Source organism: Lathyrus oleraceus, chromosome 4 (genome assembly GCF_024323335.1).
Source record: "Lathyrus oleraceus cultivar Zhongwan6 chromosome 4, CAAS_Psat_ZW6_1.0, whole genome shotgun sequence".
Lineage (NCBI taxonomy): Eukaryota > Viridiplantae > Streptophyta > Magnoliopsida > Fabales > Fabaceae > Lathyrus > Lathyrus oleraceus.
In genome coordinates this window covers 258,368,426-258,440,514 of record NC_066582.1, presented here as the reverse complement: position 1 = coordinate 258,440,514, position 72,089 = coordinate 258,368,426, and the positions used below count along the sequence as shown (strand labels likewise).

At 41.7% G+C, this 72,089-nt stretch overlaps 2 protein-coding genes and 1 pseudogene across 2 annotated transcripts; 2 read left to right on the top strand and 1 right to left on the bottom strand.

The window, feature by feature from the left end:
• Positions 1-41,444: 41,444 nt before the first annotated feature.
• Positions 41,445-42,032, top strand: LOC127136962 (uncharacterized). Its single transcript, XM_051063466.1, has one exon. The coding sequence runs from the start codon at positions 41,445-41,447 to the stop codon at positions 42,030-42,032; it is 588 nt and encodes a 195-aa protein (XP_050919423.1).
• Positions 42,033-53,988: 11,956 nt separating this feature from the next.
• LOC127077221 (uncharacterized) lies at positions 53,989-54,088 on the bottom strand (annotated as a pseudogene).
• A 13,989-nt stretch (positions 54,089-68,077) lies between these two features.
• Positions 68,078-68,776, top strand: LOC127136961 (uncharacterized). Its single transcript, XM_051063465.1, has one exon. The coding sequence runs from the start codon at positions 68,078-68,080 to the stop codon at positions 68,774-68,776; it is 699 nt and encodes a 232-aa protein (XP_050919422.1).
• Positions 68,777-72,089: the final 3,313 nt, after the last annotated feature.

Here is a 72,089-nt window from a genome sequence, read left to right as displayed (position 1 = left end):
CAGGTTTCCCGGTATCCAGACCGAAGTGGCGTTCAGGCCAGTTTTCCCGGTATCCAGACCGAAGTGGCGTTCAGGCCAGGTTTCCGATTTCCAGATCGAAGAAGTTCTCAACAGTCAGGACGAAGAACTTGTGGCATTCAGGCCAGTTTTCCCGGTATCCAGACCGAAGTGGCATTCAGGCCAGTTTTCCCGGTATCCAGACCGAAGTGGCGTTCAGGCCAGGTTTCCTGGTATCTAGACCGAAGTGGCGTCCAGGCCAGTTTTCCCGGTATCCAGACCGAAGTGGCATTCAAGCCAGTCTTTTCCGATTTCCAGATCAAGGTGGTGTTCAGACCAGATTTCCGGTGATCAGACCAACATTGATACTCTCATACTCCGATGCTTAGTGTTCAGACTAATGTGCGGCGTTCAGGTCATGGGTATTCCTGTGTTACCATTTATTTTGGTATCCAGGTCAACTTTCTGTTTCGGTACTCAGGCCGATTTTCACCGTACCAGACGGATTCTTCTTTTGAGATTGCTTCTTTGACGATGCTGACAGGCATTGTTTCATGGGGATTCAGGATCAAAATCCGGGTCTTCTTAGTATTTAACCATCTCCCACTATGATCATATGAAGAACATCCTGCTTCATATTCTCTAGTTGAAGACGCTTAAATAGGGGCAACTGTCATACCCCGATTTTGGTCCTGAATTTTTTATGTTTGTTTAGCGTGCTTGGCCTAACCTTACTTTGGTTTTTACATGAGGATTGGTCTTGGTCCAAAGTCATGGTGTTTGTTCATGTGCATTATCAGTCATGTTCTTTTCAAAGTCAAACATTCAAGTCATAAGGCAAAACAAATTGTGAAACCAATTTCAACCATTTGTTAATCCATTTCAATTTATTTCATGTCGTTGTTTAAACCAGTACATATGAGTCCATACAAAAAAATATACAAAATTTGGCGTTTTTGACCAACTGTTGACTTTGGTCAACAGTTGACTTTTTGGTCAACTTTGACCAAAGTCAACCCAAATCCATTAAACCTCAATTCCATCATAACCATTGATTCATTATCCATTTACACAAGAAAATACAAAAAAAATGCTTTTTTGACCAATTGTTGACTTTGGTCAACAGTTGACTTTTTGGTCAACCTTGACCAAAGTCAACGCAACCTCTTTGCATCCTAAAATCCTATGTCTTCCATCATGACCCTAATCCTCATCCCATGCTTCATGTCCATGTTGGCCTTGATTTTACCTTGTGGATTTGGTTTCTTCACTTTAATGCCAACTTGGTCATGCCTTGAACATCTGGGGTTTCTTGCTGTGCCAATTCACTTCCATCCTACTGCATTTGCCCTGCTGCACCACCCCAATGCTCAATCTGCATTAGCAGCAACAACAACATGAAAAAAAAACAGTTGATACATTGCCATAAACCTCAAACAGAAACAAGGAAATGCAACAGCAGCAATAAATCCATCATCCAATGCTTAACTCAAATGCAAGCTACAATGGAGAGATTGAAGTCTACCTTGCCTTGTTCTCCCTTTGATATGCTTACTGTAATGTTTAGCTTACACCAAATCTTTCAGCAGGCTGGAAGCCGGATAGGTTGTCTATTGAACATTCTGCACTTAGTTTAACCAAGATCACAAGTAAGCTAACATCAAATGGTTGCAGCCAAACTTTGATGCTACACACCACATGTTGAATTCACTGGCTGCACGACATGCCCAATATGACCACAGGCCTGTTAACAAAAAAAAACAATAAGTTCCAAAGACTCCTCCAAGGGGCACCAACAAGTCGTACGTGTGAAAATAGGCTTGTTGAAGACAAAGAAAAAGCAACAACAACAAACTTATCAAGATACACTTTTAATTCAAGGTGATCCACTTCATCAGAAGCAGCACGCTAGTTTGCCTTCACCGTCATATTCGAAACCGGATTTCTTGGATTCAGGCATGAAGTTTGCTGCTTCGGTTTCACCGGGTCAAAACATGCTTGGTTCACTTTGTTCTGAAGGGAGTGGCAATCTCTTGAATTTATCGAGTGGTCATTCTGTGCTGACTGAACAGTTACCTCAACAAACATGGGCCTCAAAGTATTCGCCTTCGCAGGTCGATGGCATTGGTAACTCAATGTCGCACGTGCAGTATTCTGGAAGAGATACAGCACTCGCACCACCACATTGCAACTCAGATGCCCAAAATTCTGTTCTGTTTGGGGTCAATATCGATTCGTCTGGTCTTCTGCTCCCTACTACTGTTCCTCGTTATACTTCTGCGTCAGCTGATGCCGATACATCGACAATGCCATTAGGAGAGTCTGGTCTCCAGGGTTCTCCATATCATTGCATGCAGGATTCATCAGAGTTGTTGCAAAGTGTGGGGGAAATTGATGCTCAAAACCAGACACCTTAATCACATGATGGCACATACATGGTTAATTTAACAAAGCAATGCACATGAATTATGGTTTTGCACTCACCTTGACACATCTTGCCATCATGGTACTGCAGCAGCCAAGTCAAAACCAGGATATAACAGAAGCAATACGCAAAGTCTCCATAGTGCAGCACCTGAACCATTGGATCAAGGTTCAAGGGACCTGAGCTATTGCTGCATCACCAGAAATCAAAACTGTTAGACAACATTTATTACTGCAACAAAGAGACAGTCTAAAACAAACCATTGGAGAGATGAATGTTGAGATGGAGCACTTGAAATCTGAGATCAACAAACGGGAACACGCTATTGCGGAGCATGAACAGGAGATGAGAAGTCTGATTTGTTAGGGTATGTGGTATTCTCTGGAAAATTGGTTTTGGATAAGAGGAAGATTTCTGTAAATAACTATAAAAGTGATGCTCAACAAACTTCTTTTGACACTACCAACCAAGCCTCTGTGGATGCCAAACTAACAAGCAAAGCTTTACTTTGGGGATCTCATGTGCTGCACCTTGACGATGTCATCTCGGTTTCTTATCATGCTGGTCTTAAATATTTCACAGTGCACTCGTATCCAATGAAAAAGGCTTCATGTGGTCTTTCTTGTTCTATTAAATCTCGAAGGAGTTGCAAGGACTTCCGTTTTGTGGCTACTACAATAGAAGAGGCAATTCAGTGGGTTGGTGGTTTTGCTGATCAACACTGTTTCATTAACTGTCTTCCTCACCCTTTAGTGTCTTCCAAGAAGCAAGCGTCCTCGGAATTGTTTCAAACCGATACCCCTCCTGAATTGCTCTTCAGATGCAAAACTCCACCCAAGATGCTTGTAATTTTGAATCCACGCTCAGGCAGAGGTCGTTCAAGTAAAGTTTTCCATGATACCGTGGAGCCAATTTTTAGGCTTGCTGGGTTTAGATTGGAGGTGGTCAAAACAACATCTGCTGGTCATGCCAGAAATCTTGCATCCACTGTAGACATCAGCATTTGTCCTGATGGAATTATATGTGTTGGTGGTGATGGGATAATCAATGAGGGCGATAATCCATACCGAGAAGAAAATGCAATGATAATCCAAACATTGAGAGGCTTGTTTCTCGCCCCCAATTTTCCTACCGAGTCTATCTTACTCTTGATCTCTATCCTCTTATATCTACATATATCATAACATAACATAGAATGACAGCCCCACAGTCCAAGCAGCTCCATTTGTTTCAGCCTTGTGCCATAACAACTTGCAAAATTACATGTGAGTGGCAATCTAAAGCAGCTCAAGTCCATTCCTCTTGATGACAAAAGCCATTCAGCCAGCCTGCAAGGTCTCATAACAAAGGCCAATCCATTTCCAAATAACAACACCGGATCCCTATTATTTAGGTTCCAACCAATCACTAACAACCATGTCCTGCAGCATGCAACAACACACCAAAATCAGTCCAATTCCAAAAGAAAAAACATATATTCAAGCGAGTTACAGTGGTGAATTTGTTTCTTACCAATAGTGAAGTTTTCAAGCTACTCTTGCAAGGTTGAGTGTTGTTAACAGAAGCCTCAAAGTTGCAAGAAAATTCACTGCAGTAAAATCACAACAACTCAGTAGGATGGTAAAAATTCACAAGCAACAAAATGAAACATTTTCACAGAAGAAGTACAAGGTACATGTTACCTTTTTCAGAGCAAACACCAAAATGGGATAGACAACAGAGCAGCACAAAAAAGAAAGCACTTCCAATTCCATACTCTTTTGAGCTCATCCAAACCCTAGCAATGGGATTATAAAAAGGGAGGAATCAGTAAGAAAGAGAACCCTAGAGCACAACAGAAACTGAGAGGCAAAAATCAAAAGAGAAAAAACCCTAATTTCTAAAGGTTGGAGGAGCGGCCACTGTTCACAGAAAAGCTAGAGGCGGAAATCTGAGGAAGGAAAAAGACCTAGAACCGTTTACCTGGAGGCCGGCGTCTATACGTTCTTCACCGCCACCACCACCACGACACTTTGTAAGTATTTCTCTTTCTTTCTTGTTTATCTTTCTCATGTGCTTGCTGTTGAAAATATTGTGAGAGTTGAGAGTGATTGAGAGGGGTTTGTTGAGAGCGAGAGAGGGATTCGTGTGAGAGATGGAAAGATGCGAGTGAGGTGCTGAAGGTTTGAGCTCGAGTGAGGGAGACGAGCTTCTGTTTCCATTTTCTTTTTTCTTTTTTTATTTTTTTCTTTTATTATTTAATTTAGTTTGTTTTTAACACAAAAATCAGAAAAATGTATATGCTTTTATTTTCTTTTGTTATTATTATTTACTTTTTATTTATTTAGCTTATTTTGTTTTTTAACAGAGATAATAAAAAACCCATAAAAATGTTTATTTTGTTTTTTTTATTTTAAATCTTTTTTAGCCCGGTTCATATATTTAACATAGTATATCAGTAGCAAATATTGTTGAGTGGTCTAGTGGAAAGAGATTAGTTTCATAGTATTAAATGGAGAGGGTTTGATACTCATGTGTGAATTTTTTTGCTTTTTATTTGATTTTATTTTCCTTTAGCATTTTTTATTCTTTTAGTATGTTGATTAATATCTTTTTTATGTTTATTACACTCATATGTTCATTTTGTTGATGATGTATAGTTGTTGTATTTTAGTTTAGTTCAAAATCTTTTTTCAAACTATAAAAATCACACTTTTCTCGATTTAATACCAAGCCCATTTTTACACCCTTGTAAGTCGATTGCTTTTTAAGCATCACCATCAACCTCACATAGCTTACTCTTGGGCTTTCTTACAATGAGCCGGTTCCCTTGCACTTACACTCATACATTGTTTAATGCTTCATTATTTCATTCTTTGATTATTTGATTCGATTATATACTTGTTCATATCTTACTTGTCTGTTTAACTGTGGCCTATTTGTATGGTGTATGAGGCATATACTTATATTGCTTGATTGCCATGTCAACCCCCATTCATAAAAAATGTATCCCCCTCCCATGAAATGTATAATATTCTTTCATTCGTTATTCACCTGTTAATACAAGAATTAAAATGAACATTCGATAACCATTTCAAAACAAGATCAAAACCTTGATCCAACGTCGAGTAATCATTTTTCAAAACCTAACAGAACCAGCACGTATTCATCCACCCTTTTGTAAGTCGATTGCTTTATGCATCGCCATCAACCTTGTAAGTCGATTGCTTCATGCATCGCCATCAACCTTGTAAGTCGATTGCTTCATGCATCGCCATCTACCTTTATCCCTAACACTTCTCCTTGCTCCATTCGTCGATTCTTGTTCCGATTAGGTAGCACCCATTAGATAGAACCCTTTGCATGATAACATAGGTAGGATTCCCATATTCTTTTGTATGATAACATAGGTAGGATTCCCATATCCTTTTGCATGATAACATAGGTAGGATTCCCGTATCCTTTTGTATGATAACATAGGTAGAATTTCCATATTCTTTGCATGCTAACATTAGGTAGATGTCCCCATTTGTAAATCCCATATTGCATGACAACACTAGGGCAGAGCTTCCCCCTTCTAGACCTTTTCGAGCGTCTCCGATCTTGTGGCATGTAGTCCGTTCTATTGCAAAGAGGTAACTGCCTAAGACTCGATTCAGCGAGCTGCGACACCTACTGCTAGGACGTGAACACATCGCCCACTCTCCTTTGACACAACTGGTGTCCTCCTTTCTAAGTCCATGTTCAGATGGCAACCCCTATGTAGGGGAACTACATCGCCCTGATCCTTGTTCCAGACGAGGTATGTAGGCAGGAGACCGTGCGAGGTCTCTCCGGGCACCTTTTTTCTTTTTTGCGTGTGTTTGTTTGACAGCTATCAGGCTCGAGTTCCCGACTCCCTGTTAGTCTGTGTGTGCCGTTTCTTCTGACGTCTCAGCGTCTCTTCTGGCTTGCTTGTTGACTTGTAGGCTCGAGTTCCCGACTCCCTACTAGTTTGCATGTTCTTCCTTTCCCCTTCGTAGGGGAACTACGTCGCCCTGATCCTCATGCCAGATGAGGTACGTAGGCAGGAGACCGTGCGAGGTCTCTCCGGGCACCCTTTTCTTTTTTGCGTGTGTTTTGCTCCCCTATGTAGGGGAACTACATCGCCCTGATCCTCGTTCCAGACGAGGTATGTAGGCAGGAGACCGTGCGAGGTCTCTCCGGGCACCTTTTTTCTTTTTTGCGTGTGTTTGTTTGACAGCTATCAGGCTCGAGTTCCCGACTCCCTATTAGTCTGTGTGTGCCGTTTCTTCTGACGTCTCAGCGTCTCTTCTGGCTTGCTTGTTGACTTGTAGGCTCGAGTTCCCGACTCCCTACTAGTTTGCATGTTCTTCCTTTCCCCTCCGTAGGGGAACTACATCGCCCTGATTCTCATACCAGATGAGGTACGTAGGCAGGAGACCGTGCTAGGTCTCTCCGGGCACCCTTTTTCTTTTTTAACCTTCTTGTTTCTTTTGACGTCTCATCGTCTCTTTTTGCTTGTGTGATGGCTATTAGGTCCGAGTTCCAGACTCCCTATTAGTTTGTGTGTTCATCCTTTCCCCTATGTAGGGGAACTACGTCGCCCTGATTCTCATACCAGATGAGGTACGTAGGCAGGAGACCGTGCTAGGTCTCTCCGGGCACCCTTTTTCTTTTTTAACCTTCTTGTTTCTTTTGACGTCTCATCGTCTCTTTTTGCTTGTGTGATGGCTATTAGGTCCGAGTTCCAGACTCCCTATTAGTTTGTGTGTTCATCCTTTCCCCTATGTAGGGGAACTACGTCGCCCTGATCCTCATGCCAGATGAGGTACGTAGGCAGGAGACCGTGCGAGGTCTCTCCGGGCACCCTTTTCTTTTTTGCGTGTGTTTTGCTCCCCTATGTAGGGGAACTACATCGCCTTGATCCTTGTTCCAGACGAGGTATGTAGGCAGGTGGTCGTGCGAGACCACTCCGGGCACTTTTTTTCCTTTTTTGTGTGTGTTTGTTTGACAATTGCTAGGCTCGAGTTCCCGACTCCTTGGCAATTTGTTGTTTGTTGTGTGCTTGGAAGCTGATGTAAGTCCATCGAGTGGCATTCGGGTTCCAGTGTGGGTTTGTTTGGTTCGGATGCTGACATAAGTCCAGTGATTGGCAGTCGGGCTCCACGTTTGCCTCTTTGCGAGTTTGTTTGGTTCGGATGCTGACATAAGTCCAGTGATTGGCAGTCGGGCTCCACGTTTGCCTCTTTGTGTGTGTTTTGGTTCGGATGCTGATGTAAGCCCAGTGATTGGCATTCAGGCTCCACGTTTTCCTGTGTCTGTTTGCGTGCGTGAGTCGAACTACGGCAACTCTGATTCTCATGTTCAGATGAGATACGTAGGCACAAGATGCGATGTCTTGCCGAGTTTGACTAACAACTAACAACTAATCCTTGTTTGCTTTCGCCCTCGTTGCGATCCTTTCTCTCGCCCTCGTTGCGATCGAGACTTTCCCTTTCTCTTGCCCTAGTTGCAATCGAGACCCTTATTCCCGTAGTTAGTTTGAACTACGTTTTGCTCTGATTCTCATTCCCGATGAGATACGTAGGCATAAGACGCGATGTCTTAGCGAGCACACTTATCCTTCGCCCATAGGTAGCCGAGCTACGAAGACTCTGATTCTCATATTCAGATGAGATACGTATGCAGTGGATGCGACATCTGTGCGAGTCATTTCTTTGACCCCTTTCTTTTAGTAAATAGTACATTAGATAAACATACACCCTTTAGACAAGAAACAACAAGAGTGGATCCCGTAGAGTACTACGGATGCGTAGGGGTGCTAATACCTTCCCTTCGCATAATCGACTCCCGAACCCAAGATTTGGTTGCGAGACCTTGTCTTTTCCTTTCCTTTCTCCAGGTTTACTTCGAGCGTTTCCTTTCCCTCCTTTGGGATAAATAACGCACGGTGGCGACTCTTCTGTCATTTTCTTTCGCCGGTTGTTTTTTTCGCACCTCTGTTTTTTCGGGTTGCGACACTCACCTTCGAAGTAGGTGAAGAGAAAATTGAGTTCATTCTTTCCAAATTCTTGAAAGCACCTGCAATAGAAGATACATGTTACTTCATGGATATCATCGATGAATGCATAAAAGAAGCAGAGTTAGGAGAAGACAAATCATCAGACTATCTTTTAGAAGACAAATCTAACCAATGTTTAGCAATAACACCGGACCCTACGCAATGTCTTAACAAACCAACCCCTGACCTGAAAACACTTCCCAAAAATCTGAGATATGAATTCCTAGACTTAGAACTCGAACGACCTGTGATAGTTAATGCAGACCTAGGAAGACTCGAAACAGAAAAACTCCTACATATCTTAAGGAAGTATCCAACCGCACTAGGGTACCACATCACCGATCTTAAAGGAATAAGTCCTTCTATTTGTATGCACCGCATCATGTTAGAAGAAGACTGTAAAACCTCTAGGGAACACCAGAGAAGACTAAATCCGATCCTGAGTGAGGTAGTAAAGAAGGAAATAACCAAGTTATTGGAAGCAGGTATTATATATCCTATATCTGATAGCAAATGGGTTAGTCCTGTACACGTTGTACCAAAGAAAGGAGGCATAACCATTATTGAAAACGAAAAAGGAGAAACTATAACTAAACGAATCGAATCGGGATGGAGAATGTGCATTGACTATAGGAAACTAAACAAAGCAACCCGAAAAGATCATTTCCCTTTACCATTCATTGACCAAATGTTAGAACGATTAGCAAAACACTCACATTTCTGTTATCTAGACGGTTATTCAGGCTTCTTTCAAATACCAATTCACCCTGATGACCAAGAAAGGACAACGTTCACATGCCCTTTTGGTACCTTCGCTTATAGACGAATGCCGTTTGGTCTGTGTAATGCCCCTGCAACCTTTCAAAGATGCATGATGGCAATTTTCGCCGACTTTCTCGAAAACATCATGGAAGTATTTATGGATGACTTTTCTGTATACGGACAAAGTTTCGAAGAATGCCTTGAAAACCTGGAAAGAGTTCTTGAGCGATGTGTAAAAGTAAACTTAGTGCTTAATTGGGAAAAGTGCCACTTTATGGTACAAGAAGGAATTGTTTTAGGACACATCATCTCGAACAAAGGAATTGAAGTAGACAAAGCCAAAATAGAGGTAATCGAAAATCTTCAACCCCCAGGAACCGTGAGAGAAGTACGAAGCTTTTTAGGACACGCCGGTTTTTACCGACGATTCATCAAAGACTTCTCTAAGATAACTAAACCTTTAACCGGACTGTTGATGAAAGATGCTGAATTCATATTCGACGATAACTGTTTAAAAGCATTTCAAAAGCTTAAGCAAGCATTGATCTCAGCACCCATAATGCAGACACCAGACTGGAATGAACCATTTGAAATAATGTGCGATGCCAGTGATTATGCTGTAGGTGCTGTTTTAGGACAAAGAAAGGATAAAAAGCTTCACGTTATATATTACGCAAGCAGAACCCTGGATGAAGCGCAAATGAATTACGCCACTACCGAGAAAGAACTCCTAGCAGTGGTATTTGCGCTAGATAAATTTCGTTCTTACTTGGTAGGAGGCAAAATAATAGTCTACACTGATCACGCTGCTATCAGGTACCTTTTAACAAAAAAAGATACTAAACCTAGACTCCTAAGATGGATCTTGTTGCTACAAGAATTCGACTTAGAAATCAAGGACAAGAAAGGAACTGAAAACGTAGTAGCAGACCACCTCTCTAGACTTGAGAACCTTGAACCGGAAAGAACATCAATTAATGATGATTTCTCGTACGACAAACTTATAGCTACTTTGGAAGAGAACAACTCCGACATGCAAGTAGAAACCACCTTAGCTATATCTGCCACACCGTGGTACGCTGATCTAGTCAATTATTTAGCTGCCGGAATAGTCCCACCTACTTTATCTTACCAACAGAAGAAACGATTCTTCTACGACATAAAACACTATTACTGGGATGATCCCTTACTTTTCAAAAGAGGCCCCGATGGTATTTTCCGTCGATGTATACCCGAAGAAGAGGTAGAAAATATAATCCAACACTGCCACTCCGCTCCTTATGGTGGACACACAAGTACATCCAAGACCTGCTCTAAAATCCTACAAGCTGGCTTTTATTGGCCAACTATATGGAAGGACGTACATGCGGCTATTAAGGAGTGTGACAGATGTCAACGCACGGGAAACATATCTAGACGTGACGAAATGCCGCAAAAAGGTATTTTGGAAGTAGAGATTTTTGACGTATGGGGGATAGACTTCATGGGACCTTTCCCATCCTCTTTCGGTAACAAATACATACTCGTGGCAGTTGACTACGTATCAAAGTGGATCGAAGCTATAGCTTCTCCAACAAATGACACCCGAGTAGTAACTAGACTCTTTAAAAATATAATATTTCCGAGATTTGGCATCCCAAGAATAGTAGTCAGTGATGGTGGATCACACTTTATATCCAAGGTACTCGAAAAACTACTACTTAAGTATGGAGTGAGACATAAGATAGCGACACCTTACCACCCTCAAACCAGTGGACAAGTGGAAGTGTCTAACAGAGAAATCAAGCAAATACTAGAAAAAACGGTCGCCACTTCAAGGAAAGATTGGTCATTGAAATTACCAGAAGCTTTGTGGGCATACCGAACTGCTTATAAAACCCCCATAGGGACGACCCCATTTAAGCTCATTTATGGAAAATCCTGTCACCTCCCGGTAGAATTAGAACATAAAGCCTATTGGGCTATTAGAAATCTAAATTTGAACTATAAGGCCGCCGGTGAAAAGAGAATCCTTGACATAAACGAATTAGAGGAACTCAGAAGAGACGCCTATGAAAACGCCAGAATCTATAAAGAAAGAACAAAACAATGGCATGACAAGCGTATATCAAGGAAAATCTTCAAGCAAGGCGACACAGTGCTTTTATTTAACTCTAGACTAAAGTTATTCCCGGGAAAACTACGATCCAGATGGTCAGGGCCTTTTCATATCACTAAAATCTTTCCCAGTGGAGCGGTAGAAATAAAAGGAAAATCTACAGAACCGTTCACCGTAAACGGGCAACGTCTGAAACACTATCACTATGCGGAAACCAACGAGGATTCGCAAATCCTACACTTAGACGAAACGCCCCCAGGACCTATAGATTATATTTAACAGTTTCTTTGTCGAGCTTGCGACATTTAAACAAAGCGCTTAGTGGGAGACAACCCACAATTATTTTCTTATTCTATTATTATCATTTTCCTATTTTTTCTTTCCTAAATTATTCTTTTAATTTCTGTTTAGTATTAATTCCTGATTTATTTTAATTCAAAAGAATATATATTATATATATATATATATATATATATAATAATAATTTTTTCTTCTTTCGGCATTTGGCCAAATCCTGACTAAAACTCATGTTTTCTTTTCTCTAGCTAACACTAACCAGATGGGACATTTTGATCGTATGAGTATCAAATTCAGAGGAATGGCTCAGAAACAAAAGTTTGAAGAACTAGCCACTAGAGAGATGCTACCTAGTTTATATGCTGATGATTGGGCTATGACTGCCCTTGGACTTAGACAGAGTGTCCTGTTTTTGCTGAATCAGATAGGATGGGAGACATCCCCTATCCTGAGACATTTCACCACCTACCGGAGACTCACACTAGAATTCCTTAGCTCATTAATCTATCTACCCAGCCATGGAAAAGGAATTAGCAGAGGTTTTATCCAGTTCAGAATGTTCAATATGGAGTACCAATTTAATATTAGAGACTTTACCAATCTTTTGGGTTTTCCTACATCCTTTGATACATTCACTGTAAGCCAGGAAGAACTTTTTGAATATAGAGAGCTTGAACACTTTTGGGGTAAGCTGACTGGAAATGATGAGCCCGAAGAACATGAGTTTCTCTCTGGAAACATACACAACCCGACTTTTCGCTATTTCCATAAGATCCTGACCCACGCTTTATTTGGGAAGAAGCCAAATAGTACTTCAGTTTCACGTGATGAACTCTTCATCATATTTTGTGCTTCCCAGAACCGTCCAGTAAACGGTGCCACTTTTATGTTAGCTAATTTGGACCACCTTATCCAGGATGAGCGAGCACCAATCAGAATAGGCGGTTTGATAACTATGATAGGTAATGCTATTGGATTACGTCAGTCTATGCTTGACCTAAGCCCTTTTTGTGGCATTACTACTATGAGTATACCTTCCTCTTCAACACTATGTTTATAGCAAACATAGGGTCTGACGAGTTTGAGCTTATTATTGATAACCAGGTTCTTTGCTTATTCACCATGCCCGATCCTAGGACTAGCGTTCATAACCGCAGTAACTGGCTTTACAACCTGAACGAAACCCCTAATCCTGCTAGATCCACTGAATCCATCCAGGACTATGAGATTTGTGATGACTATGAGAATTATGTTGACCATACCCCTCATGCTGAATCTGACCCTCAGACACCATCCGGCTATTATGATATTGACCCTCCTCCTCAGCCTGTCCTGACCGAAGAATCAACCATACTTGACCTCCGGCATCATATGCCCGGAACTGATTATCACACCGCCATTGAAGCTTTGATGTCAGAACAAGACGCCCTTAGAGGAGAATTTACTAACATGAGACACGAAGTTCTAGGATACATGAGCAGTATGACAAATCAGTTTCACGAGTTGATACATCGTGTTAACTCTTTTGCTCCTCCGGCCAGAGATCGTACAGAGGGATAGAATTTAGTTATTTTTCTAAGTTATTTAGTTTTAAGTTAGATTTTTCATTAATGTTATTTGAATTCATGTTCACATTTATTTCTCTTTCATTTCATTGTTTTCCTTTCCTGTATTACATTATGATCATTTTATTGAAGCTGTTTATTTAATTTTATTATGCAATAGCTATTATGCTCTACTGTTGCTACCTATGACTTATTATTATGCAAAGCAGATTAAGCATGCACGATAAATTAAATTACAGAATAAACCAATCATAAGCAAAACAAAACAAAATAAATAACAAAAATAAAATTCATTACCTAAGTAATTCTGTGAAACGGTATAGAAGCCTTGCCAAAAAGGAATGTGTGACGGGCGTCACACAATCCATAACGGACGGCACGCCTATTGCATGTTACGAACGTCACACTCCTGTGACGAGCGTAACACTCCTCAGACTAGTGAACGTTAAGGAGCCGTTGGAGACGAACGTTACACCTTTAACTTTTTACCTTCCCCATTCATTTTCCATTTAACCACACTTAATTACTTTTCAACCACTTTTTTTTTCCACCTTCCAAATTCTTCTCCTATAAATACCCACCAAACCTCCCTTCATTCACCACAAACCATTCTCTCCTATCAAATACATTTCTTTTTCTTTCCAAATCACCCCTTTCAAAATTCATCACAATGGCGGGAAATCAGAATTTCGGAAATATCATCTTCCGATCCGAAGATGACAATTATCAGAGAGAGCAATTCGAGCGTTTCCAACAGTGCGGCGTCGTTTCCACCAGGTACCCCGATTTACCTTGTTTACAACAATTAGGATTACTCCAAGGTATCGAATGGATGCTCCGTCAAGCCAACTTAACCTTCCTTTGCACTCATAATCAACCCACCTACCCATCCCTAACCTTAGAATTCTTAAGTTCATACGACTACACCACTCCCGCCGGTGAAGACGAATTTCTAACCGGTACCGCAACCTTCCGTATGTTTAACACCGAGTACACCCTAACCCAAAACCAATTGAGTACCATGCTACAATTTTCCACAGAAGGTCTGCTGCACGCCAGAATCCCTCCAACCTCAAACTGGAACACAGTTGTAGTTTTCGGCCTTTTCAAGAAAATTACCGGTATAGACACCTACAACTGGGAAGAGCTCCTTCTCTCCCATATACATAACCCCACTATCCGGTACTTTATCCGCATCCTGCAAAACACAGTTTTTGGAAGGCCAAACAACAGCAAGGTCAACTCAAAGGAGCTATTTTTCCTCCAGTGCGTCTTCGAACCAGATACTCAGGTAAACGCCGCCTCCTTTCTATTTCATCATATCCGCACCTTATGTGCTAGAGGCCGGCAACCTTTTATAATTGGTGGATTAATCATCACCATAGCACTTGGCCTAAACCTAGGGGATAAACTCCAAACTTAAGAATCCCTACCTCCCCTATCTATGGATATCAGCTATTGTCGCTCCAGCCGCCTGATTAAGAACAGAGTAGGCGGAGGATATTATCTTATGGTGAACAACCAGGCAGTCCCAAGCGTTGTTCTACCAAATACTGCCCTCACTGATGTCACAAACCCCGACCGCCACCTCTACGATCTAAACGCTCCTGAAACCACCGAGCCTTTACAAACAAACCCACAAACAGATGAGTTTGAAGCAATGGAACAAGGTGATCATCCGCCTACACAACAGTCAGTCCCGCTCAACCCTTCCAGTAATGCAACTGGCCCATCCTCCCAACGTCGTCGACGAAGAAGGCCTGCAACCAACGACGACATTATGGATGCTATCGATGGTATGCAGGCACAGAATGTCGAGATGCTGCAGATGATGCGTCAAATGCAACAGCAACAGGATGCTAGGAATGCCATAACCGACCAGCGGTTTACTGAGTTGTTCAGCAGGTTCGACAACTTAGACTTACGTCCGAGATCACCAGGTCCAAGAACCAGAGGCGGAAGACAACCTTAGTTGTAGTTTCTTTTTCCTTTCCATAGTGTATTTCATTTCCTTAAAACATTGGGGACAATGTTTAATTTAAGTATGGGGGGGAAAACTTGTTCTTCCTATTTCCATTTTTCAAGTATGTACCTTTCCTTTTAATGTTATTTCCCTCTATTATTTATTTTAAAAAATAAATAAATAAATAAATAAATAAATAAATAAATAAATAAATAAATATAAATTTTTAAGTTAAGTCCCGAGTGTGAAAATTTCTATTATCTATTCCCTCAAAAAAAAATTCATGAGCCATAACATAAATTCAACACACCCAATAAGTATAAAGGTCGCTTATTTTATAAAACTTGAGTGAAATCAAGACAAAAATTATTACCATAACAACGCTCTAAGAACCTCAACATGTTAGATCAGGATAAGTACCTATTATACCAATCCCTTGAACTTTTAGTTTTACAGTAACCCCGAGTAGTTTATACGAGAAGTCAGCACCATCTTAATAGCAAACTACGTGGAGAGCCGATGAATATAAGTGAATGATCCCCAAAGTAACACAAAATATATGAATATATCAGGAAATGCACTGATTAAACTAGGTGATCCTTACCAGATCATTTAATCTAAAGGTTGCAGATCGTGCAAAAACACAATATGAAAGATCCATTATGAGTTGGTTCAGTAGGTATCTGGTACTGAACTCGGTAGGGCGGACTACGGTTCGATCCCCCACAATTTGCAATGGACTGAATAACGAAGTTATCCGACTTATGTACCAGAACTTCTAGCTAAAAGCGGATCATAATCACTAACCGGTTACTCCACTATGTGCGCGAAAAGATAAAGGGCTTAATGTGATTTCGCTAGAATGAAAGCGGGTGAAATAAAAGTAAAGGAACTAGGATAGCTATAATGGCATTACTTGAAACTGATTTGCATAAGCTAGGGTTATCTAAGTTGTAACGGTAGTTGTTGATGTCAAGATTAAACTCAAGTTGCTTCTAAACAAAATCCACCTGCAACCTATTACGAATTGATGTGTGTTTTGAAACTTCACCTGGCTAAAATTTTTTAAAAAACGATTTCTATACTGAATTTTGCTTGAGGACAAGCAAAGATCTAAGTATGGGGGAGTTTGATAACACGAAATTATATCATATTTTAGGACTTAATTCCATTAAATTCTATGACTATTTATTTCGGTTTACTGCATTTTATGAGATATTACGTGGTATTTTCTTCCTATTTGTCTCAGGTAGTCTATTTTGAAGAACAAGTGAAAATGGAAGAAAAGGAGGTGCAAAAAGGAGAGAAAAAGAACCAAATGCCAAAGCCCAGCCCAAAGCGCAAAACATAAAGGCACTACCTGTGACGGACGTCACAAGGTGCGTGACGAGCGTCACGCAAAGCAGCCTTGTGACGGGCGTCACACATGGTGTGACGAGTGTCACACCATTCCACTATCTTTTTGGCGCAAGTAACGCCCTCAGAAGACTTGAAGAGACGTTGAGGAGTTTGTGTCCTATATCCACGCCATGCATTCAGCCACGTTGAAGACCCTTGGGAAACAAAAAGCAGTTACCAACACCAATATAAATAGCTACTTCAAAAACCTAAAAGGGTTCCTCGGTTTTTCCACGCTCACACTGCCGAAGCTTTTCCAATTTTCTTTTCTTTTTAGCTTCTGCAATTTTCCTTTCCAGCAACTTAACATTGTTTATTTATTTATTTCTTTTGCAAGTTCTACGTTTTTTCCCTTGCAATTTACCTTTCCCTTTTTAGCATTTAGATATTTTTCGCATAATAGTTTCTACACCGGAAACTATTGTGTAACTTTTTATCGGATCTAACCTTACGTTAGATTCTAGTTTTATTTCCTTGGTTTAATTTATTGTTTAATTGAAGAATCCAAGAACAAATCCTACCGGCTTGTGGTGGAGTGTTCAAGACTATTGTATTACGCATTCAGGTTCTTTAATCATTATTTAATGTTTTGTTTTATTATTTATTTATATTATCTGCCTGGAATGAGTCTGTTTATGCATGATATGTATTCTGGTTCGTTTAGCATGTCTAGCTAATTCGCCTAGATATCGGTATGTAAAGTAAGCAGAATAAGGGATCAAGACTGAGTCGGTCTATTTAAACTTAAAATTAAAATCAATCTTTTTACGGTCTCAACTTACAGGTTTAATAACAAGATTTTTTACAAAAGTAAAGGACATAAAGAAGTTAAAATCAATAGAGCGAGAGTTTGAGGTTTTAACTGGACAGTGTAAGTTAGGCATTAATTCTAGATCAGGGCGAGAGCAAGTTTTACAGTTAATTAAATTCTGACCTTTTCCAAAAAGTATTTTTAAAGATTGAATGTGAGGACGAGAGTTAAGCATTTGGATTTAATTATATAACCTAAGTCAACAGAGCGAGAGTTTGAGATAAGGGTGTTTAAAACGGTCAGTATTTTCTTAAGAAGAGTTTCTGCAACTTTATTGCTTTCAAAAAGTGGTTTTTGACTTAATTATAAGTGACAGCTACATTAATATAAAATCATGGTTTATTCAACAGAGCGAGAGTTTGAGATAAAACCTTTAACCAATAAAGTTAACCGAAACGATTTATTTTAAAACCAAGAAACCGACAAAGACTTGATTCCCTAGTTTTGACGAACTACATACCGATATCCGTTTTATTAATATTTAAGCTAGATCTTAGTTTAGCCTTTAGTTTTTCCCCAAACAATCAAACATTTTTCACCTTAGCTTTACGTAGTAACCTTAGATAACGGTATATCGATTCATAAGTCCCTGTGGGATCGATATCTTTTAAAACTACGCGATAAAACTGTGCACTTGCAGTTTGTATCCCATTCTCGACTCACACAGTCGAGCGATCACATGAATGAAGTGTATCTAACCCTCTCCCACCTCCAAATCCATCAGTTGACCTGTGGTTGACTTATGTTGACTGACAGATGAATTTGCCATGCATAGATGAACTTGAGCCTCAAACTCCTGATGAAATGGCTCAAACATGAAACCCTAGCTTCCATAAGCTCAATGAAACCAATAAAATGATCCTCATCTCAATGAAGACCTTATCTCCTTGACAAGCCCTGATTGGCACAATGCAGATGATTAGGGTTGACCAGAGGTAAAAACCCTAATCCCAAGGCATCTGATCAAGCACAATGAACCTCTTGGATGATGACAAGACCATGATGATGATGATGTACCATTTTAACCAAGATAAAGCTCAACCCCCTTGAGGAATCAAGAAACCCTAATTTCAAGCACAAACCCTCAGATGGTTAGTGATCAATCCATTCAATGAAACCCTCAGGCTTGAATCTTAACCTCTTTATCTTCTGATCAAGACCCAGGAGGATGACTTGCTCAATGTCTCCACATGATATGCAAAGATGCAATGCCTAATGACCTAAGAAATGCAATGCAATATGCTAAGCTAGTCCCAAGAGAGGAGGGCAAATTTTGAGGTGTTACAGCTGCCCCTATTCAATCCACTGTGAACCTGGCGATATGAATAGCCTCGGCTTTCAGATGATCAGGATGAAGAGTGATTGAATACCAAGAACAGACGAACAATTTGCACTCTGATGGGAAATAATTAACAATGCCTGTCAGGATCGGCAAAGAAACAATCTTGAAAGAAGAATCCGTCTGGTACGAAGAAAGTCGGCCTGAATACCGAAACAGAAATATGTCGGAATCACAGAGATAATCATGGCCCGAACACCGCTCGTCAGTCTGCATATTGAACATCGGAATATGGGAGTATTGATGTCGGTCTGAATACCGGGAGACTAGCCTGAACGCCACTTTGGTCTGAACATCACCTTGGTCTAGATACCACTTCGGTCTGGATACCGCCTCGGTCTGGATACCGGGAAACTGGCATGACTTCCGCAAGCTGCATCGATTTAATCGTCGGAAGCTTCTTCGATCTGAAAATCGGAACTAGCCTGAGTGCCACATCGGTCTGAATACCCGCCTCGGTCTGGACACCGAAAGATTGGCCTGGATGCCACAAGTACTTCAACCTGACTGTTGGAAACTTCTTCGATCTGGAAATCGGAAACTGGCCGGAATGCCTCAAGTTCTTCGTCCTGATTGTTGAGAACTTCTTCGATCTGGAAATCGAAAACTGGTCTGAATACCCACCTCGGTCTGGATACCGGAAAGCTGGCCTGACTGCCTCAAGTTCTTCGTCCTGATTGTTGAGAACTTCTTCGATCTGGAAATCAGAAACTGGTCTGAATACCCACCTCGGTCTGGATACCGGAAAACTGGTCTGCCTACCATCTCGGTCTGGATACCGGAAAACTGGCCGGAATGCCACCTCGGTCTGGACACCGGAAACCTCTTCATGCCTATCAGCATCGGCAAAAAGGAACCGTGATAAGTGAGTCGGCACGCGTGCCAATGACTCATACTGGGGATAATAAGCCATGAACCGGCTATTCTCTATTCACCCTTAGCCAACAAACACCTTGCGTTTAGCTGGGGATAATTTCTTTCTTCACCTTTCTTTTTGAACCCCGAAACTTCTCGGATTAACGTTCCCATCTCTGCTCGACAGAAACTCTTCCTCCAGTATCGCACTACTGGGGAATACGTTTGATTAAGAATCATGATGCTAAACTCCTCGGAGTAACATCTTCACCTTCGGGCGAAACCACCTCTCAAACAATAACCACGGTCTGAGACTAGCTTATGCTTGCAATATGATGCATGATTGATTTTTTCAGCGTAATGCTCCATAATCATGGAAATGCTACGCGGTTTATTATGCAATATGCTATGCTCATCTACATGATGAATGTATAAAAGATATCCCCCTCAAGGGACTCTTCTGGGGAGCTCGAGACACTCTGCTGAGGAACTCGCCAACACTTCAACCTCCACCCTGCTGGGGAATAGCGCTGCTGTTGGGAAAAGGCAACCCTTGCCGGGGAAAACCTCCTTTGCACCCGATCCGCTTGGGGACCTCGCTGGGGATAAGAACCACCAACGCACTCTGTGGGGAAACAAAGGTCTTTAACTTGTTGGGGATATAAATCCCGACTCTGCTAGGGAATCCACCGCCCACAGATACCTCCGCTGGGAAACAGAAACCTTCAGGCCTGGCGACTGGGGAAGCATTGATCTAAAACCTGCTGGGGGATAACCATCCGGACCCTTCTAGGGAAGCCACAGACCTTGAATCTGCTGGGGAATTAGTCCTCACGGCTCTGCTTGGGAAGGTGGGGAAAGTCCGGTACCGAACACCCGTCGACTCGTCGAACCACGGTATTTATATCCAACTCCAATGTCAGCTTTCCAATTTTGAGAACTCCCAGACTCGTCTGGACTTTTCTGATTCATCACCTTGTATTCCCGACCGCTTCGTACTCGACAAAGAGCGAACTCCTGGGATTTATACAGACTTTTCAATCTTAGACTTTTAAAGAGTCTTCTTGATTAATTTCAAGGATCGTTGTACGTCTTTCGCCGTCCCTTTTTTCACCGCTCTTCTATTCATCCGTCCCTGATTGGACTCCGTGGGGATCGTTTAGTCAAAAACTTCCACATCACAACCTGCAAGTGAGGGAAAAATATCTAACAGTTCCTGCAAAAGAGATCGTTAGATAAAACCGTGCCCCAGGCGTGTCAAGATTTCAACACTTGGGTCACTCAACCTTCCGAATAAGATTTCAAATTTTCAATCTCATAAACATGCATTGGAAGGGACCTGTATGTCTTAAAATGAAAAGATTCTTTATCAAAATAACTGGATGTTTTCGCAATCAAAGCGGTAATGAAAAACAAAAACAAAATTATTTGACTGAATATGCATTTTATTGATTGAAAAGGTGTGGCTCAAAACCGAGCAATACAAAGGAAGCAATTCCTGAAAAGAGGTAATTGCGCACAAAAGGAAAAACCTATCTTAATGGCAATGTGAAACCCGTGATCTCAGCGAGTTCCAACTCGGTTACACCCCATATGTCCTCAGACTCTCCTTGCTTTCTGCCTTCTGAACAAGACGCTTCTGATCGGTCCCTACCGGGTATTATCCATGTGCCTTAACCAAAGCAACAAACGATCATGCCGGACACAGTTGTTCGTTTCAATCCCTCTTTTGCCTGGACCGCCCTTTCAGGTTTTCAGTCCACCGGGATACCCTTTTTTGCCCAAGTCGCCTTTTCAGGTTTTCAACTTGCCGGGTATACAGTTTTTTTCATTTTATCCCTAATTTTTGCCCGAACCTTTTCCATTTTTTTTCGGTTCGCCGGGATGCCCATTTTTGCCTGGACTATTTTATTCTTTTTGTCCAGCGGGTCTCTTTATACGAAGTATTTTTTAACTGCGTCCGCATTCACAGGGGATGGAAAATCTTCACCATCCATGGTCGTTAGCAACAAGGCTCCGCCAGAGAAAACCTTCTTGACCACGAATGGACCTTCATAATTGGGTGTCCACTTGCCCCTTCGATCGTTTTGAGGAGGAAGGATCCTTTTCAACACCATATCACCAACGTGATACACACGAGGTCGCACCTTTCGGTCAAAAGCACGCTTCATTCGCTGCTGGTACAACTGCCCATGACAGATGGCTGCTAGCCTCTTTTCTTCAATCAGGCTTAACTCTTCATACCGAGTCCTTACCCATTCAGCCTCTTGCAATTTCACGTCAATCAGGACTCTCAAAGAGGGAATTTGAACCTCAACCGGTAGCACAGCTTCCATTCCATATACCAGTGAGAAAGGCGTTGCCCCAGTAGATGTACGCACCGAGGTTCGATACCCATGCAATGCAAACGGCAACATCTCATGCCAGTCCTTATAGGTCACCACCATTTTCTGCACAATCTTCTTAATATTTTTATTGGCTGCCTCGACCGCCCCATTCATCTTCGGACGATAGGGAGAAGAATTGTGATGTTCGATCTTGAATTCCCAGCACAGTTCTGCCATCATCTTATTGTTCAAATTTGAACCATTATCAGTAATGATTCTCTCGGGAACCCCATATCTGCAAATGATGTCCCTTTTCAGAAATCTGGCAACGACCTGTTTCGTCACGTTCGTATAAGAGGCTGCTTCCACCCACTTGGTGAAGTAATCAATAGCCACCAATATGAATCGGTGCCCATTCGAAGCTGTAGGCTCTATCTTTTCGATCATATCAATGCCCCACATAGCAAACGACCACGGGGACGACATCAAACTCAACGGATTTGGAGGCACGTGCACCTTGTCAGCATAAATCTGGCATTTATGACACTTCCGCACGAAATTGAAACATTGGGCCTCCATCGTCATCCAGTAATAACCTGCCCTCAGCAGCTTCTTCACCATTGCATTCCCACTGGCATGGGTACCGAACGATCCTTCGTGAACCTCTTTCATCAATTGGCTTGCTTCTTTGTCATCAACGCATCTGAGCAAGACCCAATCAAAATTCCTCTTGTATAAAACCCCATCCTTATTCAAGTAGAACACCATGGCCAACCTCCGCAGAGTCTTTCGGTCCTTCTTGGATGCTCCCTCAGGATACTCTTGAGTTTCCAGATAGCGCTTGATATCGTAATACCACGGCTTCTCATCCTCAGGTGCTGTATCAACAGCAAACACATAAGTCGGTCTATCCAGACGTCCAACCTCAACACTGGGGAACTGATTCCACCATTGCACCTTAATCAAGGCAGCCAGAGTAGCCAAAGCATCTGCCAAAGGATTCTCCTCTCTAGGCACATGATGCATCTTCACCTTGGTGAAAAACGTCAACAATCTCCTCGTATAATCCCGGTATGGAACTAAATGAGATTGATGCGTATACCATTTTCCGTTAACCTGATTCACCACCAGAGCTGAATCTCCATATATGACAAGGTTCTTGATCCTCAAATCAATCGCCTATTCTATCCCCAGGATACAAGCTTCGTATTCAGCCACGTTGTTGGTGCACTCAAATGTTAGCCGGGCAACAAAAGGAATATGGGATCCTTTCGGCGTAACCAAAACAGCACCAACACCGCTTCCATTCACGTTAACGGCCCCATCAAACATCAGAATCCATTCGGATTCAGGGTCAGGCCCCTCCTCCGGGATTGGTTCCTCGCAATCTTTCGATTTGAGAAACATGATGTCCTCATCAGGGAATTCAAACTTCATCGGTTGATAATCCTCAATGGGTTGCTGAGCGAGGTAATCAGACAATACACTCCCCTTGATTGCCTTCTGAGAGGTATACTGGATATCATATTCTGTCCAAATCATTTGCCACCTCGCAACCCGTCCGGTCAATGCTGGCTTCTCAAAAATGTACTTGATTGGATCCATCTTGGAAATCAATAAAGTGGTATGAACCAGCATATACTGCCTCAGTCGGCGAGCAGCCCAGACCAAAGCACAACAAGTTTTCTCGAGCAGTGAATATCTTGTTTCACAGTCGGTAAACTTTTTGCTAAGGTAGTATATAGCATGCTCTTTTCGACCAGACTCGTCATGCTGCCCCAATACACACCCCATAGACCCCTCGAGGACTGTCAGGTACAGAATTAACGGTCTTCCCTCCACAGGAGGCATCAGAATCGGAGGCTCCTACAAATATTCTTTTATCTTTTCAAATGCCGCTTGGCAATCATTATTCCACCTGACCGTTTGATCTTTTCTCAACACCTTGAATATTGGTTCACACGTGGCTGTTAGATGAGATATGAACCGTGAAATGTAGTTCAATCTACCTAAGAAACCACGAACCTCCTTCTCTGTTCTCGGTTCAGGCATTTCTCTTATTGCTTTTACTTTAGCAGGATCAACCTCGATTCCTTTCTCACTTACAATAAACCCCAGCAATTTACCGGACCGCACTCCAAAAGTGCACTTGTTCGGATTCAACCTCAGTCTAAATTGTCTCAGCCGGTCGAACAACTTGGCCAGATCTACCAAATGCCCCTCTTCTGTCTGGGACTTTGCTATCATGTCATCAACATAGCATTTAATTTCATGATGAATCATATCATGAAACAAAGTGACCATGGCCCTCTGATAAGTAGCACCGGCGTTCTTGAGACCAAATGGCATCACCTTATAACAAAAAGTGCCCCACGGTGTAATGAACGTTGTTTTCTCCATATCATCTAGCGACATTTTGATTTGGTTATAGCCAGAAAAGCCATCCATGAAGGAAAACACCGAGAATTGAGCTGTATTATCTACCAACACATCAATGTGAGGTAATGGAAAATCATCTTTCGGGCTAGCTCTATTCAGATCCCGGTAGTCCACACACATTCTTACCTTCCCATCTTTCTTCGGGATTGGCACGATGTTCGCGACCCAAGGCGGATAATTAGTGACAGCAAGGAAACCAGCATCCCACTGCTTCTGCACTTCCTCTTTAATTTTCATCGCCATGTCAGGTCTAGTTCTGCGCAACTTCTGCTTCACTGGAGGACAATCTGCTCTCAACGACAGCTTATGCACAACGATATCGGTATCCAACCCTGGCATATCTTGATAAGACCAGGCAAAGACGTCGACATACTTTTTCAACAATGCTACCATTCTGCTCTTGACACTTTCTTCCAAAGCAGCCCCGATTTTCACCTCTTTCTTGACCTCGTCGGTACCCAAATTCACAATTTCAACTTGCTCTTCATGCGGCTGAATCACCTTCTCCTCTTGTTTCAACAACCTGGCTAATTCCCCTGGCAGTTCACAATCTTCTTCGCCTTCTTCTTCGGCATGATAGATCGGATTGTCGAAGTCATACAAGGGTGTAACAGGATTGTTATCAATGAGCTCCGGAGAATGATCGCATCTGCATGAATGTGGATTCATGCATTGCTTTAGAACCGGAGCGAGACAAATTGAAAAGGAAAAGGAAACATTGCCATTTTTATTTTGTTTTTATTTTTAAACTGCAAAAATAAATGAAAAACAGGGAACACCGCTTTTAACTGAAAAACATCCTTTTATTTATGATGCAAGAAATTTTGCAAAATGAAACATGAGGCGGCCCTTACAATGAACCATTACGTGTCGGGCAACACGCATGGCTTTCATGCATATAAAATCAAAAACAGAAAAATATTACTCTTCCAGCAGAGTGACCGTGATGATTTTTTCAGCCTTCCAGTTCTGGATTCCCATCCCTGGTGCGCACGGCTTTATCCATCGGTCTATTTCACAGTCGTTATCAGCTTCATCACTCACCATACAGATGTGATCCGGATCCAACATTCCGGCACTGGTGAATGTGACTGGCGTACGACGTCCTCTGCCTTGTCCTGATGAGCCTCTGCTAGGCTGGTAACCCACTCCAAAGCGGTCTTTCTTGGCGGAGATATCCATCATCCTACCCCAACCAGGAGCCTCTCCACTCTTCACCACCTCAGTGGCCTGCTTGTACGAAGATATGGACGGTTTCTCCTCTTCTTTAGCAAAAAGAGCATTCTCCACCTTAACGGTTTCGAACGCTTGACTTGGCGTCTCCCATATCTCACCATCCATCTCCACGTATTTGAAAGATGAAAGGTGGCTGACAAAGATATCCTCTTCTCCACACACGGTGACGACCTGGCCTTCCCATATATATTTCAACTTTTGGTGTAAAGTCGAAGTCACTGCCCCAACAGGATGAATCCATGGGCGACCCAACAGGCAACTGTATGCCGGCTGAATATCCATGACGTAGAAAACAGACTTAAACACCTCTGGGCCTATCTTCACCGGGAGCTCAACCTCTCCGAACACAGCCCGTTTCGACCCATCGAAGGCCCTCACTATCAAATCAGTGGGCGTCAGGATCAAACCTTCACAATTCAGCTTGGCCAAGGCTTTCTTTGGCAACACATTCAAAGAGGAGCCAGTATCAACCAGCACGTGCGAAAGCACAGCTCCTTTACATTCCATCGCAATGTGTAAAGCACGGTTGTGATTTCTTCCATCTACAGTCAGATCCATGTCGGTGAAACCCAACCCATGGTTGGCATGAACATTAGAAACCACCGTCTCCAATTGATTGATAGTAATCTCTTGGGGAACATAGGTTTTCTTCAGAATTTTCATCAAAGCCTCTCTATGCCCCTCAGAGCTCAGCAACAACGATAGAATTGATATTTTGGAAGGAGTCTGCTGTAGATGGTCAACAAGCTTGTACTCAGACTTCTTGATGATTCTTAGGAATTCCTCTGCTTCATCATCAAGCTCTCTCTCCGACCCAACAGGCGCCGGTGTCACTACGGGAGTACCATCATTCACCACTGCTTGTTTTCCTTTTGCCCTGGCTAAAGCCTCGGCCTTTTCTTTTTTCTCTTTTTCTCCTTCTCCTCCCCTCAATGCATCAGGAGCAAATAGTCTTCCACTGCGAGTGAAACCACTGGGACCGACATTATCCACCTTTGAAACGGTGGTTTCACCTGCAGCTTGATCCTCTACCTTCTCTCCATCACAGTACACTTCCCCACCATAATGCCACGGCACGGCATCATCTTTGTCATAGGGAATTGGTCCAGGTACCGTGATGGTAACTGGAGCTGTAACACCCCGATTAAAATAAGAGAATTATTTAATTGAGTTAATAGTATTTTATTAATTTAATTAAATAAAGTTGAATTATTGGATTATTATTATTATTATTATTATTATAGATATTATTTATTTTAATAATAATTAAATAAATAATATAATTGGAATATGAAGAGTGGAAGGGTAAAAGTGGAATTGGGTAAAAGAGGCCAAAGGAGATAACTGAAGGTTTTCATTTTCACGTATTTTGCCTCAGAGTCAGAAAAGGGAGAAGCGCTGAAGAGAAAGAGAAGGAAGAGGAAAAGACCAAAGATTGCTCAGAGCTTCCTTCAATCCAAAGAGGTAAGGGGGTCTGAACCTTATTAAACGATAATATGCGAGCAATTACATGATATAGGATTGGGTTGTTGATAAATTTGGGGAATTTAGGGAGATTGAGAAAGTTTGGGGTTTTGAGGGAAATTGTCCGATCTGTGAGTATGGTGGCGTTATATACATTGTAATCGAAGTATGTTGTGTATGTATGATTGTTAAATGTTGATATTGGGTTGTAGGCTTAGAAGCCGCGCGTCCACTGTTTCTGCGCTTAAAATCTTGTTTATGCACATAACAGCCAAATGACGTTCGCCATTATGCCTTTGGCGCTCGCCATTTGGGCCTTTTTTCAGAATAAGAACGTTTAACGCTAAATGGCGTTCACCATTAGCCTAACGGCGTTCGCCATATCAGTTTGACAGACAGTTTTCAGAATAAGAGCGTTTAACGCTAAATGGCGTTCACCATTAGCCTAACGGCGTTCGCCATATCAGTTTGACAGACAGTTTTCAGAATAAGAGCGTTTAACGCTAAATGGCGTTCACCATTAGCCTAACGGCGTTCGCCATATCAGTTTGACAGACAGTTTTCAGAATAAGAGCGTTTAACGCTAATGGCGTTCACCATTAGCCTAACGGCGTTCGCCATATCAGTTTGACAGACAGTTTTTCCAGAATAGGAGCGTTTAACGCTAATGGCGTTCACCATTAGCCTAACGGCGTTCGCCATATCAGTTTGACGGACAGCTTTCGCGTTTTAAACTCCCAGATGTGATATCGTTGTAATGTTGTTGTTGTTTTGTTGAGTTGTATGTCATGCTATTAATGATGATGATAACATGACTATATGATGTTGTTGTTGCTATGTTGATTATGATGCATGTTTGATGTGCATGCATTCATGAAAGGCCGATGCCTAGTGATGAACGGACTGAGTTCCAATGATGTTGTTGACTCCGGGCTTGTTGAGAGGCTTGGTTCCTTATGGGGAACTCAGATTCTATGGTGGTGAATCTGGGAGTAGTGATCCTGTAGTGGTCACAAAATGGGTATACCGAGTCGTGTTGAGTCATGCATGGGTGTGTGCATTGCAATTGATGTGTTGTTTTGTTGATATTCATGAGTTTGTTGATTATAATGATGATTGTGATGATCCGTGTTGACATATGTGCAAATTATTCATATTATATTCGGTCGTTATATTATTGTTTAATAATGTAATTCTCACCCCTTCTGCATGTGTTTATGTTCATCTATGATGAGCAATGTGCAGATAATGAGGAGTAGCTTTTGTTGAGGTGAAGAATAAGTGTAGAGTTATTCTACAGAGTCGAGTCAATGCTCTGGTCATGTGACACCGGGGTTATGGGATTCAATAGAGATTACATTATTATTTAAGTTGTGTATGAAGACTAAATTATTGATATGTTTTGTTGAAACATTTTTATAAATCGTTAATTGTGTTGTTGTCCGCTGCGAAGTTTTATTAAAATAAATGAAATATTTTTATGTTGTAAAGTGATGAGTGTTAAGTTGAATGAAATGTAAACTCTTCTACATGTTGTACTCTGATAAATTCTTTAAATATGTCGTTTGGGTAGAAGGGTGTTACATTAGTGGTATCAGAGCATTGTCAGTCCAGTCGAGTCATAATGTGATGTTTTCCCTGTTGGTCGATTAGTGTAAATGACACTGTCGATATTTAACGGTGGTGGTTGTGTTGTGCGACCAGGATTGGTGTGATTATGTCGTCCCTAGGCGGAAGTATGGTGATAGATACTCCTGCTAATGGTTCTGTGAAGACTTCTGTTGTCTGTCGAGGTTGTCATTTGACGATCTTTGAGAGAGAGTTCGTGATTGATTTGGTGTGCTTACCCTTGCACCAAATTGATATTATTCTGGGAATGAATTGGCTAGGATTCTATGGCGTGTTCATCGACTGCTATAGGAAGACGGTGCGGTTCTCTGAAGTTGGTGAGAATGATGAGGCAAGATTTCTATCTGCTAGGCAGATAGGGGATTTTGTGAAAGATGAAGCTCAGATATTCGCTTTATTTGCGTCTCTGCAAGCGGATAAGAAAGTGGTGAGTGTAGATTTGCCTGTTGTCTGTGAATTTCAGGATGTGTTTCCGGAGGATGTAAGTGATTTACCTCCAGAACGTGAAGTCGAATTTGCCATTGACTTAGTACCAGGTACGAGTCCAGTGTCGATGTCTCCTTATAGAATGTCGGCAACTGAATTAGTTGAACTGAAGAAGCAACTTGAAGAATTGCTTGAGAAGAAGTTTGTGCGTCCAAGTGTTTCTCCTTGGGGTGCACCAGTATTGTTAGTGAAGAAGAAAGAAGGTACGATGAGGTTGTGTGTCGATTATCGGCAGTTGAATAAGGTGACTATCAAGAATCGGTATCCATTGCCGAGGATTGATGATTTGATGGACCAGTTGGTTGGAGCTCATGTTTTCAGTAAGATTGATTTGCGGTCGGGTTATCATCAGATCCGAGTGAAGTCAGATGATATTGCGAAGACTGCTTTCCGTACGAGGTATGGTCATTATGAATACACTGTGATGCCGTTCGGTGTGTCTAATGCTCCAGGTGTGTTTATGGAATATATGAATCGTATATTTCATCCGTACCTTGATAATTTTGTTGTGGTGTTCATAGATGATATATTGATATATTCTAAGACGGAAGAAGAGCATGCAGGACATCTGAGAATTGTTTTGCAGGTGTTAAGAGAAAAGAAATTATATGCAAAGTTATCTAAATGTGAGTTCTGGTTGAAGGAAGTGAGTTTCCTTGGCCATGTGATTTCGAGTGGTGGGATTTCTGTTGATCCTGCTAAAGTTGATGCTGTATTACAGTGGGAGACTCCGAAGTCTGCTACTGAGATACGCAGTTTTCTGGGGTTAGCTGGTTATTATCGCAGATTTATTGAGGGCTTCTCTAAGTTGGCATTGTCGTTGACGCAGTTGACTAAGAAGGGTCAAGTGTATGTGTGGGATGCAGCTTGTGAAGCGAGTTTTGTTGAGTTGAAGAGGCGGTTGACCAGTGCTCCAGTGTTGATCTTGCCTAATCCTGGTGAGTCCTTCGTTGTTTATTGTGATGCTTCTTTGATGGGTCTTGGTGGTGTTTTGATGCAGAATGGTAAAGTTGTAGCTTATGCTTCTAAACAGTTGAGAGTTCATGAGAGGAATTATCCTACGCATGATCTAGAGCTTGCAGCTGTTGTATTTGTGTTGAAAATGTGGAGGCATTATCTGTATGGTTCCAGATTCGAAGTGTTCAGTGATCACAAGAGTCTGAAGTATCTGTTTGATCAGAAAGAGTTAAATATGAGGCAGAGAAGGTGGTTAGAATTACTGAAGGATTTTGACTTCGAATTGAGTTATCATCCCGGTAAGGCTAATGTAGTTGCAGATGCGCTGAGTAGAAAGTCTCTACATATGTCTATGATGATGGTTCGGGAGCTTGAGTTAATTGAACAGTTCCGTGATATGAGTTTGGGTTGTGAAGTTTCCGCTGATAGTGTAAAGTTGGGTATGCTGAAGTTGACTAGTGGAATTCTGGAAGATATTCGGAATGGTCAGCAAGTTGATGTCGCTCTAGTTGATCATATTACTATTGTTAACCAGGGTAATGGTGGTAATTTTGAGATTGATGAGAATGGCATCCTGCGATTTAAAGGTAGAGTTTGTGTTCCTGAGGTGTCTGAATTGAAAAAGAGTATTCTTGAAGAGGGCCATAGGAGTGGATTGAGTATCCATCCAGGTGCAACTAAAATGTATCAAGATTTGAAGAAGTTGTTTTGGTGGGCGGGTATGAAAAGAGATGTTGCTAAGTTTGTGTATGCCTGTTTGACTTGTCAGAAGTCAAAGATTGAACATCAGAAACCGACAGGTATGATGCAACCTTTGAAGATTCCTGAATGGAAGTGGGATAGCATTTCCATGGATTTTGTGACGGGACTGCCGAGGACGGTGAAAGGTAATGATTCTATTTGGGTGATTGTGGATCGATTGACTAAGTCGGCGCATTTCTTGCCGATGAAGATTAATCACTCTTTAGAGAAGTTGGCAGAGTTGTATATTGAGGAGATAGTGAGGCTGCATGGTATTCCATCCAGTATTGTGTCTGATAGAGATCCCAGATTTACTTCTAGATTTTGGGAAAGTTTGCAGAAAGCGTTGGGGACTAAGTTGAGGTTGAGTTCAGCTTATCATCCTCAGACTGACGGTCAGACTGAAAGAACTATCCAATCCTTGGAGGATTTGTTGAGAGCTTGTGTGTTGGAGCAGAGTGGTTCTTGGGATAGTTATTTGCCGTTGGTGGAGTTTACTTATAATAATAGTTTTCATGCTAGTATCGGTATGGCTCCATATGAAGCATTGTATGGTAGGAGGTGTAGAACTCCATTGTGTTGGTATGAGTCAGGTGAGAGTGTTGTACTCGGACCTGAGATTGTGCAGCAGACGACTGAAAAGGTTAAGATGATTCAGGAGAAGATGAAGATTTCTCAGAGTCGTCAGAAGAGTTATCATGATAAGAGGAGAAAAGCACTTGAGTTCCAAGAGGGAGATCATGTGTTCTTGAGAGTTACTCCGACGACAGGTGTGGGTAGAGCTTTAAAGTCTAAAAAGCTTACTCCGAGGTTTGTGGGTCCGTATCAGATTTTGAAGAGGGTTGGGGAAGTGGCGTATCGGATAGCTTTACCGCCGTCGCTTTCTAATCTGCATGACGTGTTTCATGTATCTCAGTTAAGAAAGTATATTGCGGATCCGTCGCATGTTGTTCAGTTGGATGATATCCAGGTGAGGGATAATTTGACCGTTGAGGTGTTGCCAATTCGGATAGATGACCGAGAAGAGAAGACCCTGAGAGGTAGGAAAATTGCTCTAGTGAAAGTTGTTTGGGGAGGTCCAGCTGGTGAGAGCTTGACTTGGGAGCGTGAAGATCAGATGAAGGAGTCGTATCCGGCTCTATTTGCTTGAGGTATGTTTTCGAGGACGAAAACTTCTAAAGTGGGGGAGAGTTGTAACACCCCGATTAAAATAAGAGAATTATTTAATTGAGTTAATAGTATTTTATTAATTTAATTAAATAAAGTTGAATTATTGGATTATTATTATTATTATTATTATTATAGATATTATTTATTTTAATAATAATTAAATAAATAATATAATTGGAATATGAAGAGTGGAAGGGTAAAAGTGGAATTGGGTAAAAGAGGCCAAAGGAGATAACTGAAGGTTTTCATTTTCACGTATTTTGCCTCAGAGTCAGAAAAGGGAGAAGCGCTGAAGAGAAAGAGAAGGAAGAGGAAAAGACCAAAGATTGCTCAGAGCTTCCTTCAATCCAAAGAGGTAAGGGGGTCTGAACCTTATTAAACGATAATATGCGAGCAATTACATGATATAGGATTGGGTTGTTGATAAATTTGGGGAATTTAGGGAGATTGAGAAAGTTTGGGGTTTTGAGGGAAATTGTCCGATCTGTGAGTATGGTGGCGTTATATACATTGTAATCGAAGTATGTTGTGTATGTATGATTGTTAAATGTTGATATTGGGTTGTAGGCTTAGAAGCCGCGCGTCCACTGTTTCTGCGCTTAAATCTTGTTTATGCACATAACAGCCAAATGACGTTCGCCATTATGCCTTTGGCGCTCGCCATTTGGGCCTTTTTTCAGAATAAGAACGTTTAACGCTAAATGGCGTTCACCATTAGCCTAACGGCGTTCGCCATATCAGTTTGACAGACAGTTTTCAGAATAAGAGCGTTTAACGCTAAATGGCGTTCACCATTAGCCTAACGGCGTTCGCCATATCAGTTTGACAGACAGTTTTCAGAATAAGAGCGTTTAACGCTAAATGGCGTTCACCATTAGCCTAACGGCGTTCGCCATATCAGTTTGACAGACAGTTTTCAGAATAAGAGCGTTTAACGCTAATGGCGTTCACCATTAGCCTAACGGCGTTCGCCATATCAGTTTGACAGACAGTTTTTCCAGAATAGGAGCGTTTAACGCTAATGGCGTTCACCATTAGCCTAACGGCGTTCGCCATATCAGTTTGACGGACAGCTTTCGCGTTTTAAACTCCCAGATGTGATATCGTTGTAATGTTGTTGTTGTTTTGTTGAGTTGTATGTCATGCTATTAATGATGATGATAACATGACTATATGATGTTGTTGTTGCTATGTTGATTATGATGCATGTTTGATGTGCATGCATTCATGAAAGGCCGATGCCTAGTGATGAACGGACTGAGTTCCAATGATGTTGTTGACTCCGGGCTTGTTGAGAGGCTTGGTTCCTTATGGGGAACTCAGATTCTATGGTGGTGAATCTGGGAGTAGTGATCCTGTAGTGGTCACAAAATGGGTATACCGAGTCGTGTTGAGTCATGCATGGGTGTGTGCATTGCAATTGATGTGTTGTTTTGTTGATATTCATGAGTTTGTTGATTATAATGATGATTGTGATGATCCGTGTTGACATATGTGCAAATTATTCATATTATATTCGGTCGTTATATTATTGTTTAATAATGTAATTCTCACCCCTTCTGCATGTGTTTATGTTCATCTATGATGAGCAATGTGCAGATAATGAGGAGTAGCTTTTGTTGAGGTGAAGAATAAGTGTAGAGTTATTCTACAGAGTCGAGTCAATGCTCTGGTCATGTGACACCGGGGTTATGGGATTCAATAGAGATTACATTATTATTTAAGTTGTGTATGAAGACTAAATTATTGATATGTTTTGTTGAAACATTTTTATAAATCGTTAATTGTGTTGTTGTCCGCTGCGAAGTTTTATTAAAATAAATGAAATATTTTTATGTTGTAAAGTGATGAGTGTTAAGTTGAATGAAATGTAAACTCTTCTACATGTTGTACTCTGATAAATTCTTTAAATATGTCGTTTGGGTAGAAGGGTGTTACAGGAGCCGCCTCAGCCAGAGTTGACAAATCAACCGGGTCGAAGTAAATCGTTATGGTGGAGACATCATCTTTCCCCAGATCAGCCCTCTCAACCCGAATACTTCCCTCGTCCATCAGCCTCTGGACAGCCTTCCTCAGAAGAACACACCCATTCGAAACCACAGTGCACGCAGCATAATCATCACCATAGCCCGGAACGACCCCATTCAGCAACAACTGCCTCTTGACCTCAGCCAGCGGAGTCTTCAGTTGATCAACACTTGACAGCCCGATCCTGTTCTCCTCAGAGATAACATTCACCCCCCTTTGACCATGCGCGGGCATGGGATTAGCATTTACATTGGGAGACGGAGCAAAGTTGATAGCTTTTGAATCCACCAAGTCTTGAACCACATGCTTAAAAGCTTTGCAGTCTTCTACAGTATGCCCAGGAGCACCCGAATGGAATTCACACTTGGCATTTTCATCGAAGCTGGCTGGCCTCTGATCAGGTCTCAAAGGTGCCAGAGTTCTCAACTGTACTAATCCCAGATCTTTCAGGCTTTTCAACAAAAAGGAGTAGGTCACAGGAGGCCTATCGAACTGCCGATCATTCATTCTCCCCCTGACTTGGTACCCAGCCCTCTGCGGCCTCTGCTGAAATGGTTGTCTTTATTGTTGCGGTTGTTGATGTTGCTATTGTGCGGGCTGATTATCAGCAGGAATAGTACCGCAGCAGTGTGCTGAAAGTAACGATCCCTACTGGGTCCTCTCTGAGTGTATACTGCACTTGTATCACCCTCTTTCTTCCTCTGGCCGTTCCCGAAAGGCTTCTTCGAACCTGAAGACGAAGCATTACCTTGAATCTTCCCGAGCTTCAGCCAACTCTCAATTTTTTCACCGGCCACAACAATGTCTGCGAAGTTGGTCACCGGACAACCCACCATTCTCTCCGCGAATGCCCCCTGCAGGGTGCCCATGAACAAATCAGACATCTCTCTGTCCACCAGCGGAGGTTGCACTCTGGCAGCCAATTCCCTCCACCTCTGCGCATATTCTTTAAACCCCTCACTTGACTTCTGAGACATACCCTGCAGCTGGGTACGACTAGGAGTCATGACAGCATTGAATTGATACTGTTTAAAGAAGGCATCCCCAAGATCCTGCCAGCTCTTAATATCGGAAGACTTCAGCTTGGTGTACCACTCCAGGGATCCTCCAGACAAACTGTCTTGGAAGAAGTACATCCAAAGCTTTTGGTCCATGGTGTAAGCAGAGATCTTACGGACGAAGGCTTGAAGATGAGTCTCCGGGCAGGAATTCCCATTGTATTTATCAAATGCGGGCGCTTTAAACTTCTGTGGGATCACAATCCCCTCTACCAGCCCCATGTTTGACATATTCACGACCCCGGGAGTGACATAGCTTTCAAGAGCTCTGATCTTTTCTGCCAACAACTGTATCTCTTTATTCGGTGGTTGGGCACCATATTGACCAAATGGTTCGTTGTGCATGGAGAACTGATCAGCTTCTCGGTCTTCCTCTCTGTCATCATCAACCCCAAAGAATGGCGGGAATAGACTGTCTTTCATATTCTGACCCATCGGACCAGGTTGACCACCAGTAGCAGCACCAAAACCTCCAGCATTGTTCACTACACCCACCGTCGTTCTCTTTCCACCATCTCGAGATCCACTCAGCCCCTGGTTGGAGACACCATCCAGGTTAACACCACTATTAGCAGCAGAAGCCCGCTCGAGCTTCTCAACTTTATCAGCCAAAGCTTTTTGACCAACTGCAAAACCCTGCATGATGTTGATCAGCTCATTCATTTTATCTTTCAGCTCGAGAATATCCGTGTTTGGGAGATCTATCAGTCTGGGAGTGTTGCATCTAGTAAAGTATCTGTGAGGACGTGTTGAGTGCAAAGGTACAACTCTACGAGCACGAGCAATGATTCCTGAAACAATCAAGCACGTTAGAACTGATACCTGCAAAATAAAAACAAGTTATTATGATCATGCATGAATGCAGTGTTTATCCACATGAGGAACACTTTGTCTCTCGATCCTGGTTTCATCGAGACAAATAATAATCCAGCAACAATATTCTGACATTCATCATTTGATTTCATCGTACAGATCAGAGATATATGGTTTAGCAAAGTACCCCTAACCATGTGTGTGCTGTGTGAGTGCATACGGTAAAGCAAATAAAGCTTGAAGATTGATCACTGAATGAAAACAATCATCGTATATCAAAATGCACAATAAGCGCCATAGTCATACATCAAAGCTGATACAAATCAAACACAACTCCCCAGAATTAGGAAGGAAATACAAGCAAATGAATTCCGTCAACAGGCCTGACGGTAATCCACACAAAAGAAAGGTCTAAACTGACGAGGGTCCCACAGAAGGCCCTATATCATCAACCATCTTAGCAAACTCTGCGGCGAACCTGAGCTCGGTGTTCTCCTGCTGTAATCTCCCCACCTCCTTCTGGTAAATTTTCATCTGCCTGAAGTAATGATCTCTCTCAGCAATGTAATGATCCCTCTCAGCGATGATCTTTGCCTTCTCTGCTTCCCATTCTGCAGCAAGGACTCTGGCTCTGGCATCTCTCTGATCTCTCACGAGGATCTGCCTCCTATTCTCATCTTCAATGACCTTTGCAGCTCTGGCTAGCTTCTCCTTAGTGACGTCGTGCTCCTTTGTCGACGACGCTAAAGCTTGGCTGATCTTCCCATAGTAGGCAGTATCCATCTCAAAGCGCTTTGCTTCCATGGCATGTCGCTTGTCTTGATCTTCCATCTTCCCTTTGATCTCCTGATTAGCCATCTGAACCCGAGCGATACTCATCTCCAATTCTGTTTTCTCTGCAAGCAACTGATCTCTGGCTCTCTTCATCTCGAGGAATTCTTCCATACTGACAGAAGAACGCGAACCCTCAATCATAGGACACCAAGGATCACCTCCCGGAAATGGTAGATGTGTGATCTCGATTCTCTTCCAAAGCCAATCATCAAATAGGGGAAAATACCGACTATTAACCTTGCCAAAAGGAACCTTGCCTTTTCTCTGAATGTCACGCCACTCATCCAGCACTTGCCTTAGCTTGGCCTGATTGCCCTCAATTGGGAAGTAGAAGGACTCCTGAATCTCTCGTCCAAGAGGAGGACCCTCCACAGCAAACCCCATCTGCCTCCTAAGAAGCATCGGGTTGTAACTAATGCAACCCTGAACCCCTACAAGAGGTACATTAGGAAGACTCCCACAACTGCATATGAAATCTCGTCCGGCCATACCGTTATGAGTCCAAGCTATATCAGTGGCTCGTAAACCCATCAATATAAACGACCACTTGACAGTAGGATCAAGAAAAGCAAAGGCACCCTTGGAAGGCAAATACCCCATAAACCACTTATACAGTAGCTGAGCACAACATCGGATCAGCCCCCCAGGCCGCTTCTCGTTCCGATTATGGACCGAGTAATAGACATCTCCAATCATTGTAGGAATAGGGTTCCTCTGCATAAACAATCTGATGGCATTAATGCCCACAAAGTTCTTCTGATTAGGAAACAGAATGGCCCCATAAATGCTCACAGCAATCAAGGCACAGACCGTCTTCCAATTACCCACAGCAGCATGTTCCTTGGCCTTAGCTTCCAAGAAACTCAGATGAAAACCAGGTAATTTTCCTTTCTCCTTCAAACCCTCTTTTGTCACTTCCGGGCTCAAAGAAAGGGCACGAGAAATCTCAATAATGCCAGGCTCTCCCTTAGTGGCAAAGAAAGGAATCTGATCTCGGATCTGGATACCCAGGATGCTAGCATAATCCTCCATCAGAGGTCCCAACAAATAATCTGAGAAGACGAAACATCTCAAACCCGGATCATAGAACTGAAGAAGAGTATGAATGGCGCTCCTGTCACTGTCTGTGAGCCTGAAAACCAGCTTCAGAATACCACCGTATGCCTCACGGAACATCCCCACATGGTCGGGTGTAATCAAGGCTATCATATCTCTCAGCACACCAATCTCTGGGTCGAAGAAGCTATAGACAACATCGTCTTTCAAACCGGTCCTCAAGTCTGAGCAAGAAATCTCTCAACCAAGATCTCGATCAAAAATGTCCCTGCATATGGATAAACATGTGTTAGATGCAGGTAAATGTAAAATGCGATGATGCTGATGAATGAATGCAATGCATAGTGCCATCCTCCAAGTCATCTGAACATCTGTTGCATTGAAGCTTGATCTCTGAACTGATCACAACCATCTGAAGGAATATGTAACCACAAATCCGACTTGGGGGTTTCGAAATGAACGGAACTGAAAGGTACATCACCATCATCACCAGACAATCTCTGAGCAGACAACCACAAGAACCTCTGAATCGGCCCGGGGAATCCTGAAATAAACGGATCCCCACTGATAAATAACACGGACAACACTTCGGCGTCTCGGCAATAAGTGTCCATAAGTCCGACTTATAAATAGGACTCTGATCAACGGAACCAATAGTCACCATCAAAGTCACCATCTGAACATGCATCTGCAAGAATCACCCTCCCCTCACAGGTAAATTCTAATCAGGTCATCCTAAGGCGGATAATAGTCTCGACAATCGGGCAAAGATACTCAACGGGTTTGCCCTTTCGGGTGTGCCGTTGTAGCTCTCTTAAGATCGTCTAAACCAAAGATCCGGGAAAGAACGGTCACCAAAGTCAATAGCTCAGATGAAGTAACTCAACCAGAGTGGATACTCCACAAAGGAAGAGCTCCCTCAAAAGAACCTCGTCCGGCTTGTGGTACATCACGTTGCCAAACACATGTTGACCTAACATGAAGGAGGCAACATGAGACCACACTAATCCTAAATGTATACTCGGGCCTGGGTTTTAGCCCCACTCAGAACACCCACCCCAAAACAGAGAAACCACCTGTATAGAGGACAGCAGAATGATAGCATGATGCATGCAAACATTTATGCAAATATATACACAACAGAATAATAAATGCAATAAATAAAGCGGCACAAGCAACCTAAACTATCCTAGAACGCTAGGAGAGACTCGCTTAGGGAAGATGGACCAGCAATAGGTCAACTTCTGTAGTCCCCAGCAGAGTCGCCAGCTGTCGCTTCCGCGAAAAACAACCGGCGGGCTAAAACAAAACAACACAGAGCCGCCACCGTGCGTTATTTATCCCAAAAGAGGGAAAGGAAACGCTCGAAGTAAACCTGGAAAAGACATGGTCTCGCGACCAAAGAGAATGGGATCGGGAGTCGGTTATGCGAAGGGAAGGTATTAGCACCCCTACGCATCCGTCGTACTCGACGGGATCCACGCTCAAAAAGATAGAACAAGGTTGCTAAAACTGCTCACAGACATCACACACACACTAGACACAAACACAGGTGGGGGAAGAGAGGAAAGGGCTCGCTAGGATATCACATCCTATGCCTACGTATCTCATATGGAATGAGAATAAGAGTTGTCGTAGTTCGGCTCATGCACGCCAAACAAAACAAAACACAAAAAGGCAAACATGGAACCCGAACGCCAATCGCTGGACTTACATCAGCTTCCGAACCAAACAGACCCACACTGGAAACTAGATGCCACTTGATGGACTTATATCGGACTCCAAGCACACAACAAGAGGATACGGAATGCCAATTGCTGGGCTTACATCCATATCCTGACACACACAAGAAGAAACCAAACAGACAACAAGTTACTAAGGAGTTGGGAACTCGAGCCTAGCAACTGTCAAGCAAACACACACAAAAAGAAAAAAGGATGCCCGGAGAGACCTCGCACAGTCTCCTGCCTACGTACCTCATCTGGTATGAGGATCAGGGCGACGTAGTTCCCCTGAACGGGAAAGAATTTCTAACCTAACCAGATACAAAGGGAGACACAAACTACTAGGGAGCTGGACTCGAGCCTAATAGTTATCATGCATCATAGCCCTATGTTAAGGTTTCTATCCTAACTTGCACAGGCAGCAAGCTAAACCTAAACAGCACAAGCAATCAAAGCAAACAATCACAAATAGCACACACTATATACAGACAAAGTGGGCTCACACAAGGGTTAGGCTGCAAAAGCAAACCAACTGTATCGGGTGATGTTAGCTCTTAACCCTAACATTGAGAGTTAGGGTGAAGCAGATGAAATGGGAGTGAGGGGTGTGCCTCACAGCTCTTATCCCTGGCCAGGGAGAGCTTCAGACAAAGGAAGTGTGGGTTCAGAAAGTGGGAACCCTTCTACACTTATAACTGACTCAACAGAGATCTTGGGTTAATATCCTCAAGGCATCAACATGTGATGTGAGCCAAGGGATGACTCAACAGAATAGCAGGAGATGGATTGCACATCTCTTGTATCTGCCAATTGCCTTAACAAAGGTCTTTTCCTGCTTGGGGACAAAGATAAACAAACACAAGCACTGCCTCTTAAGGAGGACTTCAGACAGGTGCCTGGCCAAGTAACAGGCCAGGTCTTCCAGACTACATGGAGAAAAGGAATTCTACCTCAATTGGTTAAGCAACCAAGCAACAGCACAAGCAAGTTCACAATGAACTATAGCAACTAATGTACCTGAAAACAATCTAACATAATCAGTACACAACTCAAACAGTCAAACAGACAGTTACAAGTCAACAGACAACTGTACATAAACAGATAAACAAGCATCAATGCACAAAGGTGCAAGCCACAAGGCCTAAGCTCAAGTCTCAAAGCCTACAAAATAAACTCAAAGTTAGTCATAAACAAGCAATAAACCAACTCCAATTGAGTGCACATCATCAAGTATAAGCAATTGTGCTCTTTGACCTGAAACACAACTCAAATGTGAGAAGCAAACCTCTAGGACAAGGCCTAGGGTCAAAATGAGAGCAATAAACCAAAACAGAACATGAAACTTATCAAAAATCAAGATCAATCAAATAAAAATCAAATCCAAGTGGTCTCACATTCATATCATCAATCAATATCATTTCATGAGGCAAAGAAGGCAAAGCATGCAATTTTAAGCTCATAGAAGCAAACAGAATGATTCAATTCAAATCAACTCACAAACATTTCAATAAATCCCCAAAAAATCATGGTTAAACAGCATTCATCCAATGATCATCACACCAAATTTCAAGTCATTTGGACCAAGGGAAGCAAGTCAATTAAAACCCATAAGGCAAGGCATGTTCAAACAACTCATACAAGGCACAAAATCATGCATCAACTTCACACAAGCACAAAACAGAATTGGCATAAGATAAATGAACCAAATCAAAACATAATTGTGGTTTATGGGAGAATGTGGGTTGGAGTTGGAAGGTGGGTGTTGATTCTACCTTATTAGTAGGTGAATTATTGGAGGATTGGAAGGAGTTAATAGAGATCTTAAAGGATGTTAAACCGTGTATGAATGGGGTTGATAAATTAATTTGGTGGAGAGATGTGGGGGGTTTTTCGGTTAGGAATCCATTTAAACGATTGTATACTTTGAATATGGCTAATCCTACTGGTAGTGATTTTAGATTTTGTGAACTTAAAAGATTATGGAAAGCTATTATTCCGTGGAAAGTCAAGTTGTTTGGGTGGAGATGGATCTTGGGAGCCTTACCGACGAGAAAAGAACTTTGGCATAGAGGTGTGATTTTAGGGGTGGAGGGTTCTTTTTGTCCCTTATGTGAGTTAGAAGAGGAATTTATTGGTCACCTTTTTCTTAAGTGCGGTAAAGTTAAATCTATCTGGAAGGAAGTGTTCTTGTGGTTTGGAATGGATTTTGATTATCTATTGGAAAGTTCGGATATTGATACTATTGTTACCGGAGAAGATGTGCTTTTATTTCTATCAAATTCTTTGGATGGAAGAGTGAAGTCGTCTTTTTTCGCTTTTATTTGGTCTTTGGTTTGTTGGAGCATTTGGAATGCTAGAAATAATTTGGTTTTTGAACATTCTATTTGGAATGTGGTAGAGATTTTATTGATTATTAAATCAATTGGGTGGGATTGGATTTCTATTTTGTCTAAGGGGAGTATAGATATTAATAGAGATTTATGGTTTGCTAATCCTTCTAACTTCATTGGATTGTAACTTTTTTCCCTTTGTATTGGGTTGCACCCCTTGTGCATATTAATACAAGTGATTATCAAAAAAAAAAAAATCAAAGCCATGGCAAACTTCAAGGTGTCTAGAACACACATGCAAAATTTCAAGTCCGTCCAATAAACAACAAGAATTTCACAAATCAAATAAGATCATGACTCACAAGAAGTCCACAAATGGTCAAACAGCAAAGAAATTCTCAAACAAATTGGAAATGCACTCAAAAAATCCACAAAAGTTCAGGAACAAACTTAACATCCAGAAGTATCAACATGCAAAAATTCAGATCATTTAAAGTTCATATGGCATGGTAAAGAAATTCCACAAGTTGGACAAGAAATGGTGTGACACAAATTGTCACACCTCCAATGAACAGATCATATCTCACAAACCAGGAATGATAAAATCACAAACTCAAAGCCAAAATGTTCCTAAAGGTGTCTAGTTTACACATGCAAAGTTTCAAGAATTTTGGATTAAGCATCACAATTTCACAATCAAAATGGTAAGCAAGGTGCAACAAATGACATGTATGAACATTCCCTAAGCCCAAACAGATTCCACACGTGCACAATTTTCATAAAAATCATCAAAAATACTAGAGATCACAAGGAACACAATGGAAAAAACCTCATGTTAATTGGACAAATATTCATTGAGATATGAATGTTCTAATGGCATGAAAAAATAAAAATAAAAAAGCATGGACAAAGTGTGTGAAACATGATTGAATATGTGAAAATAAAATGCAAGGCCAATTATGAGATGCTACCGCCCGGAATCGAGCTGCGCTCACATTCAAAACTAGCGTGTTTCAAGTGAAACGCGTCGTTTCACTAATACAGGTGGCGTGGTCTTATTGGAAGCATGGCTCACAAACACAAATTACATGCAAATACATGGACTGGCAGATCAAATACGAATCTGGAAATGGATTTCTAGGGTTTATGCGCGCATTCATCATGTTCATCATCATGATGATCCAACATTCACAGAAATTCATGAAAATTATACCAATCGCTTCATCTTGCAATGCACATTAACAATCTAACAACAATTAAACCTAATTTTCACTAACAAGCTTGGATCGATCAAAAGAAGTTTTGCATCTCAAACTTAAATTCAGCATATCTTTCTTGTTTCTCAATGAAAATCAAAACTACAAAGCTCAGTACACTCATGGATGCAAGATCTACAAGAAGCATATCCTAATTGCATGAATCAAGAGTATCGAATTCCAACCTCTATGAAGATGCAGATCTGGAATCGCGATTTTCAAGGCTTGTACGGCTGAAACAGAAACTCCTTGATGCTCAGGTTAATGACTGGAAGAAGGAATGTTGCTCAATTGCTTTGGATCCAGCTCAAATTTCCAGTTGCCATTGATGAAGCTTCTTGCTACAATCCTCAATTTGGCTTGAGAATGGTGATTCCTCGCTTCAATTCCACTCCAAAGTGCTTGTGAATGATGGAGCAATGAAGAACTAGGCAAGGTTCATGGAAAATTTGCAGAAAAAATGAAGAGAAAAAGTTGAGAGAATTTGCAATTTTCAATCTAGATCTGAGATGAATGAATGTTAATCACAAAAACAGTTAGCATTAGCCTTATATATGTGCTTTTAAGCTAGTCCCTAATCATGATTAGTGTTAATGCAAGTGTTTAAGCCAAAACCAAGTTTTATGACAAATTTAGCATTTCACCCTCAAGTGCACAAAACCAATGTAACAGTGCAATGTTCTGTTTTAATTCAATTGGAAATGTGATGCAGAGGCAAATGCAAGTGGAATTGAGTGAATACAATGAATATTTTTCAAAATGCCTTTTTTCCCTCCAAAATTCAAATTAAGTCAAGTGAAAAATGCACTTTTTTTGTGATGAGTTTTCATGACATGTAATCCTTGTTTTGGATAGAGGACATCAAAATAAAATTGCTCCAAAAAGTCTCACTCCATTTGGCCTTGTGATGCAAAAGTTATGCCTTGTTGAAGTTCATATTTTCTTGACCAAGATTGATCCATAACTTGCCAACCACACATGAGAAATTCATGTTCTTTGACTTTTTGGAAAGGTGAGAGCAAGATCTACAACTTTCATGTTGAACAAAATTTCATTTGAAGCATTTTTGGACATGTAATTTTAAGGAGAAAACCTTTCCACTTTTGGCAATTTTGAATTACAAGTCACTTTCTATTTTGGGAAAGTTTTCATCTGACTTTATTTTCTCCATTGTTGATGTTTGAAATGTCAAATGGAACTTGTTTGGACATGAATGAAGTGTATCTAACCCTCTCCCACCTCCATATCCATTAGTTGACCTGTGGTTGACTTTTGTTGACTGATAGATGAATTTGCCATGCATAGATGAACTTGAGCCTCAAACTCCTGATGAAATGGCTCAAACATGAAACCCTAGCTTCCATAAGCTCAATGAAACCAATAAAATGATCCTCATCTCAATGAAGACCTTATCTCCTTGACAAGCCCTGATTGGCACAATGCAGATGATTAGGGTTGACCAGAGGTCAAAACCCTAATCCCAATGCATCTGATCAAGCACAACGAACCTCTTGGATGATGACAAGACCATGATGATGATGATGTACCATTTTAACCAAGATAAAGCTCAACCCCCTTGAGGAATCAAGAAACCCTAATTTGAAGCACAAACCCTTAGATGGTTAGTGATCAATCCATTCAATGAAACCCTCAGGCTTGAATCTTAACCTCTTTATCTTCTGATCAAGACCCAGGAGGATGACTTGCTCAATGTCTCCACATGATATGCAAAGATGCAATGCCTAATGACCTAAGAAATGCAATGCAATATGCTAAGCTAGTCCCAAGAGAGGAGGGCAAATTTTGAGGTGTTACACAGCCGAACTACGAAGCTCTGACTTCTATATTGCACGTAGGGGGATACGTAGGCACGAGGGCCCAAATCCTTGGAGAGCACACTAAATTAAAACTTATTTTCTCCCCCATCTTATTCTCTCATCTCATTATCGATAGAAAGCAACTTACAAATAAATAAACATCCATACGCATTTGATACGAGCAAGTGGTTCCCATGGAGTACCATGTATGTGAGGGGTGCTAATACCTTCCCCTCGCATAACCGACTTCTGAATCCGCTCTTGGTTGCGAGACCTTTTCTCTCACTTGGGGTTTTATCACTATTTTCCCTTTCCTTTGGAATAAATAAAATCCGGTGGAGACTCTGTATTTTTCACCGCGCTTCAATAGACGACTATGTTGGGGACAATATGGAGTTACCATAAACGAGTCAAGCCTAGCTTGCATGTATTCTTTTCCTGGGATGTTTACCTTTGCTACTACTTTCTTTATTTATCCATTCCTGTTATATATTCCTGTCATGTATTATCTTTCTTTGATTTGGTGGGATAGGTAGTATAGAGTGAGAAGCCCAATACACATGCTTAGAGAGTTCACCTAAGATAGGAGGGCTATTCGTATTGATCCATCAGACGTAGTTGTCCTGAGGGGGAGATACGAAGACCCCGCTTAGAGTAGATTCTTTTTGGAGTTTTGCTGGCACGTGAGTCACGTTCACATTGATTGCCATTCTTCCAAAGAGGGTCCATGACTCTGAGGACCTTTAGGCAATCCTTGGCTTTTGAGGTTGAAGGAAACTTCACTTAGAGGAGGTCATCCCAAAAGTATTGTTGGCCCACAAGAATTTTATGTCGACGATGACACTTTCGCCTCGTGACCCGTGAATCTAAGCATCTCCAGAAGTCTTAGTACTCACCTCGTGAGGGCACATGGGTTTCTTGCAGGGAAACTTAACCTTCAACATGCCTTGAATCTATAGTGATCTTGTCCTCTTGTAGCATATGAATTCATAACATATTGCATCTGCATATATACTTGGGCCTTATTCTCGGAGAACCCTAAAGGTTTGTGATTGTGCAATGAACATTCCAAGATGGGCTCAGAAAGAAGGAATACCCTTCCACTCAAGTTCAAGCTTCCTAGAGTGGATACCCTGATAAATCTCCGCAACAAGATCACTCCTTATAAGAAGAACAACTTCATCTGCAGATATGGGTGAATCCTCGATCTCATTACTACTCTGATAGTAGTCTCAGCTCTGGTAGCATTATCCCAGTATTATGATCCACCTCTCATATGTTTCACATTCCAAGACTTCCAGTTGGCTCCGACTATTGAAGAGTACGAGAAACTCCTAGGTTAGTATGTGAAGGACCATCCTCCCTTCACTAAATTGGGCGAGCCCTTGATGCCTGAATCAGTCGCTGACGCACTCCACCTACCTATTGAAGAGGTCTCCCTGGGTCTGGGACCTAGGTGGTTTGCTATAAAGTTCTTGAAACAAAAGGCATGGGCCTTGGAGAAAGAGGGGGATGGCCTCCATTCAGTGCCATTCTTGCTCTACTGATTTATGGAGTTGTACTGTTCCCAAATGATGACGACTACATAAATCACTCCATCATCAGTGTGTTCGTGTCTGGGAATCCTGTCCCTGCATTGGTGTTTGATGTGTACTACTGCTTGAACACTAGACATTAGAAGAGAAAGGGCGTCGTATTGAGATTTGCTTCATTGTTGTATACTTGGCTCATATCTCACATGCCTCAGAAGGGGCCTTAGGTGGACTTCCTGAAAGATTTGAGGTGGTCCCAAAAGTTTGCTTCTCTCACCGCCGGAGCTTTGGTTTGGTACCTTCCTACCTCCAACGTAGAGCAAGTTATCATGAGTTGTGGAGACTTCCCGAATGTGCCACTCATGGGTCCACGAGGTTGCATCAATTACAACCCTTCGTTGGCCCTGAGGCAATTGGGATACCCAATGGAGAATGTGTTGGTGTAAGCCCTAGAGGCCAATACTTTTGGTACTTGTATCGAATTATTTATTAATAATAAAAGGCTTTTTCTTTATTACGTTTGTTTAATAAAGTCCCTAGAATAGCTAGTCCGTTTAATGTATTAAGTGTGACTTAATCATGAGAACACATTAAACATGAGGACACTATTCTTAAAGTATCCGTAGTCGAGCTTTATTGTGAAGGGGGATGACATTAAAGCATTAAGACTATTATGTATATAGACTGATGATCACATTTTATGGATCATGGATAAGGAGTTATCAAGTCTTAAACATAGGTATGAATATTAGGATAATATTTATACCGGATTGATCCGCTATGAGAATACTATATAGAAAGTTATGCAAAGTGTCATAAGTTATTCTCATGGTGATAATGGTGTATACCACTCTTCGACCTGAAACCACTATGGACCCTAGATGTAGAGTCGAGTGCTTTATTGTTGATCCAACGTTGTCCGTAACTGGATAACCATAAAGACAGTTGATGGGTACTCCATAAAGCATGCTGAGGGACATGAGTGTCCTAGATGGAATTTGCCCATCCTGCGTAACAGGATAAATGTCTATGGGCCCAATATTGAACTGAACAAGGATGACACGGTCTATGCCTTGTGTTCAATATAGACATAAGGGCAAAAGGATAATTATACACATAATTATTATCACAGATGGTTTTGTCAGATCACATGACATTTTCGTGTCTTGGGTAGCAGTGATGTGTTGCTAGATACCGCTCACTGTTTATTATGTCAAATGCGTAATTTAATATAATTGCCAACGTCACGAAAACCTACAGGGTCACACACAAAGGACGGATTGATGAGAGATAGAGTAACTAAGGAATACCGTAAGGTATGGTGCCCTTAAGTGAATTATAAAACATCGTAAGGTACGGTGTACTTGAGTAGAATACGAAATATGGTAAGGTACCATGGGCTTAAGTGATTTTGGGCCTATTATAAGATATGGGCCAAAATACACTTAAGTGGGCTTTTTAGCTTGAATCCCACACAAGTGGTTCTATAAATAGAACCCTTGTGCAGAAGCATAAAATGGCGGTTGCATTATTTTCGTTTTCTCTCACTCTCTCTCTCTCTCTCACTCAAAGCCTTCATTCGTACTAGCTAGCACTGAGATTGAAGGAACCCGTTCATGTGGACTGAGTAGAGACGTTGTCATCGTTCAACGTTCGTGATCGCTTCGTGGATCTGCATCAAAGGTTTTGATCATCACAAGAGATCTGCACGAAAGGTTTCAATCGTCACAAGAGGTAAATATTCTATCACTGATCATGACCATTCGTAAGGATCTCTAAAGGAGAAATTTTAATTTCCGCTGCGTTTTGGACCGCAATTCTCCTTCAGAATGAACCAAGAGTTGAATTAGTGAAGGAATTCATCTTGTCTGATGTGGGAACAGGGAACCCAACTCTGTTACAGAGGGTTAAGAGAGCTTGGGCCCAGATTCATCGCAAAGGCAAAGAGCTAGGCAAGCGTGATTGCCGAGCTAAAAAACCTACCGCCAATGGGTGGTGCAAAGGGCCAAGGAAGTCAATATGCCATACTGTGTGGATGTCCCGATTCCTCCTCCAGAACCAGAACCAGTACATGCTTCTAAGGAAGAAGTAGATGCACTGAAAGCAACTGTCATACAGTTGACCAAAGAGAATGAAGACTGGCGATCAAAGCTTCACGCATTGGATATAGACCATGCTAGACTGAAAAGGAAGAGTGAAGAGGATCTCGAGCTTTTGTCAAAAAGCAGAAAGAAGGCTAAGCTTGAGGAAGATCTCAAAGAGAAATAACAATAGGGTTTAGCTCAAGCAAATATGGGGTTGAGTTCTCTCCGCAAATATCTGAAATAGATGGAGAAAGAACGAGGGGACAACCACCATTGGTTCGAGTTGGATGTCAAGGAGAAGAAGGAATTGAGAGATGCATCCGACCTAGAGATTCAGGATCTCAAGCTTTCCCTCTGTGAGGCCAATGCCAAGGTAGAGGTGGAACGTCGTCTCAAAAAGGAAGCAATCAGGGTTTCCTATGTTACCCCTCAAATCTGGAAAGAGAAGTGTCACAAGGTTGAGATTTCCATCACAAGTGCCGAACACTGGAAAGGCCGTTTTTCTGCTTTGAAGAATGAAAGTTTGGGTTGGCTTAAGGAGAAGACTCAGATGAATAGCCTTCTTGACACCTATGCTGGATCTATCAACTTGTTGCAACCTGCAGTCGCTTTGTACCAAGCCAAGTATGATTGCTTAGCAAGGTTCTGCAATGAATTGACCCAAGAAGTTCCTTAGAAGCTAGAGGATGCTAATGAGAAGACCACTCCCCAATCCATACTCTGATTCCTCTACCTTTGTGACCGAATGATGAAAAGGTTCAAAGTTGAGTTAAAGGAGATGAAGGAGTGAAAAGCAAAACGCGTCATTTGATCATAGATCCATGTTTTCTTTTCCATGTTTTGAATTACTTTACTTGATACCTTTGTAATTGTAATATCAAATTCATGAATAAAATTGCTTGATTTGAGTAAAGTCGGTGTTCCAGCTTTATATGTCTATTTTATAATGATTTACTGTTGCATCATGAATCATATAAGGTTTCCCCGAGAATAAAAAAAATGGACATGCATCATGCATCAATCATTTATCCATGCATTTCATAATATATCCAGTTGTTCTCACCATTACTTTGGCTTTCTATCTAGTATTTCTCGATGTCAAGCTGACTTCCCACTTCTATAACACCCGAGCTAAGCAAAAGATAGTTATGGAAAGAATTGAGCAAAACCAGACTGCCATGGAGGAAGAGATGGCTCAAGTGAGGGCCCAACTGGGGCAACTCATGGACATCATGTAGAATGTCGTGCACCGGCGAGAAGAGAATCTCCAGGCTAACCCAGGAGCCAATGTCAACATGAACGCTATAATCCCATCATAGGGAATGGGGTCCCGATCACCAATCAAACCCATGTTGAAGGGATGCCTGTCAATCTGAACGCTGCTCACACTTACCATGTCCCTATCTAGGGGGGTTCCCAAGCTGGTACAGAGGACCACGATGGAGACTTCTTCATGCCTAGGAACGATTCAGTGTATGAACCTTTCGGACCACCACAAACTGAGCTCGAAAGGAAACTCAAGATGATTGACGAAAGAGTCAGAGCCATTGAAGGCCCTAACACCTTCAGGCTGGAAGTTACATATATGTGCTTAGTCCCAGGGATCAAGATCCCATTTAAGTTCAAAGTACCCGCCTTCGAGAAATATCAGGGAAATACTTGTCCCAAGACCCATATCAGGTCTTACTGCAGGAAAATGGCTGCTTATTCGGGCGATGAGAAGTTACTAATACATTTCTTCCAGGACAGTCTTAGAGGAGCATCCCTCGAATGGTACATGCAGCTTGAACGCTCGCATGTGCGTTCTTGGAGAGAGTTAGTTGAAGCTTTCTTGAAGCACTATTAGTATAACACTGATATGACGCCGAATAGGACACAACTTCAGAGTCTGGCTCAAAAATCCAAAGAATATGCACAGCGTTGGAGGGACCTAGCTGCTAGGGTCCAGCCTCCCATGCTTGAGAAGTAATTGGTTGATATGTTCATGGGGACACTTCAGGGCCCTTACTATGAGAAGCTAGTGGGGAGTATGGCAGATGGATTCTCTGATCTGGTAGTTGTTGGCGAAAGGATTGAGTGCGGTCTAAAGACTGGAAAAATCCCGAGCCTTGCTAATACTGCCAATGGGGCGAAGAAACCCTACGATGGTTTTCCCAAGAAAAAAGAGGGAGAAACCAACGCTACATCAACCTCCAAGGGGAAAGGTAATGCTTACCGGACCCTATATTATTAAGTCGCAGAAGTGACTCCCAACAACTATCAACCACCGACATACGCCATTCATGTCGTTCCACAGCCAACCCCTTATCAGCCGCCTGTCCAGTACCAGCAGCCGCACGCCCCCAGGCAAAATAATTATCAGTAATACCCACCGGGCCAACAACGTCCCAGAAGATAAGAAAGGAGACTCAGTCCTCTTCCTATGAGTTGTAGTTAACTACTAAACCATATGTTGAACAATTCTCTTATCAAGCTCAGGGAAGCCAGGCCTCCGCCATCTCCCCTCCCACCGGGCTATGACGCAAATGCACGCTGTGAGTTTCATAATGGGGCACTCGGCCATACTATTGATAATTGTAAGGCGTTCCGGTATAAAGTTCAAGATCTCCTTGACTCAAACGCCATATCGTTCATGCCAGCGGGGCCCAATATTAACAATAATCTGATGCCTCCTCATACCGGACATCCCGTGAACATGATTCAAGAGTCTGCCATGGTCGACCGTATCTCGAAGGTCGACATGATAAAGACTCCCTTACTAGAAGTGAAGGAACAATTGCTCCTAAGGAATGTGTTCCCTGGATGCATTTATAATTGTGCACAATATGAAGATACCATACAAGGTTATGAAAAGATTAAAAACGTTATTCAAGTGCTGATAGATCAATGCATCTTTCTAATAGAACATTCCTCAGCAGCCAATGAGGTGTCTACTTTGGAGATACCTTACTATCCAGTACAAATACCTGTTGAGAATGCTCCCACAACGCCCCTGGTGATTACTGTGTCGGCTCCTTTCCCATTGATAACACGAAATTATATCGCTTTTTAAGACTTAATTCAATTAAATTATTTTATCATTTACGCTAATTTATCCCATTTTATCAGATATTATGCAGTATTTCTCTTCTGTTTATATCAGGTACCCATTTTGAAGCAAAAGTGAAAGAGGGAAGAAAAGGAGGGGTAAAAAGCAACAAAAAGGAGAGAAAAGGAACCAAAGGCCAAAGCCCAGCCCAAAGCGCACAAGTCACCAATGCTGTGCCTGTGACGGACGTCACAGGACGCGTGACGAGCGTCACGCGAAGCAGCCTTGTGACGGACGTCACACATGGTGTGACGAACGTCACACCAGTCCTCTATATTTTTGGCGCAAGGAACTCAACTGACCACGTTGAAGCCCACTTCCACTCACGCTTAACCCTCGGAAGCCTACTACCATGCACGCGGAAACCCTTGAAAAGTGGTTACACCAGCAGCTTATAAATAGCAGCAAATTGGGAACTTCCTGACACACAGTTTTTGCACGCTCAGTTTTGCGGAAGCTCTGCCAAATTTATTTTTCACGCCTTTGCCTATTTTTCTTCCTTTCCAGCATCGTTCACTTTATTTATTTTATTTTGCAAGCTTTGTTTTCTTTTTCCCTTGCAATTTATTTTCCCCGTTCTTAGCTTTTAGATATTTTTCGCGTAGTAGTTTCTACACCGGAAACTACTGGGCAACTTTATACCGGATTTAACCTTACGTTATATTCGAGTCTTTTTTTATTTCCTTGATTTAATTTACTGTTTAATTGAAGAATCGAAGAACAAATCCTACCGGCTTGTGGTGGAGTGTTCAAGACCATTGTATTACGCATTCAGGTTCTTTAATTGTTATTTAATTTTTATGCTTTATTCTATTGTTTATTTGCATTGCCTGCCTGAAATGAGTCTGTGTATGCATGATAATAATTATTATTTAGTAAGCATGTCTGGCTAATTTGCCTAGGTATCGGTATGTAAAGTAAGCAGAAAGAGGGATCAAAACTAAGTCGGTCTATTCAAACTTAAAATTAGAATCAATCTTTTTATGGTCTTAACTTACAGGTTTAATAACAAGATTTTTTACAAAAGTAAAAGACATAAAGAAGTTGAAACCAACAGAGCGAGAGTTTGAGGTTTTAACTGGACAGTGTAAGTTAGTCATTAAATCTATCTCAGGGCGAGAGCAAGTTTTAGAATTAATTAAATTCTGACCTTTTTCCAAAAAGTATTTTTAAAGATTGAATGTGAGGACGAGAGTTAAGCATTTAGATTTAATTGTATAACCTAAGTCAACAGAGCGAAAGTTTGAGATAAGGGTGTTTAAAACGGTCAGTATTTTCTTAAAAAGAGTTTCTGCAACTTTATTGTTTTCAAAATATGATTTTTGACTTAATTATAAGTGACAGCAACATTAACATAAGATCATGGTTTCTTCAACAGAGCGAGAGTTTGAGATAAAACCTTTAACCAATAAAGTTAGTCGAAACGATTTATTTTAAAACCGAGAGACCGACAAGGAATTGATTCCCTAGTTTTGACGAACTACATACCGATATCCGTTTTATTGATATTTAATCTAGATATTAGTTTAGCTCTTAGCTCCCTTCCCCAAACAATCAAACATTTTCACCTTAGATTTACGTAGTAACCTTAGATAACGGTACATCGATTCATAAGTCCCTGTGGGATCGATATCTTTTAAAACTACGCGATAGAACTGTGCACTTGCAGTTTGTATCCCATTCTCGACTCACACAGTCGAGCGATCAAGTTTTTGGCGCCGTTGCCGGGGACTTTTATTCAATCGATATCGTAACTCTTCCGTTACGCTGTAGAGACTAAGGTTTCTTTTTCCTTCTATTCTTTCTTTCGTTGATTTGTATGCCACGCACTCGCTCTCAAGGCGAACCGCTCCATTTACGAATCAACGATATCGAACTATATCTCCGAGTCTTACGACGAATTCGGGAATATCGTGCTGAAAACAATCTCCCTCCTATAAACCTTCCTGATATCAAAAACATTTTTCCTTCTTTAACCGAGATGGCAGAACCAGCTCGTGCTCTTAGAGATTACGCCGCTCCATCGCAAGATGAACCGCATTCAAGTATTGCTCCGCCCGCAATCGAAGCAAACAACTTTGAACTTAAACCTTCACTGTTGCAGGCTGTGCAACAGAACCAATTCTCTGGAAATCTTACCGAAGATCCAAACCTTCATTTATCCGTATTTGTTCAATACGCTGATACTGTTAAAGCTAATGGTGTCACTTCAGAGGCAATTCGACTTCGTCTTTTTCCTTTCTCATTAAGAGATAGCGCTAGAAGATGGCTTCAATCTCTTCCTTCCAACTCAGTCACCACATGGAACGAGTTGAAGAAAGTTTTTCTTGCCCGATATTTTCCGCCAAGCAAAACAGCTATGTTAAGAGCCCAGATAAACGGATTTAAACAGAAAGACAACGAGTCTCTTTTCGAAGCATGGGAAAGATACAAAGACATGATGAGACTTTGCCCACACCATGGTTTGGAAGACTGGTTAGTAATTCACACATTTTATAATGGTCTCTTATACAATACAAGGTTAACAATAGACGCCGCTGCAGGTGGTGCACTAATGAACAAACCTTATGCTGATGCTTACCAGCTTATCGAGAGCATGGCCCAAAACCACTATCAGTGGGGAACCGAACGAACAACAGTGGAAAAACCTCAACCGAAAACTGGCATGTACGAGATAAGTAACCTTGATCACGTCAATGCAAAAGTGGATGCTTTGGTCCAGAAAATTGAAAGTTTAAACGTATCACCACCAACCGCCGTGGTTGCTATAACTCAGAATTGCGAGGTCTGTGGAATCCAAGGCCACACTCCTGCGGAATGTCAACTCTTGACTGGAATCCAAACAGAGCAAGTAAACTATGCTCAAGGAAGCCCCTATTCGAATACCTATAACCCAAATTGGAAGAATCATCCAAACTTTTCATATAAGAGTAATAATGCTTTATACGCACCTGGACAGTCTCCGAATCAAACCCCATCTATACCTCCGGGATATCAGAAACCAAATCCTAACAATAATACCCCTAGAAAATCCAACTTGGAAATCATGATGGAAAACTTTATAGCTTCCCAACAACAAACCAATAAAGATTTCTTAAACCAGAACATACACACTGGCGAACAACTTAAACAACTAGCAAGCAAAGTAGATGCCTTGGCTACCCATAACAAAATGTTAGAAACCCAAATATCTCAAGTAGCTCAACAACAAGCACCTACTGCTGCACCAACTGGTACATTCCCTGGACAGCCCCAACCTAATCCGAGAAGCCAAGCTCATGCAATTATATTAAGAAGTGGAACGGAAGTGGAAGGACCGTCTGATCCAAGGATAGAAAACCAAAACCCTAAGAAATCTACTGAGGAAAGTGAACCTAAGGAAAAGGAAGAGAGTAATAAGGAAACCCTAGAAAAGAAGGAACCTTATGTACCTCCACCACCTTACAAACCACCTATACCTTACCCTCAAAGGCTTGTTAAAACCAAAGATGTAGGCCAATTCAGAAAATTTGTTGATCTCCTTAAGCAATTAAACGTTACAATTCCATTTACCGAAGCTATTACGCAGATGCCCTCATATGCTAAATTCTTAAAAGAAATTCTTTCTAATAAAAGGAAACTTGAGGATAGTGAAACCGTTACACTCCCTGCCGAATGTAGCGCTATAATCCAAAACATGCCCCCTAAACTCAAGGATCCAGGTAGTTTCTCTATACCCTGTCACATAGGAAAATTTGTCATCGACAAAGCCTTATGCGATTTAGGAGCCGGAATTAGCGTTATGCCTTTATCCATATGTAAGAGACTGGAAATGGGAGAATTAAGACCGACCAAGATGTCTGTACAACTAGCAGATCGTTCCATCAAATATCCTGTAGGAATCCTTGAAAACGTTCCCGTACGCATAGGTCAGTTTTACATTCCCACTGACTTCACAATTATGGACATTAGAGAAGATGATACTACACCTATTATACTAGGAAGACCATTCTTAGCAACTGCCGGTGCAATCATAGACGTAAAACGAGGAAGACTCACCTTCGAAGTAGGTGAAGAGAAAATTGAATTCATTCTTTCCAAATTCTTGAAAGCACCTGCAATAGAAGATACATGTTACTTCATGGATATCATCGATGAATGCATAAAAGAAGCAGAGTCAGGAGAAGACAAATCATCAGACTATCTTTTAGAAGACAAATCTAAACAATGCTTAGCAATAACACCAGATCCTACGCAGTGTCTTAACAAACCAACCCCTGATTTGAAAACACTTCCCAAAAATCTGAGATATGAATTCCTAGACTTAGAACTTGAACGACCTGTGATAGTCAATGCAGATCTAGGAAGACTCGAAACAGAAAAACTCCTACATATCTTAAGAAAATATCCAACCGCACTAGGATATCACATAACCGATCTTAAAGGAATAAGCCCTTCTATTTGTATGCATCGCATCATGTTAGAAGAAGACGGTAAAACCTCTAGGGAACACCAGAGAAGACTAAATCCGATCCTAAGTGAGGTAGTGAAAAAAGAAATAACCAAGTTATTAGAAGCAGGTATTATATATCCTATATCTGATAGCAAATGGGTCAGTCCTGTACACGTTGTACCAAAGAAAGGAGGCATAACCGTTATTGAAAACGAAAAAGGAGAAACTATAACTAAACGAATCGAATCGGGATGGAGAATGTGCATTGATTATAGGAAACTAAACAAAGCAACCCGAAAAGATCATTTCCCTTTACCATTCATTGACCAAATGTTAGAACGATTAGCTAAACATTCACATTTCTGTTATTTAGACGGTTATTCAGGCTTCTTTCAAATACCAATTCACCCTGATGACCAAGAAAAGACAACATTCACATGCCCTTTTGGTACCTTCGCGTATAGACGAATGCCGTTTGGTCTGTGTAATGCCCCTGCAACTTTTCAAAGATGCATGATGGCAATTTTCGCCGACTTTCTCGAAAACATCATGGAAGTATTCATGGATGACTTTTCTGTGTACGGACAAAGTTTCGAAGAATGCCTTGAAAACCTGGAAAGAGTTCTTGAACGATGTGTAAAGTAAACTTAGTACTTAATTGGGAAAAGTGCCACTTTATGGTACAAGAAGGAATTGTTTTAGGACACATCATCTCGAACAGAGGAATTGAAGTAGACAAAGCCAAAATAGAGGTAATCGAAAATCTTCAACCCCCAAGAACCGTGAGAGAAGTACGAAGCTTTTTAGGACACGCCGGTTTCTACCGACGATTCATCAAAGACTTCTCTAAGATAACTAAACCCTTAACCGGACTATTAATGAAAGATGCTGAATTCATATTCGACGATAACTGTTTAAAAGCATTTCAAACTCTTAAACAAGCATTGATCTCCGCACCCATTATGCAGACACCAGACTGGAATGAACCATTCGAAATAATGTGCGATGCCAGTGATTATGCTGTAGGTGCTGTTTTAGGACAAAGAAAGGATAAAAGCTCCATGTTATATATTACGCTAGCAGAACCCTGGATGAAGCACAGATGAATTATGCCACAACCGAGAAAGAACTCCTAGCAGTAGTATTTGCGCTGGATAAATTTCGTTCTTATTTGGTAGGAGCCAAAATAATAGTTTACACTGATCATGCTGCTATCAGGTACCTTCTAACAAAAAGGATGCTAAACCTAGACTCCTAAGATGGATCTTGTTACTACAAGAATTCGACTTAGAAATCAAGGACAAGAAAGGAACTGAGAACGTAGTAGCAGACCACCTCTCTAGACTTGAGAACCTTGAACCAGAAAGAACATCCATTAATGATGATTTCTCGTATGACAAACTCATAGCTACTTTGGAAGAGAACAACTCCGACATGCAAGTAGAAACCACCTTAGCTATATCTGTCATACCATGGTACGCTGATCTAGTCAATTATTTAGCTGCCGGAATAGTTCCACCTACTTTATCTTACCAGCAGAAGAAAAGATTCTTCCATGACATAAAACACTATTACTGGGATGATCCCTTACTTTTCAAAAGAGGTCCCGATGGTATTTTCCGTCGATGTGTACCCGAAGAAGAGGTAGAAAATATAATCCAACACTGTCACTCCGCGCCTTATGGTGGACACACAAGTACATCCAAGACCTGCTCAAAAATCCTACAAGCTGGCTTTTATTGGCCAACTATATGGAAGGACGTACATGCGGCTATTAAGGAGTGTGACAGATGTCAACGCACGGGAAACATATCTAGACGTGACGAGATGCCACAAAAAGGTATTTTGGAAGTAGAGATTTTTGACGTGTGGGGAATAGACTTCATGGGACCGTTTCCATCCTCTTTCGGTAACAAGTACATACTCGTGGCGGTTGACTACGTATCAAAGTGGATCGAAGCTATAGCTTCTCCAACTAATGACACCCGAGTAGTAACTAGACTCTTTAAAAATATAATTTTTCCGAGATTTGGCATCCCAAGGATAGTAGTCAGTGATGGTGGATCGCACTTTATATCCAAGGTACTCGAAAAACTACTACTTAAATATGGAGTGAGACATAGGATAGCAACACCTTACCACCCTCAAACCAGTGGACAAGTGGAAGTATCTAACAGAGAAATCAAGCAAATACTAGAAAAAACGGTCGCCACTTCAAGGAAAGATTGGTCATTGAAATTACCAGAAGCTTTATGGGCATACCGAACTGCTTATAAAACTCCCATAGGGACGACCCCATTTAAGCTCATTTATGGAAAATCCTGTCACCTCCCGGTAGAATTAGAACACAAAGCCTATTGGGCTATTAGAAATTTAAATTTGAATTATAAAGCCGCCGGTGAAAAGAGAATCCTTGACATAAACGAATTAGAGGAACTCAGAAGAGACGCCTATGAAAATGCCAAAATCTATAAAGAAAGAACAAAACAATGGCATGATAAGCGTATATCAAGGAAAATCTTCAAGCAAGGCGACGCAGTACTCTTATTTAACTCCAGACTAAAATTATTCCCGGGAAAAACTACGATCCAGATGGTCAGGACCTTTCCATATCACTAAAATCTTTCCCAGTGGAGCGGTAGAAATTAAAGGACAATCTACAGAACCGTTCACCGTAAACGGGCAACGTCTGAAACATTATCACTATGCGGAAACCAACGAGGATTCGCAAATTCTACACTTAGACGAAACGCCCCCAGGACTCATAGACAATGTTTAGCAGTTTCTCTGTCGAGCTTGCGACATTTAAAACAAGCGCTTAGTGGGAGACAACCCACAAATTAATTTGTTATTTTATTATTTTATTATTATTATCATTTCTCTATTTTTCTCTTAATTATTCTTTTAATTTCTATTTAGTATTCATTATTGATTTATTCAAAAAGAAAAAATATATCTATATATTAATAATAATTCTATTCTTCTTTCGGCATTTGGCCAAATCCTGACTTAAACTCATGTTTTCTTTTCTCTAGTTAACACTAACCAGATGGGACATTTTGACCGTATGGGTATCAAGTTCAGAGGAATGGCTCAGAAATGAAGGTTTGAAGAACTAGCCACTAGAGAGATGCTACCTAGTTTATATGCTGATGATTGGGCTATGACTGCCCTTGGACTTAGACAGAGTGTCCTGTTTTTGCTGAATCAGATAGGATGGGAGACCTCCCCTATTCTGAGACCTTTCACCACCTACCGGAGACTCACATTAGAATTCCTTAGTTCATTAATCTATCTACCTAGCCATGGAAAAGGAATTACCAGAGGTTTTATCCAGTTCAGAATGTTCAATATGGAGTACCAATTTAATACTAGAGACTTCACCAACCTTTTGGGTTTTCCTACCTCCTTTGATACATTCACTATTAGCCAGGAAGAACTTCTTGAATATAGAGAGCTTGAACACTTTTGGGGTAAGCTGACTGGAAATGATGAGCCCGAAGAACATGAGTTTCTCTCTGGAAACATACATAACCCGGCTTTTCGCTATTTCCATAAGATCCTGACCCACACTTTATTTGGGAAGAAGCCAAATAGTACTTCAGTTTCACGTGATGAACTCTTCATCATATTTTGTGCTTCCCAGAACCGTCCAGTAAACGGTGCTACTTTTATGTTAGCTAATTTGGACCACCTTATCCAGGATGAGAGAGCACCCATTAGAATAGGCGGCCTGATAACTATGATAGGTAATGCTATTGGACTACGTCAGCCTATGCTTGACCTGAACCCTTTTTGTGGCATTACCACTATGAGTATACCTTTCCTCTTCAACACTATGTTTATAGCAAACATAGGGTCTGATGAGTTTGAGCTCGTTATTGATAACCAGGTTCTCTGCCTATTCACCCTGCCCGATCCTAGGACTAGTGTTCATAACCAAAGGAACTGGCTCTACAACCTGAATGAAACCCCAACTCCTGCTGGATCCACTGAATCCATCCAGGATTATGAGATTTGTGATGACTATGAGCATTATGTTGACCATATCTCTCTTGCTGAATCTGACCCTCAGACTCCATCCGGCTACCATGATATTGATCCTCCTCCTCAGCCTGTCCTGACCGAAGAATCAGCCATGCCTGATCTCCGACATCATATGCCAGGAACAGATATTAAAACCGTCATTGAAGCCTTGATGTCAGAACAAAACGCCCTCAGGGAAGATTTCCACAGCTTGAGACTTGCAGTCCTAGAACACATGAGCAGCACGGCAAGTCAGTTACGTATGTTACGGCATCATGTTAACTCTTTTACTCCTCCGGCCAGAGATCCGAAGATAGATGGAATTTAGTTATTTTTCTTTCTAAGTTATTTAGTTTTAGGCTAGATTTTTTCATTAATGTTATTTGAATTCATGTTTATTTCTATTTCATTTTATTATTTGCCCTTCCTGTAATACATTATGATCAATTTTTATTTGAATCTGTTTAGTTAATTTATTTTGCAATGCCTATTATGCTCTTCTGTTATTACTTATTATATTATTATACAAAGCAATTAAGCATGCATACTAAATTAAGCTACAGACTAAAACGTTCATAAGCAGAATAAAATATTAAATTACGCTACCAAGTGATTCTGTGAAGCGCTACTAAGCCTTTCCAAAAAGGAAGTGTGACGAGCGTCACACCACCCATGACGGGCGGCACACTTAGTACTTGTTACGAGCGTCACAGCTTTGTGACGAGCGTAACGCCTCTCAGATATGTGAACGTTAGGGAGCCGTTGGAGACGAACGTTACACCCCCCACCTTTTTACATTCCCCATTCATTTTTCATTTACCACAATTAATTACTTTTCAACCACTCTTTCTTTTCACCTCCCACATTTTACCTATAAATACCCTCCAAACTTCCTTCTTTCACCACAAACAACTCTCTCATATCAAATATACAATTCTTTTCTCTTCCAAATCACTCATTCAAAAATTCATCACAATGGCGGGAAATCAAAACTTCGGAAATATCATCTTCCGATCCGGAGATGACAACTATCAGCAAGAGCAATTCGAGCGCTTCCAACAGCGAGGCGTCGCTCCCACCAGGTACCCCGATTTAACTTGTTTACAACAATTGGGCTTACACCAAGGTATCGAGTGGATGCTCCGTAGAGCCGATTTAACCTTCCTTTGCACCCATAACCAACCCACCTATCCTTCCCTAACCTTAGAATTCCTAAGTTCTTACGACTACACCACTCCCGCCGGTGAAGGTGAATTTCTAACCGGTACAGCAACCTTCCGTATGTTTAACACCGAGTACTCTCTAACCCAACGCCAATTGAGTGCCATGCTGCAATTTCCCACAGAAGGTCTGCTCCATGCCAGAATTCCCCCAACCTCAAACTGGAACACAGTTCTAGTTTTCGACCTATTTAAGAAAATTTCCGGTATCAATACCTACAACTGGGAAGAACTCCTTCTCTCCCACATCCATAACCCCACCATCCGCTATTTTCTCCGTATCCTACAAAACACACTCTTTGGAAGACCAAACAACAGTAAGGTCAACTCAAAAGAACTCTTTTTCCTCCAGTGCGTTTTCGAATCGGATACTACGGTAAACGCCGCCTCTTTTCTCCTTCATCATATCCGCACCTTATGTGCTAGAGGCCGGCAACCATTCATAATTGGTGGATTAATAACCTCCATAGCACTTGGCCTGAACCTAGGGGATAAACTCCAAACTTTAGAATCCTTACCACCCCTGTCTATGGATATCAGCTATTGTCGCTCCAGCCGCCTGATTAAAAACAGAGTAGGTGGAGGCTATTATCTGATGGTGAACAACCAAGCAGTCCCAAGTGTTGTGCTACCCAATACCACCCTAACCGATGTCACAAACCCGAACCGCCACCTCTACGATCTTAGCGCTCCTGAAACCACCGAGCCTTCACAAACAAACCAGCAAACAGACGAGTTTGAAGAAATGGAACAAGGCGATCATCCGCCAACACAACCGTCAGTCCCGCTCAACCCTTCCAGTAATGCAGCCGGCCCATCCTCCCAACGTCGTCGACGACGAAGGCCTGCGACCAACGATGACATTATGGATGCTATCGATGGAATGCAGGCACAGAATACAGAGATGATGCAGATGATGCGTCAAATGCAACAGCAACAGGATGCTCGGAATGCCATAACCGACCAGCGGTTTACTGAGTTGTTTAGCAGATTCGACAGCTTAGACATGCGTCAAAGATCACCAGGACCAAGAACCAGAGGTGGAAGGCAGCCTTAGTTGTATTTTTCTTTTTCCTTTCCATTTTGTATTCCTTTCCCTTCAAACATCGAGGACAATGTTTAGTTCAAGTATGGGGGGGAAATTATTCTTTCCATTCCCATCTTTGTTTCAAGTTTGTACTCTCCCTTTTCATTGTTATTTCCTTATAAAACACAATATTTTTTTTTTTAAGTTAAGTCCTGAATGTGAAAAAGTTTCTATTATCTATTTCCCTCAACTTTCTTGAGCCATAACAAAAATTTTAACACACCCAATAAGTATAAAGGTCGCCTACTTTATAAAATTTGGTGAAATCAAAACAAAATCATTACCATAACAACGCTCTGAGAACCTCAATATGTTAGATCAGGATAAGTACCTATTATACCGATTCCTTGAACTTTTAGTTCTATGGCAACCCCAAGTAGTTTATACAGAAGTCAGCATCATCTTAATAGCAAACTACGTGGAGAACCGATGAATATAAGTGAATGATCCCCAAAGTAACCTAAGAAAATTAAACTAGGTGATCCTTACCAGATCATTTAACCGAAAGGTTGCAGATCATGCAAAAGCACAATACGAAAGATCCATTATGAATTGGTTCAGTAGGAATCTGGTACTGAACTTGGTAGGGCGGACTACGGTTCGATCCCCCGCAATTTGCAATGGACTGAATAATGAAGTTATCCGACTTATGTACCAGAACTTCTAGCTAAAAGCGGATCATAGTCACTAACCGGTTACTCCACTATGTGCGCGAAAGGATAAAGGGCTTAATGTGATTTCGCTAGAATGAAAACGGGCAAAATAAGACTAAAGGAACCAGGATAGCTATCATAGGGTACTTGAACTGATTGGCATAAGGTAGGGTTATCTAAGTTGTAACGGTAGTTGTTGATGTCAAGATTAAACTCAAGTCCTCCTAAACAAAAATCCATTGGCAACCTAGTACGAATTGATGTGTGCTTTAAAATTTCATCCGGCTAAAACTTTTAACAAGTTCTATACTGAATTTTGCTTGAGGACAAGCAAAGATTTAAGTATGGGGGAGTTTGATAACACGAAATTATATCGCTTTTTAAGACTTAATTCAATTAAATTATTTTATCATTTACGCTAATTTATCCCATTTTATCAGATATTATGCAGTATTTCTCTTCTGTTTATATCAGGTACCCATTTTGAAGCAAAAGTGAAAGAGGGAAGAAAAGGAGGGTAAAAAGCAACAAAAAGGAGAGAAAAGGAACCAAAGGCCAAAGCCCAGCCCAAAGCGCACAAGTCACCAATGCTGTGCCTGTGACGGACGTCACAGGACGCGTGACGAGCGTCACGCGAAGCAGCCTTGTGACGGACGTCACACATGGTGTGACGAACGTCACACCAGTCCTCTATATTTTTGGCGCAAGGAACTCAACTGACCACGTTGAAGCCCACTTCCACTCACGCTTAACCCTCGGAAGCCTACTACCATGCACGCGGAAACCCTTGAAAAGTGGTTACACCAGCAGCTTATAAATAGCAGCAAATTGGGAACTTCCTGACACACAGTTTTTGCACGCTCAGTTTTGCGGAAGCTCTGCCAAATTTATTTTTCACGCCTTTGCCTATTTTTCTTCCTTTCCAGCATCGTTCACTTTATTTATTTTATTTTGCAAGCTTTGTTTTCTTTTCCCTTGCAATTTATTTTCCCCGTTCTTAGCTTTTAGATATTTTTCGCGTAGTAGTTTCTACACCGGAAACTACTGGGCAACTTTATACCGGATTTAACCTTACGTTATATTCGAGTCTTTTTTTATTTCCTTGATTTAATTTACTGTTTAATTGAAGAATCGAAGAACAAATCCTACCGGCTTGTGGTGGAGTGTTCAAGACCATTGTATTACGCATTCAGGTTCTTTAATTGTTATTTAATTTTTATGCTTTATTCTATTGTTTATTTGCATTGCCTGCCTGAAATGAGTCTGTGTATGCATGATAATAATTATTATTTAGTAAGCATGTCTGGCTAATTTGCCTAGGTATCGGTATGTAAAGTAAGCAGAAAGAGGGATCAAAACTAAGTCGGTCTATTCAAACTTAAAATTAGAATCAATCTTTTTATGGTCTTAACTTACAGGTTTAATAACAAGATTTTTTACAAAAGTAAAAGACATAAAGAAGTTGAAACCAACAGAGCGAGAGTTTGAGGTTTTAACTGGACAGTGTAAGTTAGTCATTAAATCTATCTCAGGGCGAGAGCAAGTTTTAGAATTAATTAAATTCTGACCTTTTTCCAAAAAGTATTTTTAAAGATTGAATGTGAGGACGAGAGTTAAGCATTTAGATTTAATTGTATAACCTAAGTCAACAGAGCGAAAGTTTGAGATAAGGGTGTTTAAAACGGTCAGTATTTTCTTAAAAAGAGTTTCTGCAACTTTATTGTTTTCAAAATATGATTTTTGACTTAATTATAAGTGACAGCAACATTAACATAAGATCATGGTTTCTTCAACAGAGCGAGAGTTTGAGATAAAACCTTTAACCAATAAAGTTAGTCGAAACGATTTATTTTAAAACCGAGAGACCGACAAGGAATTGATTCCCTAGTTTTGACGAACTACATACCGATATCCGTTTTATTGATATTTAATCTAGATATTAGTTTAGCTCTTAGCTCCCTTCCCCAAACAATCAAACATTTTCACCTTAGATTTACGTAGTAACCTTAGATAACGGTACATCGATTCATAAGTCCCTGTGGGATCGATATCTTTTAAAACTACGCGATAGAACTGTGCACTTGCAGTTTGTATCCCATTCTCGACTCACACAGTCGAGCGATCACCCATACGAAAGCACCAAGGTCGTCCCTTGGAACTATAACTCCACAGCCTATCTGCACGGGCGAAGACTCGAAGAGAGGTCTACGAAAGCTCGAAATACTTTAGTAATCCATGTACCCTCTGAGGTTTCCAAGCCCGTTGAGTTACAAAAGCTAGTGGAAGTTCAAGAGCCAGTGGTAAACATTGCAGGCACTAGCGGCGTGACCCGAAGTGGCCGCATATTCGCAGCACCACCGCCGCTACCTGAAAAAGAGAATATTGGGCCTAACGCCAAGAGTAGGGGTAAGAAACCTGCCGACCCAGAGCAGGGGTATACCCGAACTCAAGGCAAGGTCGTGTTGGATGATGTGGAAGAGCTCCTCCGCATCATAAGGAAGAACGACTACAAAGTGGCTGACCAACTCAACCAAACACCATCCATGATCTTTATATTGTTATTGCTTCTGTGCTCTGAAGCCCACCGAGATGCCCTAATCAAGTTTCTTAGTGCCGCCCATGTTCCCCAAGAGATCACAGTCAATCAATTCGAATGGGTAGTGGCTAATATAGCCTTGAAGGGATGCTTAGGCTTTTGCGATGACGAGTTGCCTCCCGATGGCAAAAATCATAACAAAGCCTTACACATATCCATAGAGTGTGCTGACAACATAATGTCCAAGGTGCTGGTGGACACATGGTCTTCTTTAAACGTGCTCCCGAAGATTTCCCTTACTAAACTGACAATAGAGGGCCTGCTGATGAAGCCCGGCGCATTGATAGTTTGGACGCCGGTCCATCGTCGGAGAGGTAGACCTTCCTATCAAGATAAGGCCATACACTTTCCTCGTGACCTTCTATGTGATGGATATTCACCCAACATGTAGTTGCCTTTTGGGTCGCCCATGGATTCACGCTGCAGGGGCAGTAACCTCTACCCTCCATCAAAAATTGAAGTTTATCATCAGTGACAAGTTGGTCACCATTGATGGAGAAGAAGACATTTTGGTCAGTCAACTATCCTCCTTCCGGTATGTTGAAGTGGATGGGGAGATTCACGAAACACCTTTTCAAGCATTCGAGATTGTCAATGTGTTGATGAATCCCCTCAATGGAAGAACATATGGAAAATCTGAACTCTCGATGTCGTCCCTAAAGGATGCTCAAACGATAATAAAAGCAGGCCATCTGGAAGGATGGGGGAGAATCTTGGAGTTACCTGTCAACAAAAACAGAACTTGCTTAGGGTACCATCCAGAGCAGACAACCTAGCAAAATACACCTGCAAGGGGTGACGAGATGGCCCTCTCCGTTCCAGGAAATTTCGTAAGTACCAGACATCTCTTCCAAGAGCAGGTCACCATGATAGGCGAAGACCGTGATATTTCAGAAGCTGATTGCTTCGTGCTCAAGAAGGCGGCAGACCAGCAGCTCAACAATTGGACAAAAGTGGACCTACCTGAAGTTACTTTCTGTCAAACATAATTTTTTGTTTTTCATTTCGGATCCTTATGCTCGTGCCCAAGGCATAGTGGAGCTTGTAGGGCTCCCGTTGTTTTCATCATTGTTTTAAAATGAAATAAAATGAGTGTTTCGCATACAATTTTTCTCTCTGTCTTTCTCTTTTCATTTTTTCTTTTTTTTTCTCTAAAATAAAGCATGAATTAGTCATGCAGATTCGACTCGGATTCCATTGACAACAAAAATGCTATGGTTGATTATAATTTCGCGAATCCAATCTACCAAGCCGAGGAAGGTTGTGACGAAGATTGTGAACTCCCAGAGGAGTTGGCCAGGCTGTTACAGCAGGAATCCGAATTGATTCAACTGCATCAGGAGTCGTTGGAGACTGTCAACCTTGGATCCAAAGACTGCAAGAAAGAAATTAGGATTGGCCTCGATCTACATGTCGAGGTCAAGAAGAGGTTGATCGAGTTACTGCATGAATATGTCGATGTGTTTGCTTGGTCATATCAAGATATGCCCGAGTTAGACACAAATATTATAATGCACCATCTGCCGCTCAAACAGGACTGTCCTCCAGTGAAGCAGAAACTGATAAGAATGCGACCTGATATGGCTATCAAAATCAAGGAAGAGGTTCAAAAACAACTGGATGCAGGTTTTCTAGCAGTTTCAAACTACCCCTAGTGGGTTGCCAACATCGTGCCCGTACCTAAGAAAGATGGCAAGGTGCGCATGTGTGTGGATTACAGAGACCTAAACATGGCTAGTCCAAAAGATGACTTTCCACTACCGCACATTGACGTGTTGGTGGACAATACGACCCAATTCTCCATATTCTCCTTCATGGACAGTTTCTCCGGATATAATCAAATCAAGATGGACCCAGAAGACATGGAGAAGACTACATTTATCACCCTGTGGGCGACATTCTGCTATCAAGTCATGTTGTTCGGCCTAAAGAATGTTGGGGCAACATATCAAAGAGTCATGGTCACTCTCTCTCATCACATGATCCACAAAGAGATTGAAGTATACGTTGATGATATGATTGCTAAGTCCCAAACAGAAGAGGAACACCTCACCCATCTGCACAAGTTGTTTGAGAGGCTGAGAAAGTTCAAATTGAGACTTAATCCAAACAAATGCATGTTCGGGGTAAGATCTGGCAAGCTGCTAGGTTTTATTGTGAGCCAACATAGCATTGAAGTGGATCCCGACAAAGTTAAAGCCATACAAGCTATGCCCGCACCGAGAACGGAAAAAGAAGTTCGCGACTTTTTAGGACGATTGAACTATATAACCAGGTTCATATCGCACCTGACTGCCACATGCGAACCAATCTTCAAGCTATTACGAAAGGACCAAGCCGTCAAGTGGAACGAGAACTTCCAAAGAGCCTTTCAGAGGATAAAACAGTATCTCCAGGAGCCACCCATCCCGATACCGCTGGTACCAGGAAGACTACTTATCATGTATTTGACAGTCCTAGAGGATTCTATGGGTTGCGTGTTAGAACAGCACGACGAATCAGGTAGAAAGGAACATGCCATCTACTATCTTGGCAAGAAGTTCACTAATTGTGAATCAAGGTACTCTTTGCTAGAAAATACTTGTTGCGCCCTCGCTTGGGCTGTCAAACGATTAAGGCAGTACATGGTGACACATACCACTCTATTGATCTCCAAAATGGACCCAATTAAGTACATCTTTGAGAAACCTGCTCTAACCGGAAGGGCCGCCCGTTGGCAGATGGCCTTGACTGAATACGACATTCAACTTGTCACCCAAAAGGCCATCAATGGAAGTGTTCTGTCTGATTACTTTGCCCACCATCCGATAGAAGACTACCAACCAATGAAATTCGACTTCCTGGACGAGGACATCCTAATCATAAGAGAGTGCAATATTTCAGGCCCCGAGGAAGGCCCCGAATCGGGGTCGCGATGGATGCTCGCGTTTGATGGTGCTTCCAATGCACGAGGCCATGGAGTAGGTGCCATCATTACATCACCGATAGGATTTCATCTTCCATTTACCGCAAGATTATGCTTCGACTGTACCAAAAATATGGTAGAGTACGAGGCATGTATCTTCGGTATAAAAGCGACAATCGACTTGAGAATCAAGATACTTGAGGTTTACGGGGACTTAGCTCTCGTTATTAGCTAGGTACGGGGAGATTGGGAAACCCGCGATCAGAAGTTGATTCCATACAAAGAACATGTCTTAAAATTGATCCCTTACTTCAATGAAATCTCTTTTTATCACATCCCAGGGGAAGAAAATCAATTAGCGGACGCCCTTGCTACCCTAACATCCATGTTCAAAATCACTTGGAAGAATCAGGCTCCTGCTATCAGCATTTACCGACTAGACGAGCCGTCGTACTATCTAGCTACCGAAGAAGAGTCGGATTGCAAACCCTAGTACCATGACATTAAGACGTATCTCGAAAACAGGTGTACCCAGACAACGCATCGATCACAGACAAGAAATCTTTGAGGAGGCTTTCCTCTAAGTTCTTCTTAAGTGGAGATGTATTGTATAAACGAAACTATGATTCAGTGTTGCTCAGATGAACGGACAGACGCGAAGTCGAGCAAATTCTAACTGATGTGCATGAAGGCTCATTTGGGACACACTCCAGGGGACATTCAATGGCTAAAACGATCCTCAGAGCATGATACTATTGGTTGACCATGGAAACGGGTTGCTTCTATCACGTACAAACGTGTCACAAATGTCAGATCTATGCTGACAGGGTACACGTGCCTCCAGTACCTCTCAATGTCATTTCATCGCCATAGCCTTTCGCTATGTGGGGCATCGATGTGATAGGCCGTATTGAACTGACTACTTCGAATGGGCACTGGTTCATCCCGGTTGCCATCAACTACTTTACCAAATGGGTGGAAGTTGCGTCATACGCAAACGTCACCAAACAAGTGGTAGCTCGCTTTCTGAAACACGACATCATCTGTCGTTATGGGATTCCCAACAAAATTATCACACATAACGATTCGAATCTTAATAACAAGATGATGAAAGAACTGCGCAAGAGTTTCAAGATCGAACACCACAATTCTTCACCTTATCGGCCGAAGATGAACGGTGCAGTAGAAGCGGCCAATAAGAACATAAAGAAGATTGTTCAGAAAATGGTGAAGACATACAAGGATTGGCACGAGATGTTGCCTTTCGCGCTACATGGCTATCGTACTTCGGTGCGAACCTCGACCAGGGCAACCTCGTTCTCTCTGGTGTGTGGTATGGAAGCATTCCTCCCAATCGAGGTAGAGATCCCCTCGCTGAGAATCCTAGAAGACGTCAAACTGGACGAAGCATAATGGATTCAAGCCAGACTCGATCAGCTGAACCTCATAGAAGGGAAACGCATGACAACTCTATGCCACAACCAACTTTATCAGAAGCGGTTGAAGAAGGCCTTTGATAAGAAGGTGTCTCCCAGGAATATCCAGGTCGGTGACCTGGTACTCAAAAAGATCCTGCCTATCCACACAGACCCTCGGGGAAAGTGGACCCCCAATCATGAAGGACCATATGTCATGAGAAAGGTTTTCTCAGGAGGAGCCTTGATTTTCTCGACTATCGATGGGGACGATCTGGCGTCACCCATAAATGCATATGCGGTCAAAAAATATTATGCCTGACATGTGACCCACTAAGTTGATTACCCTAAGGGGCAACTTAGACAAAAATGGACATCCCGGTGGGCCGCAAAAAGAAAAGGTCCAGGAAAAAATTAGGGATATAAAACAAAAGAATTGAAAACCCGCTAAGTTGATTCCCCCCAAAGGGGAAACTTAGGCAAAAAAGGGTATCCCGCTAGATCGAAAACCCGAAAGGGCGGTCTAGGCAAAAGTTAAGGACTGACAGGCCAAGACTGGGTATTATTCAAGGTCTGTGAATACGCCCTCCGAAGCAGTGGAAACCTGAGCGGAGGGTTCAATCCGATCACCATCGACTGGGGAAAAGTGCGAAGATTTAGAAAGTATAACGACTATAGCATGATTGGACCTTAATAGAAATCCGAGACTTTCCCATTGCCAATTTCTTTTTGTGCAATTACCTCATTTAGGAATTGCTTCCTTATTGTAAACGCCCATTTACGGGGCCCGTTTTCAATCAATAAAATCTTCATTCAGAATCTCCTCGTTTTTACTTTTTTTGCTTGTATGCAAAATATAACTGTTATTTCTATATAAACAATTCAACTTGAAGTAATAAGATTACTGACAAGGTTCTGCTGAACTCGTGTATGTCAAATGAGGTTGGGAATGCTAACCGCATTGTGGAGAAAAGTAATTCAATGAGATGTTCTCAGAAATAAATTGGGGATCATGTAGAAATGGATTTGGATCAAGTGATTAAATCTGCACCAGACAACCCTTCATTTTGTGATACCAAAGGTTCTGATAACTGCCGCAGTTATCAAGACAGTGAGCCGCCACTCAATGCTGTGAAATTTGAATGTTCATCATTAAAAAGTGCAACCACAGGAAAATGTGATTCAAGGGAAAGAGACTTCCATAAGTCATGAAGAGCTTGCGCATAGGAGCCGAGATCATTCCTTATCTAATTATGTTGTTATGTTCTTCAGATTTGTTACGTCCGCTACGATACAAAACCATTATGAATCTTTTCAAACCTTTCGTAATAAGCCTGACCAACACAACAGTTGAGCAGCTTTGCAAATCCGTTGTTGAACCAAGGGGCGAAGAGAGCCACCATGTACACATTACTGCTTTTTCAGATCCATCGGGCGTTCCCATCCATGTTGTATACCTCGGCCGCAGCTCATGTGATACTGGCGGTATCAGTGTAAGCCATCATGATCCCATCCTATCCGCTGATGATCTCCTGAGTTCCAGTGGCAGTTCTGAAAAGTAGAATCCTTCACCATAAAGCAAAGTAAACCAACCTGCGAAAGGAAGTAAAAAAAACTGTTGATGTTGCCTCAGAGGCTCACGGGTTCGCATACCCTGAAGGGAGCATTTTGATACATCAAGCAGCAGGGATTTTGGTGACAATTTTGGCAATAGTCACGAGAAATTTTCAAGATTTGATTCCATTAGTAACAGCAAGGAACTCCCCTAACTGAAACAAAGAGAAAAGAAGATATGACAGAAATCCAAAATTCTAGAATTTGTAACAACGACACAGCATGACCTTTCCTGCATAACATTCCAGCAAACAACCGCTTTGCGACCAATTCCTGGCTCATTCAACTGAACCGAACTTCAAATCAATACAGGCAACAATTCACCAAATATATATAGCGGCTCAGCTCGAGAATCCTTTTCATCCCAATTCATTATACTGGCTAAATTGATGGTGAAAACCGCTTTTGCTGAAGTCTGTTCGCGATACTTATCGGCGTGGCAGTATGTTGTTATGGCAATGGCATTCCGCATAAACCGGCAAAACATGGTAGAAACCTGTACAAATGAGGCATCAATTA

Coding starts and splice junctions, on each gene's coding strand:
- LOC127136962 (XM_051063466.1), top strand. CDS start 41,445: ATGGCTAATCCTACTGGTAGTGATTTTAGATTTTGTGAACTTAAAAGA.
- LOC127136961 (XM_051063465.1), top strand. CDS start 68,078: ATGTATTTGACAGTCCTAGAGGATTCTATGGGTTGCGTGTTAGAACAG.